Source organism: Arachis hypogaea, chromosome 19 (genome assembly GCF_003086295.3).
Source record: "Arachis hypogaea cultivar Tifrunner chromosome 19, arahy.Tifrunner.gnm2.J5K5, whole genome shotgun sequence".
Classification (NCBI taxonomy): domain Eukaryota; kingdom Viridiplantae; phylum Streptophyta; class Magnoliopsida; order Fabales; family Fabaceae; genus Arachis; species Arachis hypogaea.
The window spans coordinates 121,735,504-121,807,434 of record NC_092054.1 but is presented as its reverse complement, the minus strand read 5'-3'; the positions used below and the strand labels follow the sequence as shown (position 1 = coordinate 121,807,434).

The window sequence follows — 71,931 nt, the reverse complement described above, 5'->3', positions numbered from 1 at the left end:
GTGAAATTAGAAAATAGCACCTAATGAATTCGTGCAGCTAGCTAGCTTGGCTGGATTATGTGTTTATTATTGGTGGAGAAATTGTTATACAAAAGGGAGGAAAGTTAATGATTTTATAACTATAAGGCATGTTTGATTTTTATTTCTCATTTTTTTCGGTTAAACTGAGCCAAATTATACTATTTTTTTCCTAATTTGATAAAAATACCAAAAATAAATGCATAATACCAATAATAGTTTAATTTTTAAATGCTAGTATCTTATATATATATATATATATATATATATATATATATATATATGAGAGTGAGAATGAAGTCGTATGAATCACGCATACATGTTAATTATTAGAGTTGTCATTTAACTCAAAATAATTATTTTTCTCATATGCATTGAGAATGTCTCTGCATCAGCCCCCACCTTATTTACTTAGTTACACTTTTAACTTTCCATTCCTTAATTAATTGATTAAATATATACATAGAGTGTGTTCTATGGAGAGTGAAGCTGTGTTGTTTGTTTTTTTTCACTGCCATTATTAGAACAAGTCTCTGACGTTGGTCTCTCTCCCTTGTGCTATGTTTGATTGCTATTAGTACAGTTTTCTTACTCTATATGAATACACTTACAAATCAGAACACTTGTACTCTGAGAGACGTACTTTTTGGTCCTGTATATGGGGGTAGCATTTTCATATACCTTTTTCTTTTAAAGCTTAGTGCAAAGCATCTCAGTTTATCAACAGATAAAATAATATGTTGCAGAGCACTAATTATCCAATATCCGAAACAATATTAAAGCTTTGTAATTGAATGTTCGTTTTATTTATTTAATTTATCTACTTGTGGTTTATTTGCCAGCATTGTGTTGACTGAAAAGAAATATAGCCTTGGCTTATGATATCTGGATTGTTGTCTTCAACGTATATATAGCCCTTTGTCACTGCATGAGAGAGTTATATACGAATTATATAAGTATTAATATATGTAGTTGTCATTTTGTGTTAGTTTGCTTTATCAAGAACCTTTTGTCATCCTTGCAAAGATCTTCATCATCAACATAAACATGCCGGCATACTTTGCTAAAGAATCTTGGGAGTAAATGTTTAGCTTTATCTCCAAAACATTTTTTGTTAAATAAATTTTTTATTAATTTTTTCCTAAAATGAACTTTTTTTTTTCAAGTGATCTTTTTAATCAAATCTATCTTTCAAAGAATTTAAATTGAACATAACAGAGAAAATTATATCCGGCTATTCTCTTATTATTATATAGCTTTAACCCGCAATTCTTTATGATTTAGTTTCTTATTAATTATTACATAAATCTAACTTTTACCCCTATTGTTTTTTTTTCCCTCATTTTTTAAGGTTTTTCCTTCTTTGTCTTTTCATTTTTTGGACTTCGGATCAGCAATTCTTTCTACCAGTAATTTTTTAGAAAGCACAGATTTTGACAATGAGTAAGCAACCTCCCCAATACCTTTCTACATAGTTCTGCTTGCAATATACTGTCTAGTTTACTGTGTATGGTACTCTCCCATATCATAATTGTGACAAACTATTACTGGTTTTCTTGACACACACCCCATTTTTTCCTCTTTTTTTTAGTTTAATGTAATTTTTTACTATTCATTTAGTTGTTTGTGCTATTTCATTTATTTAGACATTGACAAGAGCTGGATTACAAAGCCACGAGGTAGTGTAGAGTATAAGGATGGTTTGAATAGATTTCTTGACTTCGCATTTGCCAATTCATCATCCGATGGGATGATACATTGTCCATGCCCTTTATGTGGGTTTCGATTTTTCCAAATTAGAGAGGACGCCTACGATCATCTTCTGATGCCCCCTAACTATACTTTCTGGTTACATCACGGTGAGAGGATAGTAGACGAGAGACCCGGCGGTAGGGAAGAACTAGAACCCACTGTAAATTCAAGAGATCAAATTCGTGACTTGGTCCACGACGCATTCAACCTGACGGGACTGCACAGTGACGATGAAGACTCGATGAATAAGCATGTCGGAGACGTTGCGGAGGGGCTGCCGTTCATATCTGACAAACCTAGCTGCGAGGCTCGTGCCCTTCACGACTTGCTGGAGGATGGTGAGCAGGAATTGTATCCGGGATGCTCAAAATTCTCGAAGTTGTCTTTCTTGGTGAGGCTCTACCATATCAAGTGCATGTGCAGAGTGAGTGACAAGGCTTTCAGTTTGATTCTAGAGCTACTGGGAGATGCCTTTGAGCATGCAGTGATTCCGAAGACGTTGCACGATGCCAAGAGGATCATAAGGAAGCTCGGTATTGAGTATAAGAAGATAGATGCATGTCCAAATGACTGCATGCTGTATCAGGGCTCCGATCAAGACATGTCTAGGTGCAAACAGTGTGGAGCATCCAGGTGGAAGTAAAAGACCCAGAAGAATTCCTTAGTAAGGATCAACGCCGTTATCAAAAAGAATGGAAAGCCTCTGTCGGCGAAGATTCTCCGCTACTTTCCTCTGATTCCACGGTTGCAGCGATTATTCATGTCTAGCAAGACATCAGTGGACATGTTGTGGCACAAGAGAGGAACCAATTCTGACGGTTCCTTGAGGCATCCCAGGGACGGCGAGGCCTGGAAAGCATTTGACAGGAGATATACTGATTTTTCTGGCGACCCGCGCAATGTTCGCTTAGCCCTGGGTAGTGATGGCTTCCATCCTTATGGAAACCTCAGTTCAAAGTACTCAATATGGCCAGTTATTCTTATTCCGTACAACCTACCCCCATGGATTTGTATGAAACAAACCAACTTTATTCTCTCCATGATTATTCCCGGTCCAAAAATGTCTGGCAATGACATAGATGTCTACTTACAGCCACTGATCGATGAGTTGAAGCAGTTGTGGGCCGGTGTTGATACGTACGATGCCAGTGAGAAGAAAATATTCAAGATGCATGCTGCGTTGATGTGGACCATCAGCGATTTTCCTGGATTGGGCAATTTATCTGGCTGGAATACGTACGGCGGGAGAGTTTGCCCCACGTGCAATCTGGACATCGAGACTAGGCGACTCATCTTCAGTCAGAAATGGTGTTTCATGGGTCATCTTCGCTTCTTGAATCACGATCACAGATATAGGCAGGACCGGATTAGATTTTATGGAAAGGTAGATGATAGATCCCCACCTGTCAAATTCACTGGCAGGGATATCTTGAGACAGTTGGAGGGTGTGCCAGTCTCACACGGTAAGGTGCAAGCGGTGGGCAGTAAAAGAAGGCGCGTACAGCAGACCGGGGTACAAGACGAGTCTTCCTGAAAAAAGAGGAGTATATTCTTTGATCTCCCATACTGGGAGAACAACGAATTACGCCACAATCTTGATGTGATGCACATAGAGAAGAATGTGTGTGACAACATTGTGTTCACCATGTTGAACGAGAGTGGTAAATCCAAAGACCACCTAAAAGCTCGAAAAGATCTCCAGTTGATGGGAATCAGGCATGATATGTGGCCACTTGAAGGTGGAAAGTATCCCTCTGCAGTCTTTACCATGTCAAATCCACAGAAGGAGGTATTTCTTAGGACTATCAAGAATGTGGTCTTTCCAGACGGGTACTCTAGCAACATCTCTCGATGTGTTGATTTAAAACAGCGCAAGTTATCGGGATTGAAGAGTCATGACTGTCATATTCTAATGGAACATCTCTTGCCAATTGCGTCAAGGCACGTATTGCCCACCCAAGTGTCCGCTGTCTTGGCTCAGTTATCAGCCTTTTTTCGACTACTACGCAGCAAATGCATAGATCCTCGTCAACTACCTCTCCTTCAGGATCATGTGGTCCATACTCTATGCCACATGGAGATGATATTTCCACCTTCCTTTTTCACAGTCATGGTTCATCTAACGGTGCATTTGGTCGAGGAGGCACGCCTTGGTGGCCCAGTGCATTACCGGTGGATGTACCCAATTGAGAGGTAGAAATCTATCTAAGCTTTCTCGATCTATTTTTTTAGGATAGCTGTCACCTATAATTTTATGTGTTATGTTCTCGAAGGTACCTATGTCGTCTCAAGCAGTACGTGCGTAAGAGGGCACAACCGGAGGGATCTATTGCAGAGGGCTACTTGTCAGAAGAGATTCTGACGTTCTGTTCAAGATATCTAGATAACGTCGAGACTAGGATCAACCGACCGATGCGGGTTGACGATCGGCCGAGCGATGCCCTGCCCAGTGAGGCTGCCAGCATGTTCCCAGAAGTTGGAAAGGCGGTCGGGGTTGCTTCATTTTTTACTTTGACCCCCACTGAAATCCTTCAAGCACATCGTCATGTACTGGTCAATTGCATTGCCGTAGAGAAATTCTTAGAGTAAGTATCGAGATCGAGTTCTAAAATTATGCAGCAAGCCAATATAGCTTTAACAATTGACCATAAAATTGAACATCTTTTTGGAACTATGCATAGTGAGTACAGAGCCATCACAAAGAGAAAAATGCGAAGCAAAACAAGGTCCCAGTCTCTTATAGATAGTGTGGTGCACAAAGAATTCCCCAACTAGTTTAGGCATCAGGTAATCCTTAATATCATAGGATTCCACTTTCCATATTGATGCTTTCTTGCCTCTAATGGTTCAGTTCTAGGTCCCATTTGGAAGCACCAGTCATTCGAACGAGTTGTAATGGCTTGCCTGTGGACCCCTTGCTCAGGCCAGACGCTATCAAGCTTACAACGTCAATGGATTTAAATTTAGAACCATCTCGAGGGAGGAAGGGATGAAAACACAAAATAGTGGGATTTATGTCACTTCGGATACTAGGAGTTATGCAAGCAAACAGGATGTCAATGTTGCCGTCGGCGGTGTATCGTACTACGGGAGATTAGTAGACATCATCGAGCTAAATTACAGTGGTCAGTTCAACGTAGTCTTGTTCAAGTGTCTCTGGGAAGACACCACGTCGGGCAGAGGCATGCGACAAGACGAGTTGGGTCATACCTGTGTCAATTTTATCAATCCGATTCACACCGGTGATCGAGAAGACGATGAGCCGTACATCCTAGCATCTGAGGCGCGTCTTGTGTTCTATGTGGAGGATGAGGTGGACAACGGATGGAGTGTAGTAGTCCATGTGATGCCTAGAGATTTGTTTGACATAGGCGAAAATTATGAACATTGTGAGGTCGACTTTCACCCCCAAATCTGTATGACGAGCTTGACTGAATTTGATGTCGAAGGCTTGCGGTTGACAAGAGATGAGGTTTTAGAGGAATCCTACGATGACGTGGGTGATGATTGTGATGAGGCCTCCGATTCCTAATATACATTTCTCCATGATGGATGTAGCTCATATTCACGGGATTTTATGCATATATACTACTGTCATGATTCACCTAGGAGAGATAGTTGAATGTATTCTAGTCATCTCATTATCAGAAAATATATCTCGATTGAGTTATTTTTTGTTATTTAAAACTTATCCCCTCATATAAATCTCTATTATTTGACTGGGTTATGATATAATTGGTCTTTTTTTTCTAACTGTTGCCTCTCATATAAGATTTCCTCCAATCATATTTTTTAATTGTCCCTATACGTTCTATCTATCTCCGTTGCCTATCAGGGAAATTGGAGAGCCGATACTTCTATCCCATTACCAGAAGCCGTTGGTTCGCAGAGAAGATGATAGAGGTGTCTCCATTCTCTTCGTTGGACCACGCAACATCCTTTGCAAGGCAGTTGTGGTTCAATCAGTCGCGTATACAGTCATGGCTGGATGCCTTTTCTGGACAAAGTCACCTCTATCGAGCCATTCGTGATGCGCCAGCTTCTCTGATGAGGGTTTGTTTGCTGATCCCCAATTAATTAGTATGTGTTTCCTTGTCATATTCTTTGTTGAAACCCATTTCAGGCGATTATGTTAAATTTATAGGAATTGCTATTTTGGGACCGAAAGTACCGGGCTAAATTTGGGTTTGAGTTTATAACAAGTACGGAATTGTGGTTCACACAGAAAATACTTGACGAGGTGAAGGTAATACTTCCTATTTTACCTTTCGATTTATCTAATTTATACCACATCTCTCTATCTATGTAGCTAATTTCCTAAATTGCGCTGTTTTGGTAAAATTAAAGAAGCCGAGTCACCATTGAGGATGGATATATAATTGTATTTTTTAGATCAGAGTAAACTCTATTTTCCCTTGCTATAAGAAATTTAGTTGCTTTAAGTTGTATGCTAGTATCTACCACATACAAATATGTGCGGGTTTAAAATTTACTCAAATTTAATTGCTTGTATTGGCATGATGTGAGCTGGCTCAAGAAAGCACCCAATTATTCTGTATGGCCAGTGATTTCCTAATTCACTCAGAAATGTAAAAGATTTCTAACATATCCCTACAAATTTGGCTACACCCATTTGCCACCTGCAATATTTGTAATTCTTTATGGAGTTTAGGTGCACAATTCACTACAAAGAGCCACTTGCAAGTTGGAACTTGTAAAAATGAGATTTGGGTAAGCCGAGACCAAGTTGGAACCTATAAGACTTGTGAGAGAGTTTACGGTGAATTTTGAATAAGATCAGAATTATCGGTTGATGCCAGTGATAAGAATTATGGGCAAGATCTTGTTGTCCTTATTATCTTTTTGATTGATAATTGGTCTCTGTGTGCTTTACTTTATTTTTGCTTCTTATTTATAGTATTGATAATTAATATTTTGTACAGACACACTATGAAAATGCTCTGCTCGTTGAGCTGGATATTGCATCACGTGAGGAATTCAAGCTCATGGAACATGGCCTTGAACGACTATGGGACAGTAAGAAATACATGATATATGCAATGGTAATATAATAGGATTATATGTCACACTCTAATGTATCAATTGTTCCTCTATGTTTGGATATGATGCTGGACTCTCAGGGTTATCTCGTGCAAAGATCCAAGAAGCATCCGAAGAACCAGGAGAGGTGGTTCCAGATTCGATGGAGAAAGAGGACGTTGTCTCCTCCGATGGGTCTGATGAGGCTATTTCTGCCAGTCGAAATGGTTCCATGCTATCCTATGACCTTAATAAAACACCAAAAGATAATGAATATCCTTACAGTGGAATGTCTCCTGGTAAGAAGAATGCATGGCACTTGGCTATGTGGGCAACAAATTACTTGGATCCTTGAGAACATTGCTTTAGTTTATTTATTTGAATTTCAGTTGAAGTTATTCGGGAAAGCCGAATCTTGTTGATTGATTTTGTCGTAACTTTATAACTTCTCAGATTGTTATTAGAGATTGTTCTTGTTGGGCAGTTTATCATGGTTGAGAACTTAGGGAATGTGATATTTAGGCAAGAACGGTTCATTTATTTTGTTACTTTTTGAAAGTGAATATGTAATGAGTTGGATTTATCACTGTTCCGTGCCACAGTGAAGGCCCTCTTGCCTCTATTAAATATAAATTTCATTCGCTGGTGTTTATAATCCTATGCAAGTTTGTGCTATTTCATTCACCCAACTAGTGAGAAGATTAAAATGACTTGTAATACCACAAATCACATGTTTTCCCGATGCCTACTACTATTTTTATCCTTACATTATACATGAATCAACTACCTAATGAATATGTTATGTTATATTACACTTACATATATTAGGTCTCTAGGAATTTATTTCTCAAGAGATTTTTCTCCTACCTACTCCTGCTTTTATCATTCATCCACCTCATAATGCTTTTAATTTTTTATGTGGAGTAATAATTAAACCTCACTCTTTACTATCTTAAACTGTAGAGCATCCCAAAATTGTTGTTTATTCCCAAGATATTACTCTATTAATCACATTCTATCTTTTAAGATGAAGGAAAAACTTAAGAGTAGAGAAGTTAAAACATATTTGAGAAAAAACCAAGAAAAGTGTCTTGTTAATATATTTTATTTATCCATCTTCCAAAGAAATGCTAAGAGAAAATTAGCTAGTCTTTCCTTTAAAAATAAGACAAAAAGCATTAGCCACTTAGGAATTTTCAAAAAAAAAAAAAAGACTTGCATAGGATTTCTTATCGAGTCACATACTCGTTTAGCAAACATGTTTTAGAAATTTTTATTATGACTAATCCCTATACTGTTCTATTTAATTATTAATATTATTATTATTATTATTATTTTAAAATTTAGGATATCAACCCACCTATTATTGATTTTGCTTTAAAATGCTATATTAGGAATTTGGGTTTTCACAAATAAAGGGAGCCGCGAAATTAAAATTGAAACCCTTTTATGAAATATCCCAGCTCCACTATAAGTTACTCTGCTTCTCATTCCTTATTCCCCAGCCCTAACTTCGAAAACTTTGAATGAAGGAACCCCTCCCCAATAGAAGCTCGCACAACTCGCGCTCCCAACGAGGGATCCTCAGCTTGCGCCGGACCTGGGTCTCCAGCCACTCCCGGTCGCTCAGGTCTCTCCACCAGTCTTCACAGCTTCCGATTGAGATCAAGGTTGGGCCATCTTAAAGTTTGAACTTATATTCCTTTGGGATTTGGTTATTTTTGCATTGCTTTCATTCTGAGTTAGTTATGAAATGCTATTTGGCTTGCCTTACCCCATGAGATTTTTATGGAGAGTAGGAACTCATTCAGTTGTCACTATCTTTATATTCAAAATCTTTGAATTTGTTAGCATCTACCTTAACGTTGATCACAATGCTATTGTCGTTCAAGGCACATTCCCTAAAATTTTCGTGAGAGACCCAAACTATTCTGACTTGAAGTTTCATACTGAATTTGTGGAAACTTATATTGTAATGGGAAGCTTTAACTGCCTATAATTTTAAATAACTAATTAAAGGAACTTGAACTATGGTATTTTATTGCTTGAAACAATTGAAACTGATGATGAGTTCTCTTGGGCAGTAATGACTAACATAAACCCTGACAAAAGGCTTGAAATCATGCTAATTATTAGCTTGATTTGATCACTGTTTCTTCTTATATGGCATTGTATCTTTTCTCTTTTTTTTTTGAACAAGGATAACATGGTTTTATAGAGAGTTAAAAGCAAAGTAGTTCAAACATAGGTCAAAGCTTGATTGTTTAGTTTATTTATTATACATTTAATTATTTTCTTATGGGAGATTTGATTATTTTAGTAATTAATTATTTAATTAAAAAATTATAAGATATGATTATTGATTTAGTTATTTATTCATTTTTTGGGAATTATATTTTTTGAGTGTATAATTATTCGATGGTGATTATAAAATAAGACACCTTTTTGGCCCCATATACTCGTTGCAATGATTATAGCTAACACTCTAGGACATGCATGAAAATAATCAATGGAAGGATCTAATTAAATTGGGATAGGTCATGAGTAATTTATATGTTTTTCATTGTTCAAATCTGTACCTAAAATATGACATTAATATATATAGCCATTTGGTTTGTATTTTGATATATGCGTGGTGTATTTTTAATGTTGTTGTCTACCTAAGATTTAATGGTTCAGTCATATCTACCTATAGGCTCTTCATCGTATATATTTTAAATACTCCTCTTGTGTATTTGGTACTTATTCGTGGAAATCATTTAGTCACTAGTTTTCTTAATTAAATATATTAAATTATTTAGTCACTTAGCCAGAAACAGTGTTCATGTGATATTTGAAACTAAAAGCTATATATGAAACATAGCAATTAATTTGGAATTGCCCTTTGCAATTGCTATAATCTTGAATGTACGTGGTACTTTTTCTGTTGAAATGGTTGGCAGTATCATAGAGTTCTGGGCAGAACTTATAGTCTCACATGTATGTAATCTCATATATGTATCTAAACTTGTGTTTTCTATATAGATTAGTCAATGAATTATATTTTAATTTTGGTTGTAACAAATTTATCAAAACAGAATGATATGTGCTTTGACTCTTCTTGATTTTAATTTGTTATTTGGTTGAAACAGGCGCCCTTTATCTTCTAAGATGGCCAGAAAAGGTCGTTTCACGAAAAAATCGAAAATAGGACCAGGATGTCAGCAACCACAAACGGCTCCGCCTCCGGCCTCTGCTACCCACCGCGATGACTCTGAAATACTCCCAGACAGTGGTGATAGTGTCCCTCCAATTTATGTCCCCTTTGAAATAAATCTGCTTTATTTTTACAACTCTTGACATACTGTTGTTTGTTATCTGTATAGCATATTTTCCACATTGATGAAGATAGCGAAGGAACCATCAAAAAAATATTTTGAAAGCTATGGGAAAGTCCTGGAAGGAGACAAGGCTGAGGTTGTATAATGCTTATTTCGAGCCAACGTTCACGACTGAACAAAATATTGAGAACCGTCCACCGGAAATAGATCGAGAGCATTGGAGATGGTACCTTGACTATCGCGCCAAACCCGAGACGAAGGTAAACTACTATATTACAAATTATTGTTGCGTTGAGTATTTTTAAATCATCTTATAATCTCCCGTTTTCTCTGCTGGACCAATAGAAGAAGTGCAAGAAAAATGCGAAGAATCGATCAAAACAACAGTATACCCACACTGGCGGTTCGAAGAGCTTTGCACGGCGTTTGGAAGAAGAGGTACTTTACTTTTTTTGTTCACTCTTCGGACTATTTCTGTGACTTAAGGTTGCCTTGATTGTGTGGAAAATGGTAATAGCACAAAATTTGTTGATACAGTCGGAAGAACAAGGGAGAATAGTCGGTAGAGGAGAGTTATGGATAAAGGTGCACAAAAAAAAAGGACGGCTCCTATATGAATGATGAAGCAAGAGCAATCGGTGTAAGTACTACTACTTATAATTGATCGATAAACTTATGACCTCAAATAGGGCAATAGTCTACTTTTCTATGCTATATTGTTTTTGCTCCTGTTTGATGAATGGTTTGATACTGTATGTTAAGATAGACCAAGAGACTTTTAAAAGTCCTATTTCAGCTTACTTTAATTATCATTGCTAATTTAACAGTTATGTTTCTGGACTATTTGAGCTAAGATATAATTTGGAAACAGTTGCCGTAGAATTTGAATGACTGAGTTTCATTTATCCCTTACAGCTAGTTATAGTGGCAGGCATCCTATGTTATCGTTTGCTATGTGTTATTGACATGAGATGGACCCATCAACAAAATTGTTGTTTATGCTAATTTGTGTCTGTAGGAAAGAATTGAGGAGATTGAGCAGCAGGATGAGTCATCAAGGGTGTTGTCTCAAAATGATTCCATTGCTCAGGTTTTCGGAAAAGAGAAACCGGGTAGAGTACGTGGTGTGGGTTTTGGACCGACTCCTAGTCAAATCTTCGGTCCAAATTCACATGGGTCTGGCAATGGAGTCCAACTAGAGGAGACTCAGAGGAAGCTGCTTGAACTGCAGGCAGAGCTTGAAGACGAGAAGTTGAAGAGGAAGGCGATGGAGGATGAGGCAGCAGCACAGAAGTTGAAGAGGAAGGCGATGGAGGATGAGGCAGCAGCAAAGAAGAAAAAGATGAAGGTGATGGAGAGTGCTCTGGTTTATCTGTTTCAACGCCAGGGTGAGGAGCTGCCACCAGACATCGCTGCAGGAATGGGTTTCGTGGAATGATAGAGTAAATAGTAGAATATTAGGAGTGGAGAAATTTTGCTATGAATCAAGCATTTTATTGAATTAGACTGAGCAACTCTTTGAAAGAGATTTCTTTTTGTTCGTATTTTTATGGATATATATATTTCCTATTTTGCTTATATATCAATTTTCTTTTTGCTACAAGTTTAGATTCTAAGGTTGAAAATATTCAATTTTAAAATAATAAAAAATATAAGAAGAATTATAAAAAATAATTGAATAATATTTTAAACCAATTTTGCGTTTTTTTTAAAGACCCGAATTTTCTTTTTTTTTTTTAATTTCTATTAAAACAGCGGCGGTTTTAAACCGCCTCTATTTTGGTTCCATAATTAAGGATAGTGTTATATCTAGCGGCGGTTTATAACCGCCGGCATCTCTAACAGAAAATATATTAGCATTTGGTGGCCGTTTTAAAAACGCCGCTAAACGTGCGGCCACGTAAACAAAGCGATAAAAATTGTGGCGGTTAAAAAACCGCCGGTAAATATGTTGCAAAATGTGTCAGTGGAATACGGCGGCGGTTTTCTGTATGTGTGCCGCGAAATTTTGATTTAGCGGCGGTTATGCCAGCGGTTGCTGGAAACCGCTGCCAAATCCAATCCAGGCGCCCATATCCATGGCGTTTCGATTAACCACCGGCATTTGATTTTGCGGCGGTTTAAAACCGCTGCCAATTCATAAAAAAACCGCCACCAAATTCCGCCTCTGCTGTAGTGATGTAATAAAAATGTGAAATAATTTTTTTAGATATTATTTTAATTTTATGCTTAGTTATATTTAAATTAATTATATTTTTTATTATTCATAATTATTAATATAAATATAATTAAATATGTATAAGTAAAAAAATATCAAATATTTTTTTCAATTATAATATAATTTTTTTATGATTACATGATATTTATTAATATTATTTTTGAATAAATGCACATAGAATATAATAGAAATTTATGTGTTTTCAAGCTCTAGATGTAAATTATAATTTTAATTAACTGATTTAATTATCACTGTTCGCATAAAAACTCATACTTTTTTGAAATATATTTTCCTTAAGATAACATAAGTTTAGTATTTGTTAAATGTATGATAAAAATGTGTTATGCATATTTAACTAGGAAAATTATACTTAATGAGATCATTATGATACAATAATTGAAATAATTATTTTAGACATTTAGTGAGAGCTCGGTTGGGGGTGCGGTGAACCCGTCAGCTTGCATGGCAAAGTTGCATGGTTAATTAGTAGTTTGCGACGTCATCACCGGGCAGTTTGCAATGAAGAAAGAACCTTAATTCCATTCTTACACCGAAGGAAAAATCGACTACAATCTATTAAAATAAACTACATGCATCGTACGGCATTATTGCACGTAACACTTGACAAATATTGAAGCCTAACTGAACATGTAATATTATTGTCCCCAAAACATGTGCACGGATGTTGATTCGTATGATACACCATATATTAATTCCTGCGCAATAAATATAGGCCACATCTAGAAATTTGGTTCATAGGGATATGCTATTTTTCATGGGAAGCCACTTCAAAGCGAGAATGAGCAAAACAGTAAATAACGCTAATAATTATGTTTGAAATTAGAATATATAACCGTCTAGGTGTGGATACAATATCTGGGGTTGGTGACACATATTTTGAACACAAGGTAGTTATATTATTGTCACTAATGTATACGAAAATAAGGTTTAGGACGCCAAATACGGGGTTTAGACTAAGATTTAAATTTGCAGTAGATGTTATTAGTTATATTTAGATTCGGAGGGTAAAAAATTAAACAGCAAATATATTTTACCACAGCATAGTTAACACTTTTGTTATGATATTCGTAGAAACGTGTTTTAGATACGACTATGGAGACCAGAACCGTATGAGACTGGGAAAAGATATACTCCTGTGTAAGTCACTGCAACTAGGTTTTTTAACATAGTTGGTAATATCAGCCGGACATAATCACTTAAGATCATTATTATAATTTGTAACAGGCAATGTCGAGGTTACACAACGAAAACATGTGACATTCTAAACATACACTAGACATTAAAATAAAAGAGATACATAGATTGGAGTAATCGGGAAAAACCGTTTGCTTGCCTTGCATAGGTTGACGTTAGACACATTGGTAGAGCGGAAACCTTGCAAGTCGCCGTGACCTTCCTGAATGTGAAATTTGCCGCGTCATGCAACAGTGACAAGGATCCTAGTAGTCAGAGTCTTATGTGGTTGATGAATTTTTTTTCCAATTTCAGCCAATCCCATGCATGGATTCGGTTATGAAGATATAGGAGGGGGAGCTTGTTTTTTGCAATGCGAGGGGGGTGTAGCTCTTGGCATGTTGGGTATTCCATGCGCACTTGGCATCACGGAAGCATGTATAGGTTGTGACTTGTTAGGGAGGCAACCCTGATTTCCTTTGCAATGAAGTTGATGTGTGTAATCACAGTCTGGGTCGTACCTGACTAGGCTGGTTGATTTTTTCCAATAACCCCGTGAACCAAATTCTGAACCGCTTCGTTATAGTTATTAAACTAAAAAAAGATATAATAAATTCAACAAGTAGTCCGGTTACTCTTTAAATAATTACACAACTAATTTATTTTTAGTCGAGGCAGTTATATTTTTTAATAACAGAAATATATTAAGTTTAGTCGTTTAAGCAACCGGTCTTGGCTGGTTTGCATAACCCTGAGTATATAGAACCATGCTTGGTGAGGCAAAAAGCAGATTGACTTGGGCGATCCCCTAAGATGCAACGTTGTTTAAGCTACCCACGCTTGAAATGTTATGTTCGCACCAACTCATAACCTGTGCCACTCAACTCAATAAGATGCGACATCCGGATTGACATAACAAGCTTCAGTCTCAGTCATTTCTCAGAAAAAGCGCAATGGTAAAAGACCATAATGTACACACATTAGTGCACCAGTGCTTAACTTCACAGTCCGACACGGACCACAAGGCATGATCTGTGTTAGATTTTATTGAAAAACCCATTGCTACGCATCTTTCCTCCCATCCATTGTAAGTCACTCACCTGTAATTTAAGTGTTTATTTTCGCAAATATATTTTGTTGGTAATTGAAACGTAAAGCCACTGTATTGTGAATCCAATAACGTAATGCCATGCAACAGAAGAAAGATAGTCGTGACGGACATCGTTTACCTATCACATTTTAATTCTTTCTCTGGTTTCTTAAAAGCCTTACCTTGGTCGGCCTCTGCACCAGGATGAGAAACGATTCCAACTAAACTGGGGTATTTTATTTGCAGCAAGCTACATTTGGCGGCCAGTCGTTGACATCGGCGAACATGACGTCGAGATGCAACAACTACATGTGCAGCAAGGTGGACCAAACTGCCAAGGTATGTACACCGCTACCGGTATTATGTATTCATATGCTTGTTTTTTAATGTGTTGCTGCTTTTTCATACTTACCATTGTTCTGGATTTATTTTCAGGTTTATCAGTCCATGTGGTGTGACCAACACTGGTACCTGATGATAATCGACGTCCTGTGGAAGAAGTTGGTGTATCTAGACTCACTTCGAGACCCACGTGAAGCGAATGCCAGGAAAACGATGATGCTTCGGGTGGTAAACCTCGGTATCATTGGCACTACCACATGGCCACCCATCGAACGGCCAACACATGTCACTGGTACCTAGGAATTCTGCTTGTGTTTTGTAGGCACTTCACCTAGAGGGTCTGATGCTGGGAAAGTCCTGGCTATCGGGACCTAAGGCGCTGCATCCTAGGATCTCAATGTTCGAGTTTGAGGAGCCAGAGGTGCCTCAACAACAGGGGAACTCGTAAGACCTTTCATTTCCATATTTCGTATACTTTTGTGATTTTCTAGTATACTTTTACTAGTTATCTGATGTCTTCATTGTTATAACAACAAAACCCTAAATATCTGAGTGATTTGTGCCCAAATAGCATGGACTGTGGCGTGTGGGTCTCCCAGTGGATGATTCGGGAGCACCTGTGGCAAGATTACGGGGTATAGGTAGAGTTATTCTTATGTTCACATTCATCCCGTTGAGATTATAATGAATTAAGTTTAAACGAGGCATCTATTAAATAGATACGTTGGTATTCACTTGACTTTTGTTTCAGCATGTCAACAAGGCGACTTGGATGCGCTTGGCAGTGGATTTGGTGAAGTCTCACAACGACCTGGCAAAAGACACTATCTCCAAAGCATTTCGACACTAGCAAGGGAAAACTATCTAGATTTCAGGCATGTTTGGTTGGAAAGGTTCCGAGTGGTATATCTTTTGTGTCGGTACCTTCTGGGAATTTACTTTTTTGCATGCCAGGGTGCTAAATCGGAACATGATAAACATGCACACCCCCGTAACTGTTTCATTGAAATAGCGTGAAATTTACCTATCTGCTTGTTTTGATGATGGAATTTTTGAAGTCTATACTCTAAGTCTCTTCTGAAAGCAGTATTGATGCCAGGGCATTTTGACCAATTTCACTGACCTTTTCTTTACTGTTTTAGGGTAGTTTCATGCATTTTCTTAGTAAATAAGCAAGTTTTGGGTAGAAATACACTTACATCTTGATTCAAGCAAACATTGTGAACTTTACATGATTTAATGAGAATTATGCATGAATTGAATGACAAATTGGATAATGCATGATCTCATGACTTGGAATAGAGCTTTGATGCACTTTATTTGCTTGATTTCAGAACAAAGGAAGCAAGGAAGAGCCACGTTAGTAGCCACGTTAGCCTAATTAACGTGACCACTAATGTGGAATGGGCATAAGCTTGTAGCATTAATGAGAAAAGTGATCGCCAATAACGCCTTCGAAGCCATCATAACCCACGTTAGTTGCCACGTTAGTTACATTAACGTGGGAGCTAACGTGGAAAGAAAGGAGGAGCTCCAACGTTAGTGGTAAAAGTGAACACCACTAACGTTCTAAAAGGCCATACATAAGCCACGTTAAGAGCCACGTTAATCTAATTAACGTGAACTCTAACGTGGAGATTAGAGGAGAACGCCAATGTTAGTGACACTCACCTTTGTCACTAACGTTGGAACAGGCCAAGATTGCCCACGTTAGTGGTCACGTTAAGGCCACTAACGTGAAGGGTAACGTGGAGCAAGGAGTGATAGGCCAACGTTAGTGACACTCACCTTTGTCACTAACGTTGGAGATGGCAATTACCACCACGTTAGTGGCCACGTTAATCTAATTAACGTGAACTCTAACGTGGGGAGGAGGGGCGTTTGGAGCGTTAGTGACAAAGGTAAGTGTCACTAACGCTCTCGAAGCTTAGGCATGCCCACGTTAAGGGTCACGTTAGTTATACTAACGTGAACTCTAACGTGGGGAAAAGAGGCAATAAGCAACGTTATTGGAAAAGGTGAATGCCAATAACGTTTGTGAAGGACCAAGAGGCAACGTTAGTGGTCACGTTAGTGCCACTAACGTTGAAGTTAACGTGGATCATTTTTGGCTTGGAACGTTAGTGAAAAAGGTGATCGTCACTAACGTTCTCGAACCCACATTTTTACTTAACGTTAACACCACTAACGTCCTAACTAACGTCCACGCCTAACTCACACTTTTTCTGCAAGCAAAGCTGAGCCCACTGAAGACTATAACTGCCTCAACTCAAGATCAAAGGCCCATATCCAAGACTTGAAGAGCCAACTAGAAGATCAGAAGAGTAGTATATATAGGAGTATTTTTGAACTAGTAAGGGAGCTTTTAGCATTTTGGAGAACTACTCTCTGTATACTTTACTTTCTCTGTAATTTTTAGTTAATTTGATAATGCATTATTCTTTATCTTCTTCCATTCCCAGAGCTATGAACAACTAAACCCCTTCATTGGGTTAGGGAGCTCTGTTGTAATTTGATGGATCAATAATAGTTTTCATTATTCTTCTTCTTTATTTTCTCTTGATTTTACTAGAAAGCTTTCAATCTTCATCCAATTGGGTAGTTGTCTTAGAAAAGAAGCTATTCATACTTGGATATCTTTGGAACCTTGGAAGAGGAATGAAGAGATCATGCTAGAAATGCTTTCTCATGATTTCTCATGTTGGACCAAATTGGGGTTTGGATAGATATAGTGACATATAATCCTACCAACACTTTGATTTGGGAATACATGTGGTATAATCAGTGACCATACTTCATCTCTTCTCATGAGCAATTAGACCAAGGAATTGGCTATTGATCAAGATTTGAGAGATTGAATTACCAAGGAATTGGAATTTAATCACTTAAGATTGCCAAGGAGATCAATGAATGCATTGATTGAGGAAGAGATGAGAATGAACTTGATCCGGAGAATACAACATCTCCTGAGCCCAATGAATCCCCCATTTCTGATCTTGCCCATTCTCTTTACTTTCTGCCATTTACTTTTATGTTCATTTCCCCAAATCCCCATTTAAGATTCTGCAATTTACTTTCCGCCATTTATATTCTGCTCTTTATTTCCAGCATTTACACTTTCTGTTATTTACTTTCCTGCCATTTACGTTTCTGCAATTATCAACTCAATTTCTGCTTAGCTCAACTAGAACATTCCTCTGATTAAAGTTGCTTGACCAATCAATCCCTGTGGGATTCGACCTCACTCTATTGTGAGTTTTTACTTGATGACAATTCGGTATACTTGCCGAGGGAAATTTGTTGAGAGACAAGTTTTCCGTGTATCAAGTTTATGGCGCCGTTGCCGGGGATTAATTGTGATTAACAAACTACCGGTTGGTTGATTACCTAGATTAGACATTTTCTTTGTTTTGCTTTGTTCATGTAATTGCTTTGGTTCTTTGTTTTCTATGCTCTCTAACTGTTTGTGTTAATGCCTCACCAAGAAGCCCCTATTCGTGACAGCTCTGGCTCTGGTGATTTTGTTATTAATACAACAGTTTCTTTTACTTAGCTTCTTTTCAAATAAACTTGGCATATGATCACATTCTAAGTTTGGTGTTGTCCTGCAACAATCTATTTTCAATCTTTCTGGATACTTGCATTGATTCCAAGAGAAAGTGTCACACTAAGTTTAGTGTGCCACTTATTTTTTTTATGCAATGTATCCAGCAATACCACTTGTCTGTACAATCATAATGCCTTTTCTTCTTAGGCTTGTAGTGTCATTTTTTAACCAAGCTTTCTTAATTTTATGCATTACTCATAACTTGTTTCTTTTTTCTGACATTCATGGTTGAATCACAATCTCAACACCACTGCTCCTACTTGTTGCTTGCTGGCAAAGCACTTACTCTAAGATGGTGATTGGAGGGAGGAAGTCTGCAAGAAAGGACAACAAGGGCGAAGATGAGCTACAAAGGTTGTAAAGTTCCTTTCCTTCTCATTTACTCCCAGTAGACTTAATTGCAATCATGAATGTCTCTTGTTTTGAATTCTAGGGTCTACCTCTGTTCTGTTAAGTTACTTTTAGTTTAGTAATAAGCATGGTTCATTACTTATCATTGCACCCTCATCTTGAATCTGCTTGCACCCATTATACTTAAAAGTGCATCAAAAAAATCATTCTTTTGAAAGGAAAGTGTTGAGGAATTTTATCAATTTTGAGGCAAGCTAAAGATTAAGAGAAATAGACTGATTGTATGATTGTGTATTGAGGTTACATGTTTGTGAAAACTTGCATGGGAGCTCATAGACAGGAATTGAAATTTGGAAAAGTGTTATGGAAATTCTCAAGAATCTATTGATCCAAGAAGCAGTAAACAAAAGAAAACAAAAGAAAAATAAAAACAAGGAAAAAGCCCAAGGTTCTAAGCATCAATTACTAGGATGAAAAAGAAAGATACAAAAACTCAAAGAGTTATTGTCCTAGTTACATGCTTGTGGTGAATTTGTGTCAAAGAAAGAGGCCTAAGCAAGTAAATCCTAAGGGGTGCTTCATCACCTAATACCTTAACCCAACTGGGTTAGGAGTATTGATTGAAAACTTATCCTAAAGGGCCGCTTTGAGACATGACGCCTAGAGTCGAGGCCAAGACAAATAAATACTGCTTCAAGGTGATAATCTGTAAAGAGGACTCCATAATACCATTCGAATGACACTCCTAAGATCTAAGACTTCCAAGATGTAAGGACTAATGAACACTGGAACCCTTGCATAAGCATATAATTGGAGTTGGCCTTCATTATCACTTAATCACTTCACTCACCAAGGCATCATAAGAAATTCTTCAGCGCACTCTAATAAAAAGAATCCTTTGTGCATAATTCTTTCCTTGCTTGGGGACAAGCAAGATTTAAGTTTGGTGTTGTGATGCAGGTGCATTATTGCCTATTTTTAGTAGTTATTTCAGTAGGTTTTAGTTAGTTTTCATACAAATTTTGCCAATAAATGAGTAATAGCATGAAAAATCTCTTCATGAAACAAAATCTCAAGCATAGGTGAATTTTAGTTAATATACAGGGTAAATATGATAAAATAGATCACACTAAGTGAAGTTTTGATTTTGAGTATTATAAGCACACTTAGTATATAAAGATCATCTTGTATGTTACCTTCATAGTTGTAAGAACCGGACCGGACCGGTCGGTTCGACCGAAAAACCGATGAACCGGACCCATAACCGGTCTGGTTGAGTGATGTAACCGGATAAGGAAGAGAGCCATTTTGAACCGGGTTGAACCGGCTGGTTTTGATGAAAACCAGAAAACCGGCGGTTTCTGGTTAACCGACCGGTTCGGAAATGTTTTTTTTTATTCCTTTTTCCAAAACGACGTCGTTTTGGTTTATTTTAAAAAAAAAAAAAAGAAAAGTCCTACGGGCTACCAAACCCCACCCCCACCCCAGTTTCCACTTTCCCCTTTTCCCCCTAAGGCCCCAACCCTAACGGCGCCTAAGCCCCCCTCACCTCACTCACCCAGCCCCCAGCCCCCAGCCCCCAGCCGCCCGCCGTCATACTCTTCGTCTCACCGCCGGTCTGAACTCTGAAGGAACCAACTCAACCAAGGGAGTAGGAACAGGACAGATACAGACCCGCCACCCGCAAACTCGCCGTTGCCGCCCAGTCGCCGTTGCTTTTCCGGTCGAACTCGTCGTTGCCTCGCCCTTCTGCTCTGTGACTCTGTCAAACAGGTAAGCTCCAGTTCTGTAATCTGCTTCTGCTCGGTTCTACACTAGAAGTTTAATGATTGTTCTGTGAAAAATGCATTACACCCGCTCTATTCTGCATTGCACTTGTAAGTTGTAAACTTACTTTTTTTCTGCACTTCTTGCTGACTTGCTGTTATGAATATGAATATGCTTGTTGAAATTGTTAAGCTGAATATCCTTGTTGAAAGCTTGAAATATGAAACTGTTGAATATGCTTATTGAAATTGTTAAGCTGAATATCCTTGCTGACTTGTAAGTTGTAAATTTGTTGTTTTGTTGATTTGTACTGGAGATATGAAACTGTTGAATTATATGCTTGATTTGAATCTATGAAATATGAATATGTTTGTCTTGCTGAATAGGGAATTTAACTATTTAAGCATTTAAGGTTGCTGTCTTACTTAATAGGGAATAGGAACTAGGGAATTTACTAATTTAGGATTGTTATTGTTTTATAATTTTGCGGTTTTGCTACTCCATATTCTTTTAGAATGTCTGTTGTGAATACACCATCAGAAACACCATCTTCGCAAGAACAAGGATCAACTGCTGATGCATCAATCGGAACCCAAAAAAACAATAATAGAGCAAAAAATGATCCTGCATGGGGTCATTGTAAACAAGTTGTGGAGTCTGGAAAAACAATTCTGCTATGCATATATTGTGAGAAGCTTATTAGGGGTGGAGGAATTCATCGGTTTAAGCTTCATTTGGCTGGAAAAGGAGGAGATGTTGAGTCTTGTCGAAAGGTGCCAGCTGCAGTGAGACACCAATTCCATGAAAGTATTGAAGAGCTTCGAAGCAAGAAAAGAAAAACTCAAGAACAATATGCCGAAAGTTATAATGCTTGTGATGATGTTGAAAGAGAATTTGACGAGATCGAACGTAATGAGATGCAACAACAACAAAAATCCAGGGTTCCAACACCTATCTCTAGAAAAGGAAAACAAGTCAAAGGTTTACAATCCTATTTTCCATCGGCAACAACACCCGGAGCTCAACCAACTATCAAAAGCGTTCTTCAAAGCAAAGAAATTGTGGAGAAGTGTGATATTGCTATTGTGAAATAGATGGTGGATGCCTCTGTTCCATTTAATGCGGTTAATTCAGCTTACTATCAGCCAATGATTGATGCTATTGCAAGCATGGGTGCAGGGTATAAAGGGCCAAGTTATCCAAGAGTCCGTGGGTATTTGTTGAGTAAATTAGTTGAGGATGTGAGAAAAATGATTGATGGTTATCGTGAGATTTGGAAGCAAACTGGATGCACTATTATGGCCGATGGATGGACTGATCGTTGTAGGCGTACTTTGATTAATTTTTTAGTTTATTGTCCTAAAGGAACTGTTTTTCTAAAGTCAGTTGATGCTTCTAATATCTCAAAAACTGCTGAAAATTTGTTTAAGTTGTTTAGGGATGTTGTATTGTTTGTTGGTCCTGAGAATGTTGTGCATATTGTAACGGACAATGCTGCAAACTATGTTGCTGCGGGAAGATTGTTAGAGGCTGAGTTTCCTAAATTGTATTGGTCCCCTTATGCAGCTCATTGTGTTAATCTGATGTTTCAAGATATTGGGAAGTTGCAAGAAGTGAGTCAAACTGTGTCACAAGCTTCACTGATCACTAAGTATATCTATAATCATTGCTATCCACTATTCTTGATGAGAAAGTTTACAAGTGGGCGGGAAATACTTCGTCCAGCTCCAACTCGGTTTGCTACTAATTTCATTGCTTTGCAAAGTATTTTAGCTCAAAAGGATCCTTTGAGAGCTATGGTGACTTCTAAAGAATTTACAAGCTCAGCTTACTCCAAAGAAGCCAAAGCTAAGAAATTTGTGGATCAAGTCTTGGATTCTAAATTTTGGAGTCAATGCACTGATATTGTTAAGCTTACCTCGCCACTTGTTCATGTTTTACGTATTGTGGATAGTGAAGACAGACCTGCCATGGGTTATCTTTATCAAGCTATTTATAAGGCTAGAGAAGAAATGGTGATGAGGTTTCAGAAAAGAAAGAAGGTTGTTGATCCTTATTTGAAGATTTTGGATACCCGTTGGGATGCACAACTTAAGAAAAATCTTCATGCCGCTGGTTATTGGTTAAATCCAGCTTTTCGATTTAATGCTGGAGAATTTGAAAAGCACAAAGAAACGATTTCTGGCTTGTTGGATGTCATTGAGAAATATACTTATGATGATCCTGTATTGAACTCTAAGCTGACAAGTGAGAAGAGGATCTTTAAGATTGCTGAGAAAGATTTTGGAAGACCCTCTGCAATACGTGAATGAACCACTGTTATGCCAGGTGAAATTTCTTCATAAATTTGGTCTTTTACTATTGTGATGTATTTATTATGTGATATTTATGATTGTGATAAATTATTTATCTATTTTTTATGTTAAGATCAATGGTGGGAATCTTATGGTTGTGGAGCACCAAATTTGCAAAAGTTGGCTATTCGTGTTTTAAGCCAGACTTGTAGCTCTTCAGGTTGTGAGCGTAACTGGAGTATTTTTGAACACATTCACTCAAAGAAGATGAATCGGTTAGAGCATCAAAAACTTAATGATCTTGTTTATGTTCATTACAACTTAAGGTTACAACAAAGGTACTTTCTTGATTGTTTTAAGTTGAAAGCATTATTTTAAAATCTTAATCATCACATGAGTAACGAAATATATTGATAACATAGGAACCAAATGAGAAACCAAGTTTATGATCCAATTTGTCTTGATGCATTTGAGGATCATTCGGAATGGATACTGGAAGATTCACCACCATTTTTAACTCCTGAAGAAATTGATGCTTTACGAAATGATCTTGCAAATATGTCTCTTCAATCACCTTTAGATGATTTAGGTATGCTTTTATTTATTTATGAATTTTGATCAACTATGATTTTTGTATGCCTTATAACATGTTTTATATTATTTTTTATCTTGATTTGTGAAGCATTATCTATAATGCTAGATCAATTGGATTTGGAAGATGATCGGGAGGATGATGGAGCTAATAATTCTGTGAAAAATGCAAATCAAAATGAAACCAATCAGGATGTAGCTCCACATTGGTCAGATGAAGAGCAACTTGCCGACTTCGAAATCACTCCTTGGATTTAGTTTATGAATTGTTATCCATATTATGTTTAATTAAGATACTAATGTACTGGTACTAACCACTTTCATGTTTATCTTTGTATTAGTTATATTTAGACTTTGAAACTTGGTTGTTTTTAAAATGTTGGTGAAGAACTAATGATATGTATTTTGAATTTATTAAGTTTATGACTATTTTTAATATTTTATATTTTTTATTCATGTGAAACCGGTTTTACCGGTTCAACCAGCGGTTTATCGGTTGAACCAATAAACCAGTGAACCAGTAACCTGACCGGTTCGATCACTGGTCCGGTTCTTACAACTATCATGTACTTTGTTTGTTTGATTTCAGGCCAAAAGAAGCAGAGAAGAGCCACGTTAGTGCTACTAACGTGGGCACTAACGTGGAAGGAAGGAAAGTTTGGAACATTAGTGGGAACATTAATGGCATTAACTTTGAAGAAGGAGCAGTGTTATTGGCAAAAGTGAGTGCCAATAACGCTAGCGCAGCAAAGGAAGACCCACGTTAATGGCCACGTTAGTTACACTAACGTGGGCATTAACGTGGAAGAAAGGAGGCAGCTGTGAAAGTTAGTGAAAAAGGTGAACGCCACTAACGTTTGTGAAGCAAAGAAGGCCTACGTTAGTGGCCACGGCACTAACGTGGCCACTAACGTCGGCAAAATCTCACCCGGCAGCCTGACCATGCCTTCTTCAAACAAGAATAACTTGAGCCGCAAAGCTCCAAATGAGGTGATTCTAGTGGCAATGAAAAGTAGGATTCCAGAGCTTTTCAAGCATATATGGCACTACATGGTGGACACTAAATTTGAGGGAGAAAACCTGCCCCGAAAGTGCAAAGATGAACATGGTATCAACCTGTAGTAAGGCCAGCTGACCTCTTCACCTTCCAAGAAGTGTAACTCGAGCTGTAGAGCTCCAAATGATGCGCTTCCAAAGGCGTTGGAAAGTAGACATCTAGGGCTTTCCAAAAATATATAATAGTATGGGGTGGACATCAAGTTTGAGCTCCAGAACCTGGCAATATTAATCCACTGAACGCTAACGTTATTGGCACTCACTTTTGCCAATAATGCCAGCGACTATGCCAGCGACCCTGTCCCCTTCAAAGGAACATAACTTGAGTTATAGAGGTCCAATTGAGGTGATTTCAGTTGCGTTAGAAAGATGACATTCAAAACTTTCCAAAGATATATAATGATCTATAGTGGGCATGAAATTTGAGCACAAACAATAGGCATCTTTTAAGCCCCAAAAACACCAACTGGATAGCAAGTGTAACGTTAGCCACAATAACTTCAGCACTAACGCCACACTTGTAGCGTTGGTATGGCTAACGGTAACACTAACGATTACCACCTGGACCTCAACTTTATTCACTTCTCTCTCAAGTCCACTTCAAAGCTCAAGCAAGCAAGCCTACAATTGTCAACCAATCAAGGCCACAAGAAGCATCTAGAATAGTTAATTTCATTTCATTGTAATTTACTTTTAATTTCATTTCATTTTATAATTTAGGAGAGCCTATAAAAAGGCCTTAGTTTCTATATTGAATTCATCCTGGAAATCTGGAAATTGAAGGAAGAGGGAGAGAGTGAAGACCAATTCGAACTTCTGTGAATTGGCACACTCCAAGGGGAGTGGGTCTTCGGACCCCTCCCCTCCTACACTCTTCTTCCTTTTCTCTTCTTTTTCTTTTCTTAGTAGGAGTTTAATTCTAGTTTGTACTTTCCATTTATGAACTTTGAAGTTTCAACTTAGTTTTAATCTTCATCTTTATTTTTCTGCACTTTCTTTCTTATCTATTTTGGTAGAGCAATGATCAACTAACTCTTTTCATTGGATTAGAGATCTCTATTGTGATTCAATGGATCAATTGTAGTTCTTATTCTTCTTCTTCTTTCTTTTCTCTTGATTTTACTAGATAACTTTGATGAGAGAACTTTTGCGTGGTCTAGAAATTTGCAGATAAATTCTCGTTGCAAGTATAGTTTCTAAACCTTCAAAAGTCCTTTCATACAAACGTTTGGTTGTCACAAGTAACAAACCCCTTTGAAATTGATAACCGAGTATTCAAACCTCAGGTCGTCTTCTCAAGGAATTGTAGGGAGGTATGTTCTTATTATTGGTTATGAGTTTGTAAATTAGGGGTTTTAGAAATTAGGGAGCAGTATGCTGAATGGCAAGTAAAATAAAATAATAATAATAATAAAATCTCTTGGCAAGGTATAAGAAATAAGAGATCATATCCTAGCTATCCTTATCAAAGATGATGACAATTGAATCTTAATTCCTCTTCGTTAACCTTTACTAAAATAAAGGAATATCAAGGGATTAATTAAGTTGATCTTCGAATCCTATTTATTTCCTAAGAAAAGATTGGGATTATTGAAGCTCAAATTAACAAAGATAACAATTGTCAAGCATGTTTGAGTTTGACGACTCCTGAGTTACTGATTTCTTAACCAAAACCAAAAGAAGGAAAATAAATCTACTGGAATAAAAATGTCTTCAGATTGGGGATAATTGTAACATAAATAAAGGAAAGCAATATTAAACTGAAATACCTCAAATAACATTAATCCAAAAGAGTAATCTGTAACATAGAAGAATTCATAAATTAATTTGGGAAAATAAATAAAAATAATGAACCTGGGATTGAGAGCCACTCCTAAAACTAAGAGAAATCCTAAATCCTAATCCTAAGAGAGAGGAGAGAACCTCTCTCTCTAAAAACTACATCTACTCCTAAAATTGTAAATATGAGAGCTTTTTTTATGAATAGATGCATTCTCCCACTTTATAGCCTCTAATCTGTGTTTTCTGGGCCGCAAACTGGGTCAGAAACAGCCCAGAATTCGCTGGTTGCGAATTCAAGCACGCTGATTTTTGTCACTGCGACATGGCCGCATGGAGCACGCGGTTTCGTCACTTAGCGTCAGGGAAACTATAGTATATTATATATCAAATCGAAGCCCCGGACGTTAGCTTTCCAACACAACTGGAACCGGGTCGTTTGGACCTCTATAGCTAAAGTTATAGCCGTTTGAGTGCAAAGAGGTCAGGCTGGACAGCTTAGCAATTTCTCCAGCTTCTTGTATTCCTTCCACTTTTGCATGCTTTCTTTCCATCCTCTGAGCCATTCTTGCCCTGTAATCTCTGAAATTACTTAACACACTTATCAAGGCATCTAATAGTAATAAGAGAGGATTAATATTAGACATTATAAGTCCAAAGAAGCATGTTTCCAATCATAGCACAAATTCTGGGAAGGAATTGTAAAACATACAAATAGTATGAATAAGTGGGTAAAGAGTTGATAAAAATCACTCAATTGAGCATAAGATAAACCATAAAATAGTGGTTTATCAACCTCCCCACACTTAAACAATAGCATGTCCTCATGCTAAGCTCAAGAGAAACTATAAAGGTGAAGAGGAATGATAGAATGTATGAAATGCAACCTACCTATATGAATGCAACTACATGCAAAAATGTTTCTACCTACTTGGTTAAAAACAAATAAGTTCTCCAAGACAAACATAAATCAGATTTCACTAATTCAAATTATACAATAAAAGACAAGTAAACTTGTAAGAAGATAGCTCATGAAAGCAGGGAACATAGAATTAAGCACTGAACCCTTACTGGTAGTGTATATCACTCTAGTCTCTCAAGTGTCTAGGGTCAATCACTCTACTATTCTCTAATCATGCTTTCTAAACCTTGTTCTTCATCTAACCAATCAACAAATATTTAATGTACCAATGCAAACATCATGAGGTCTTTTCAAGCTTGTAATGGGGTTGAGGTAAAGGTAAGGATATATGTATGGCCAAGTGAGCTATAATATGAATTTTTAATTAACCTAAGCTCTCACCTAACATACATACACTCTATATAACTTTAAAATCATACCTAGCTACCCATAATTCCCACTTTTACATCACATACTCATGTATCAATTTTTCTTTTTAATTTATCACATGTGCATTGATTTTTTCATTAACTTAACATTGGGGTAATTTTGTCCCCTTATTTATTTATTTATATTATATATTTTTTTTTCTTTTTCTCGTTTTCTTTTCTTTTCTTTTCTTTTCTTTTTTTTTTTGAATCATAAAAGCAAACATAACTTATCAATGCACATGAATTTTTCATTATTTTTCTATTTTGGTTTTTCATGAGTAGGTTCCCAAATTTCCTATATTCAAATAAATTAAAAGCATGATACGTTCCCTTATCAACCCATGTTCCCACAATTTTTCCACACTTATTTGATACACAATCTCTATCTTAAGCTAACCAAAGATTCAATTGGGATAATTAATTTGTTTTCCGCTTAAGGCTAGTGATGTGGTAAAATATAGAACAAATGGGGATTAAAAGGCTCAAAGTGGCTGACAAGGGTGATTTAAAGGGTAGGCTTATTTGGAATAAGTGAGCTAAAATCAAACAATGGCCTCAATCATGTGCAAGCATGTAAATATACTAAATAATGGACATATAGATTGGAACAAAATATAGATTACAATCATAGAGAAGGAAACACATAGGAATAAAATATTTATGGTTAAATAATGTAACCATATAAATAAGCTCAAAATCTCACAGGTTGTGTGTTCTTTGGCTCAAAAACCATGTTCCACATACAACTTCAAACAAGTTTTAATATAAATTTTTTTTTCAATTTAAATTAGTGAAATTTTTCAAAGATAGGGTCTTAAAAAAATTTTATTACTTTAACCAAGTAGTAACTAAATGCATAAAATCAAACAAATATGCAAATGCAATAACTAATTTAACAAAGAAAATTTAAACATTGGTGTTGAAACAGAAAGTTACTAACCCATGGAGATCGGTATCGACCTCCCCACACTTAAAGATTGCACCGTCCTCGGTGCATGCTAAGATGTGCAAGTGGACGGGTGGCTTCAACCGATGCTTTTCTCTATAGATTGTGCAGATTGACTTGCCTGTCTCCCCATGTAAACGTCTTCCGGTTCTCTTCCGGGTGGCCATCCTGAAAGAAAAAGGGAAGAAAAGTAACCCAGAAATAGAGATAAGAAAATAAAAGAAGTATGGGTGGGTTAATGCCAATTGATAAGGGTCTCAATTACATGGTAGCTACAATATGCAAGTGAGAAAACAATAGAAGCCATGGCATGCCAGTGGTAAAAAATGTACAACAATGGAAGAGAGTGGGGAAGGAGAGATAATATAAATTCATGTCAATGCAAAAGTAATACAGATATAAAAGATTGGCATTGATTTAAATAATATTACTCAATCAGAATTAAACAAGTCATTAAGCACCAAGAAAATACCAGAAAAGATGTAACAGTTGAATAAGAACATTTGAACACCAATAGTAAAATAATAAATTTAGAAAAATAAAAATATGCAATGAATGAAAGTATACAAATAAATAAAATAAAATAAAAGATAAGAAGAATGAGAAGGGAAAGAAATAAAGTAAGAAAGAAAGAAGAAAGAAGAAAAGATAGAAGAAATTAGGCTTAGAGAAGAAAAGATAAGAAAATTGGCACTAATCTGGATAGGTTGTGTGACGCTGGCGACGCGGTCGCGTGGTCAACGCGGTCGCGTGGTGCGCAATAAGGTCAGACGACGCGGACGCGTGGGGCACGCGATCGCGTGACTTGATTTGTGCTAGTGGCGCGAGTGCAGCCTTGCGGTTGCACAACTCTCTGTTCGAAACTTTGTATTGCCAAAATCCAGGGTGACGCAGTCGCGTGGTCGACGCGATCACGCGGGTGGCCTTATTTCCAATATGACGCGGACGCGTGGGTGATGCGTTCGCGTGGCAGGGCTTGTGCTGCAAGCACGGGTCCAGCCCAATTCCAGCTCAACTTTCGGCCATACACCCTTGTTACGTCGATTTACAGGACCACGCGGTCGCATGGGTGACGCGGACGCGTGGGGAAGCTATTTTGCAAATGACGCGGCTGCATCAGCGACGCGGTCGCGTGGATCAATTTGTGCCATTAGCGCGCCTCCAGCCACGCTTTCACGTGACTCTCTGTTCAACCTCATTTTCTTCCAAACGCACATACGACGCGGACGCGTCGGCGACGCTATCGCGTCGCGTGTGAAAATCTTTTTTTTTTTTTTTGTAAAATGCAGAATGCAATGCTTAATGTGAATGCTATGCATGATTCCAGGTTCAATAAAATAAAATAAAATTCAAAAACAAACAAAACTAAATAAAATTAAAATTGAAAAAGGAACGATCATACCATGGTGGGTTGTCTCCCACCTAGCACTTTTAGTTAAAGTCCTTAAGTTGGACATTTGGTGAGCTCCCTGTTATGGTGGCTTGTGCTTGAACTCATCCAGAAATCTCCACCAATGTTTGTAATTCCAATAGCCTCCGGGATCCCAAACTTGGCACGTAAAGCCTTTGAGCAGCTTCAAACAGATTCTTAGGCTCCCGGGGTGTTGGATGTCAGAACAGATTCCAGGATCTCAAATCTTGCTTTTACACCCGTCTTCAAGTTGATTATCATGATTCCATCCGGGTGGTTCAGCTTTAGAATTCTCACTGAAGCGTCCAAACAACTTCCTAGACCCATTCAATTGAGCTTTACACCAACCCTTGCGTTTAAACTTAAAGCTTCCAACCATAATGAACCTTGCAGGACAATTCTTACCACTGACCATCTTCCTCTTACTCTTAATGCCACAAAGAGCTCTAAGTTGACCATCCGTCTTCAGTAGCCCATATTCAAGTGGAATCAGAAAGCTAAGGGATATGAGTTTTACCCACTTGAATGTTGTGAAGGATGATGGCAACTTAGGGGGGGTATTTTTAATGAAATTGCAAGCTCCACTCCCTTGTGCTCTTCTCTGATAATTACCACCTCTTTGCAAGCTTCTTCAATTTCAACCTCTTCCTCTTGGTAGCTTTCTTCCAATTCAATCTCCTCTTCATTGCTTTCCAAGGGCATGGGAGGTTGTGCTTCTTCTTCTTGAATCTCCATCTCTTGATCAACCTCTTCCAAGTCTTCAACTGTGATATGCTTTGGAGGTTGTACACCCTCCTCAACGTCAATTTCAATCGCCTTGGAAGGAGGTTCTATAACTGGACTTTCCCATGGAGGTTCTGCATCTCCTAAGTCTTCAACCACTTCTTCCTCTGCAACTATTATGGCTTCCTCCACTTGTTCCAATACAAAGCCATGTTCCTCATTGTCCACCGAAGTTTCTAGTGTTTCCTTCATGCTTTGCTCTTCTTTTGATTCTCCACATGTAGCCATGGGAGTTCTTTGAGTGCTCAGATATTGGGAAGCTATTATATTTATTAACTCGCCGAAGGCGACCGCGAAATTTTGCACACTCTTATTCATCCTTTCTTGCCTTTGAAGAATAACACAAAGTCTGTCATCCATTGGAGGTTGGGGTGGATGTGAGGATTCATTGGTTGGGAGAGAGGGTTCATAATAGGAAGGTGGTTCATCTTGATAATGATATGGAGACGGTGAATATTGAGGTGGTGGTTCATGAGAGTAGTTGTGTTGGAAAGGTGGTGGTTCTGTGTATGGTTCATTTGGCTCATAAGGTGGTTGGTATGGTGGATGTGGATTAGGGTCATATAGAGGTGAATGGTGGAAAGGGGCTTGTTAGTATGGTGGTCCAAAGTCATGTTGAGGAAAGGGTTCATAGGTATATGGTGGTGGTTGTTGATAGTCCATTGGAGGTGGTTGTTGCCATGAGGGTTGATCAAATCCTTGTGGCTCCTCCCATCTTTGATTGTTCCAACCTTGATGCCTGTTCTCATTGTAATTTCTTCTTCCTGCAACATAATTGTAACCAGACTCATAGCTAAAGGGGTGAGAGTTCATAGTATCAAATAAAAATTAAAAAAAAATAAAAATAAAAACAAATTTAAATTAAAAGGTTATTTAAATTTTGAATTTGAAAATTAAATTTTGAAATTTTGAATTTTAAATTTTTGAATTTTGAATTTTTGAAATTTGAAATTTGAAAATTTTTAAATTTGAATTTTGAAAATTTTTAAATTTAAATTTTGAAATTTGATTTTTGAAATAAGACAAGATAAAATAAAAATTTTAAAATAAAAACCAATAACCTCTTAACTTAAGAAAAAGCAAAAATAAAAACAAAAATAAAAAATAAAAACAAATAAACAAGCAAAAATAAAATATTTACAATAACCAATAATAAGGCACACGTTTGCGATTCCCGGCAACGGCGCCATTTTGATGAGAGGAACTTTTGCGTGGTCTAGAAATTTGCGGATAAATCCTCGTTGCAAGTATAGTTTCTAAACCTTCAAAAGTCCTTTCATACAAACGTTTGGTTGTCACAAGTAACAAACTCCTTTGAAATTGATAACCGAGTATTCAAACCTCGGGTCGTCTTCTCAAGGAATTACAGGGAGGTATGTTCTTATTATTGGTTATGAGTTTGTAAATTAGGGGTTTTAGAAATTAGGGAGCAGTATGTTGAATGGCAAGTAAAAAATAATAATAATAATAATAAAATCTCTTGGCAAGGTATAAGAAATAAGAGATCCTATCCTAGCTATCCTTATCAAAGATGATGACAATTGAATCTTAATTCCTCTTCGTTAACCTTTACTAAAATAAAGGAATATCAAGGGATTAATTAAGTTGATCTTCGAATCCTATTTATTTCCTAAGAAAAGATTGGGATTATTGAAGCCCCAAATTAACAAAGATAACAATTGTCAAGCATGTTTGAGTTTGACGACTCCTGAGTTACTGATTTCTTAACCAAAACCAAAAGAAGGAAAATAAATCTACTGGAATAAAAATGTCTTCAGATTGGGGATAATGGTAACATAAATAAAGGAAAGTAATATTAAACTGAAATACCTCAAATAACATTAATCCAAAAGAGTAATCTGTAACATAGAAGAATTCATAAATTAATTTGGAAAAATAAATAAAAATAATAAACCTGGGATTGAGAGTCACTCCTAAAACTAAGAGAAATCCTAAATCCTAATCCTAAGAGAGAGGAGAGAACCTCTCTCTCTAAAAACTACATCTACTCCTAAAATTGTAAATATGAGAGCTCTTTTTATGAATGGATGCATTCTCCCACTTTATAGCCTCTAATCTGTGTTTTCTGAGCCGCAAACTGGGTCAGAAACAGCCTAGAATTTGCTGGTTGCGAATTCAAACACGCTGATTTTCGTCACTGCAACGTGGCCGCATGGAGCACGCGGTCGCGTCGCCTAGCGTCAGGGCAACTGTAACATATTATATATCAAATCGAAGCCCCGGACGTTAGCTTTCCAACGCAACTGGAACCGCATCATTTGGACCTCTGTAGCTAAAGTTATAGCTGTTTGAGTGCGAAGAGATCAGGCTGGACAGCTTAGCAATTTCTCCAGCTTCTTGTATTCCTTCCACTTTTGCATGCTTCCTTTCCATCCTCTGAGCCATTCGTGCCCTGTAATCTCTGAAATCACTTAACACACATATCAAGGCATCTGATGGTAATAAGAGAGGATTAGTATTAGAAATTATAAGTCCAAAGAAGCATGTTTCCAATCATAGCACAAATTCTGGGAAGAAATTGTAAAACATGCAAATAGTATGAATAAGTGGGTAAAGAGTTGATAAAAATCACTCAATTGAGCACAAGATAAACCATAAAATAGTGGTTTATCAAGCTTTCGATCTTCATCCAATTGGGTAATTGTCTTGGAAGAGAAATTGCTCATATTTGGATTTCCTCTGAACCTTGGAAGAGGAATGAGGAAATCATGCTAGAAATACTCTCTCACATTGGATTAGGTTGGGGGTTGGATGGATATTGTGACATTTAATCTTACCAATACTTTAATCTATGAATGTGTGTGGTAAAATCAGTGACCAAACTTCATCTCTTTCCATGAGCAATTAAATCAAGGAATTGGAAAATTGTTCAAGCTTTGAGAGATTGGATTGCCAAGGAATTGGGATCCAATCACTTAAGATTGCCAAGGAGATCAATGAATGCATTGATTGAGAAAGAGATGAGAATGAACTCGATCTGGAGGATTGCAATATCTCTTGATCCCAGTGTTCATTTTATTTTTAGTTCTTACATTTACTTTTCTTGCCATTTTACTTTTCTGCACTTTATCGTTTTTCCTTTACATTCATGCAATTTACATTTCCTTGTTGCTTATCACTCTAATCTGATTCGTCTGACTAGGATAATTAATCAACTATTGATTGCTTAATCCGTTAATCTCTGTGGGATTCGACCTCACTCTTTTGTGAGTTATTACTTGACGACAATTCGGTATACTTGCCGAGAGAAATTTGTTGAGAGACAAGTTTCCGTGCATCAAGTATCCTTTTGGATGTACAAGGAAACCGCGGGAGTTCCTGAATGTCATATTATCGCATATTGCTAACTAACAAGGTTGTAAATTTCTTATTTTTACTCATATGATATGTGTAACTCACCCCAAGTTATTTTGGCTGTTACACTCTTGGGGTCTCAGACAAATTAACTAGGGAATAAACTTGCTCCTCTTGGTTTGTGATTTTTTTTTTTTTGGGTTCGTATGTTGGCCCACTAAGAACTAACACGACCAAAGATAAATATTATTCTATGGTTATTAAGCCCATGTGGTTTTTTCAACAGGTTTTCAACCATGCATGAGTACTTTACTTTAGGGAAATTTAAATAACAATAAAATAGACATCAAATTTGGAAGTAAATATTTTTCGGCATCTTGTAACTAGTTATTGGAACGTTGACAACACAAATTAGATTACATGGCTATGTTGTTTGTAAAGGACAACATTATTTGCTTGTCACCTATAAGGAAAACAATGTTTAATAGTTTTGTCTAATTTCTATCGCAATTTTCAATTCATGCATGGGTTATTTTGTATGGATTGTGATACTCTAGGTTACCACAATTGTCATCACCTTGATAACGAACAAATCATGAGAGATATAAAAAGTTACACGGTTCATCAAGGATATTCAGTAACCATATGTACAGGTTGCTGCAAATTATCAATTCATTTATCATGTACAAATAAAAGTTAACAACTCAAACATAACATGTGTGTTTCTCTCTAAGGGTTAGAGTCACAAATCCGTTTGAATTTTGTGTCACCATTTCTATCTATATAATTGAAGCTGATGAGTAAGCTTCAATGATAGTAGGAAAAAATTAACTACATAGTGCTACCAAATCAATAATGTTACTATATAGCACTCCAAAAAAAATTCCAGCCACACTGGGGGAACGTGACCGTAACCCTTTGTACCTACATTCATCCCTGCAGATCATGGTTCTTGGTATCTGCTTCAGGATGTGTTTCTATTTGTTTCACGCAATAAACACCTTACAACTAAGGCACCAATTATAGGTCATTAAGCATAACACAAATAGATGGACATGTCTATTATACATAAAGGTGTTATAGTCCTGGCAGACATCAAAGGTTCACAATCGCAACTTATCACCTTAGAACTAGCCACTGAACAAGTGGTGGTTACAGTTACACCGAAACATTATAACCCCAACTCACTAATAGCTATTCCAATTAGAGTCCGTTGAACCTAATCAGAAAAATCCGACCTCAACAAAATACTTACCATAGTCTTGTCATGGTGCTGAATTCAAGTCAAATTGGCAAAATGGGAATCACATGAAACCTACTCTAATTTCAGAACACCTTCTAGTTGTGAATATGCCCTTGTTAAAACATTTTTCCCACACCTAGACCCAGACAGGAATTCAAAACAACGAACAACCTCATGCCTATTTCTTCTCACCGGCATTGTTACTACTTCTATGTCCACCCATGCCTTCTGTTGGATGATGGCCTTCCCACGGCATTCTGTTCACGGCCACAAAAACAACACAGTCCACCAACAATCCATGCAGCTCAATACAAAAAATAAAAAAGGGGGAAATAACTCAACTTAACACAAATCACGAGTTTTTCCAACGCTACTTGTGAAAGCCATTACTCGAATAGTTCTTCGTTTGTGTGCCTTGTTGGATTAGACATTGGGCTGGCAACGTTTCCATGAGACTCTTCTTTGTGGCCCGAGCAACCCTATGAAGCAAAGAACTGTTCGTTGTGTTGCCCTCCGAGAAAGATGTTGCCCCCCTCCCCCACCCCTGACACCCATTAGGGGGTTCCAAGTCATTTGACTACACCCATGAATGGACGCAGGTGCTGCACCGTCAGCACGGGTTGAAGTGGTGCGGCCTACCTCGTCGGTGTCGACATCAATGCCATCCCACTACTACATACAACAGTCACATCACGTATCATTAAGCATCCATAATCCATTTGTTATGCATGCAATGCAGCATTGGAAGTGAACTATCAGGAAACATCTATTACAAACCAAACACATCGTGCTAATGCATCACCAAGGGACCTGTCTCAAACCCAGCGAGACATAGGATAGAAGAAAATAACCCCTAAACAACAGACATTACACGCATTCGAACAAAAATATGGAAGCTACCTAAACCCAAATATCCAACTCTATTTTCTGTCACCTGCGATATTTCAAAAGTGAAAAATACTGCCTATGTATTCATATCAGACGTCGATACAGCGTCTGTTCACCTCTTCCCTTTCAACCAACTTAACCAATTTTTTCACTACGCAAATAATCCTGTTATGTTTTGGTATTCGTCTGGTGTCATCAGTAACAGTCTCACAACATAGGTAGTTTAGAATAAGTTAAAACTCACACACTAACCTAAAATTTTCCAGCAAATTTATCCCTCACAGTTGCAGACGGTGCACTTCCGACATCAGAGGAACACTCCACGCAACCTGGGACTGCTCCATCTTTAGTGCCAGAACCACGATGATCCCGATGCCACGTGCATGTCCTCTTCGTATGACCAGGAACCCCACAACTTGTACAATGTTGTCACTTTGTTGGAACCTCACATTGCTTGCCCGGTTCCGGTTCTAGTTCATTGCCCTTCCTCGGAGCCCCCTTTGTTTTTTAAACTAGTGGGTCCTTCAGCGCCGACAGCGATGATAAACCAAGTTGGCTTCCGACCCGGTCATATGCTCTTCATTGAAGCACCTCCGCAAGATTGGCGATCCCATCCCTAGCCACAACAAACTCCGCCGGCATCTTCGGCACCAAGTTTGGCAACCAAACTCATTAACCCACTAAGGGGACCATATCGAAGCAAGTGTCCTTGATGGTCATCTGTGACTTGGGGGGGATTCGACCTCCAATCCTTTGGATCCTTGCACCACCTGCTCAGAATAAGACCCTCCAGGATTTGTTCCAATCCCTCGTACTTCATCACACAAAAGATATGACTACAGAAAATTCCATCACTGTTCCACATTGAACACTCACACTCAATCTTTTTCTCGTTTGGATCATACAACACCTTGTGTGTTTTGTTAGGTTTTCCCATTTTTGAGAATTGGTATACACTAGTAGTGCTAATGCTGTCCCTGCCCCGAAACAATAACATCGCCACACCCTTAATCTGTTTCTTTACTTCTCTAAAAACTGCTTGTGTATACACCTTTGATGCAAATAGCTCGGTCGAATCAAGGCCGGTCGTTAGCACCGGAGTATAATATGTGAAATAGAATTGGGCTGTTACTTCATTATTCTGGTAGTCTTTTACAACCTGGTCTAAATTGTGTACAAGTTCTAAAATGCTATCAGTTAATTTAAGAAAACCCTTAATAAAATCATTTATCCCTTCACATCTTGAAGCTGTCATGTAACCCGCACAGAAGGTCCCCCTCAGGTAGGCCATTGCCCAGCTTTCTCCAGTTTCGTATGTGCTATGAACCCAACCATTATCAAGTAGGCCAAGCGAATCAACCGATGTCTTCCAATACTCCTCAAAGTCGCTGATTTCAAAATTTGCATATAGAGCTTTCTTAAAAACCTTGCGAAATTCCGTATCCTTCACCCTTTGGATGCAATTCTTCTCTAGGTGCCAACCGCACAGTCTATATGTTGCGGCTGGCATCACCTCCGCAATTGCAGCATGCATTGCCTTGTCCCCATTCGTCACCACTACATAGGGCTTCTTCTGTCCCATAACATCCAGCAGGTTCAACAACACCCACCGGTAAGTTTGAACCTCTTCATCCTCCAGTAGCGCAAACCCGAATATGGATGTCTGTTTGTGGTTATTTGAATCAGAGAAAACCACCGACGGCTTCTTGTACTTGTTAGAATGATACGTGGAATCGAATGCCTAGAGATCACCAAAGACCTGATAATCTGACATCATCTCACCATCCGCCTAAAATAGGCTACCCAAACAATTATCCGTAGTCCGTGTGTAGCGTGCGACCGTCATCATGTCCGCATTCGCCTTGCCCTCCAAGAAACTGATAGTTGCTGCTGCATCCATAGTTGTCAGAACCGAACCGGTGATCAAACCGGTCAGGTTACTGGGTCACTGGGTCACTGGTTCAACCGATGAGTCACTGGTTGATCCGGTTGACTCGGTCCTATATAAATAAAAAATAAAAAATAGTTAAAAATTTAAAATTAAAATTTAAAATACATATTTTTACTAACATTTTAAAAATATCAAGCTATTTTAAAATAATATAGAACAGGAACAATAAATATTTTATTATTTTTACTCTATCATAAATATTTTTATTTTATTTTTATATTAAAATAACTTTTATTTTTAAATTTCAATAATTTATTAATTAGTTTATATTTATTATATTATTATATACTACAAGTATTTATTGAAAAATAATATTAATAGATATTATATAATTATGAAAAGAAAAAAAGAGAGTTTATAATTATTGTTAAATAAAAATATAATTAATTTAAGAATGAGTGAGTTTATAACTAAAATTAAAATAAATTAAATAGAAATAACTTGATGAAAGATATTTATATATATTATAATTTGCATATATAATAATGAAGAGTACAATAGCCTATTGGCTATAAATGGCACCTCTATTTATGAAGGGGTTCGAACCCTGCCTTTAGAATTTTGAACAAATTTTCAATTTGTACCGGTTTGGTTGGACCGGTCTTCATCAGGTTTGACCGTTTTTCAACGGTTCAATCTGAGTTTGACCGATTTGTACCGGTTCGTTGCCTTACACAGTCCAAATATCGGACAGACCAGTATAGGGTCCGGTTTACCAGTTGGTCGATCCAGTCCGGTTTTAATAACAATGGCTGCATCACTATCACATATTCGCACAACCCTTTGCCCATGTACATAATTATACAAATCCCATTTCGTAAATCGAAGCATGCCATACCCACCAGACTGCCCAACCATGTAAGCTATTATTTTCGAAGTTGCGATCCCAAACTGCTTGAAACCATCTTTAGCATTTTGAACAAATTTCCAATTTGTATTGGTTTGGTCGAACCGGTCTTCATCGAGTTTGACCGGTTTTCAACGGTTCAATCTGAATTTGACCGGTTCGTACCGATTCGTTGTCTTATATGGTCCAACTATTGGACCGGACCGGTATAGGGTCTGGTTCACCGGTTTTTCGGTCGAACCGACTGGTCCGGTCCAATTTTAATAACAATGGCTGCATCACAATCGCATATTCGCGCAACCCTTTGCCCCTGCACATAATTATACAAATCCCGTTTTGTAAATCGAAGCATGCCATACACCAGACTGCCCAGCCATGTAAGCCATTATTTTCGAAGTTGCGATCCCAAAATGCTTGAAACTATCCACCTATGCCTTGTTGCCGTCACTCATCTTTCGGTGACTTGGAAGGAGATATGTGAACATTGCCGGGGCAAGCTCGTGGTTGTGATCGTCCATGATGGTTCTCACCTTCCACACGTTGTGTTGCATATCATAGTAAATCTTCAACTTTTCCTTACAATCCATCTGGCTCTCAAGCCTCTCCTCCCTTACTCGCTCAGGACGGTCATAATGCTTAGGATGTCTTGTCCCTTGTCGATGGCAAAAAAAGTCTCTTCTGACCAAAACCCCGTTAACCCGAGCTACATCTCCCTTTCGGACTCCAAAACCCCTAAATTTGGCAAACTCCTTGTACGCAGCATAAGCATCCTCCTCCGTTGCAAACTCTTTACCCAAGAAGTCATCCACCAAGACTTGCCAGCTTGGGGCACCGCCTGCCACGTCATTTGCACCGCTAGACCCCCTGCAATTGTTAGCATCCCCGACACTTTTTTCCCCTGCTTCGGGACCACCTCGGGGCTCAAAGCCCTCCACGTCATCGTATTCGTTGTCAGTACCAAGATAATGTCCGGAACAATCATCTGAACTGCCTGCATCAGAGTTTTGACCTTCAATGTCGAACATACGGTTGAACTCCATCGACCAACGCTGTGCGACGTTCTACCCTGAATCCATACAATCCAAAGAAATGCAACTCATAATCACAGAAGATATACAATAAAAGCATGTACCACAAATATCACGACGGAGGGAATATTCACTTCCACAAATAAGGCATAGAACCACTGCATTGAATCTACTTTAAGAGAGAATTCAGCAACCACTATTTCGCTTTGATGAACAGCAACTCATCGCAATTAAGTACAACATTAATAACTGATGAATTTATCAACACATTCACAAGAACAAACAAAAAATTATGGGCATAACTAAACCATCAACAAATTAGCTACCATCAACTATCTTACTTAACTGAGTAAACTTAATTCAACTATTTCTGCGTTCAATGCAAAACAAGGTTCAACAAGGTGTTACCCCCCTAACCAAAGCTCAACAATTGTAACTTTTCTTAGCTAACTTCCATAGAAAGACTAACAAGCTAAACCCCATCTTAGGCACAAAAGGGTTCTCAGCACAACTATACACGAAAGGTTGAAACACCCTCTCCACCTAATAATCACAGGAATTAAAAAACTTTAACCAATAACATGTATTACAATATCACTGACATTTCAACGTCTTACTATACCTCCTATACAAGCTTCATCGTAATTCCCATACATGGCATGTCCTATATGAAACAAAAAATCTAAGCTTCATTATCCTGCCTACCATCTAGTTAGTTCCCATAATAATAACCATTTTCAAAACCAAGAATCATCATGCAGAAGACCAAACTTAACTCTCTATACTTGTTCCTCTCCTAATTACAGTACTTGTTCCTTCTTTTCTTTGCCTCCTCAAACATATTTTTTGAATCTTACAATTCGATTCCAAATTTAATTACCGCAACATCAACATATTACTTATCATAAATAATCTTATATCCACTATATTTTCACACATATACAATCATAGAATAAAGAAAAAGACACCATTTACATTCCAGATAATGCTATACAAGTGCCCATTATTAAATTACAACTACGGAGGATGAATGAGGAAAGGGACCAGGCAGCTCCTTACCTACCACGATGACGAATCGGTGGTCCCCCACTCCACACCTACCACGACGAAACTGGGGCTTGGCGCAGTGGGCCAGCACCTTCACCGCCTCAGACGACTTTGACCACGGGCTTATCTCGCGCGCCACTGGTAGGAGCGGTAGGAATAACACCAGCGACGACGGTCCTCCTCACTGAACCTAGAGATTTCGTTCGATGTTATGACACTATCGAAGCGAAGACGCAAGTGATAGGTTCCATCCTTTTTTTTTCCTCCCCAAACAAGGTCCATGTCGCGAGCCTCTAACCAACGAAACGTGGGACGTTCAGAACCCCGTTCAACTTCACCCCACCAAGCCGGCTCCATCGTACCTCCCATGAGCTCCCGCCACCTCCTCTGAGCCAGCTGCATACTACAACATAGGACCAACACATGTCAACATGTGAAACAAAGTGAAAAAAAATCTGTATATCTGTATGAATTTTGATTTGTACATTAGTGCGACCCCTCAATTTTATCCTCTTTATCTACTGACATTTGCCTCAGCATCATGGCTACATAATTATCATTGTTTCTATCATTAAGGTCTTTTGCCAAATCTTTCTGATATCTATCCGTACAATTACTTGCAATCCATTATATAAAAAGAAAAAAAAGAAGCCTTTAGTTACATCTCCAAAAGACTACTAGAAAAAATTTATTCTATAGCCATCCCTTTTTTAGTCATGTATTAAAAGTGTGGTAAAAAATCACTAACTAACACAAACTTTTATGACAGTGATATTTGTTCATATCTTTGGCCATATTTTATAAGTTAAATTATTCTATTAATCTTTATAATTTTTTCAAATTTATAATTAGGTTCTTATATTTTGAAAATTTTTAATGGGGTGTTTATATCAATTTTAAATTTATAAAGTTTTAAATCTATAATTAAATTATTTTTAACAGTAAACATTAAAATAATATTTTTATCCATCTCGCATTATTAGCGAATATTCCTCAGCGAATTCTGTTAAATTAAACAATTTAAAACGGTAAGGATGTGATTACAAATTTAAAGTTGACGACTAATAAAGTAATTTAACATATTTTTTACTTTACTCTTGTATCACGTGACAATAGAGTTTTAATGGACACGTTTAAAATGTGTGATCCACATTTATATTTAAGACATACTTTAAAAGCGTAGCATATTCTTTTTATCATTTAGTATGATAATTAAAGAGTAAGTTATATAAATAAATCAAATTGATTTTGAATTTACGCAATTACAACTTTTTGAAACAGGATATATGTTTGTACTTTTTTTAATCTATGTAAACTCTTACAGGATATAACGGTTTATAATTTGCACGTAATCCGCTATAGGGTACCGTGGATTATGTTAAAATTTGTGCCATGTAAAAACCGCTAAAGAGTATAGCGGTTTTTGAAGAAATTTCACAATGCATAAACTACTATATCGTAGTTTATGAAAAAACAGATGCTGCCCTAATCCGGTGCTATGGTTATGTATTGGATCGCTATAAAATATTTTGTATAAAACTGTGTACAAATATATGTTGGGATTCGAAAATTTTTTAAAGATCCATCATGCTAAGCCAATATATTGACCATTAAAGAGCGATACAACACGTAAACCGTGACACCCTCTAAAGGGTACCACTATTTCTTCATAAATTGTACCCTATAGTGGTTTATGCATTGTGGAATTCCTTCAAAAACTGCGACACTTTCTGCATGGCACGAATTTTAACGTTATTCTGTAGCAGATTACATACAAATTATAAACCGCAATTTACATAGATTAAAAAAAAACACAAACATATAATCCCATTTCAAAAAGTTGCAATTGCGTAAACTCAACCAATTTGATTTATGTAACTTACCCATAAATAAACACAGCTAAAGAAATAAAATTTACTAAACTTCAGAGTTACACTAAATTATCCTACAATTAATTTACTCAATTATCGGCTAATACACTAAAAACTAAAAATTTCACAAACACAAATACGCCTCTTGTTTTTCTGTAATTGCAGTGTATAACGGTCAAAATTAGTTGTTTACATAAAGTTCAACCTAACTTCCCCTACAATGAGGCCTAGCATACCATCAATAGCATGTCCTTCCTTAAATACTAGTGGAATTCGATCAAAAACCGGTGAAACGATCTACCATTTTGGCATCCCAAAATTTCCTTTTGGCAACGAAAACTATTAGTACCTCAGCACTAGATCAGAAATCATTCATCGAAAAAGTAAGGCAAGAATTTATTATAGCGTTGATAGTTCTAAGCAGGCCATTCTAGAATAATGTAATGTATAGAACATTTGAAGTTTGTTAGGTTTGTATACAAGATTGTCAGAATATGTATGTATATGGACATCACCATCACTACGACATTACTAATATACAAAAGTTGGCTATTTCAATACAAGTGGCTCTTCTCTTTGATTTCATAACCTTTTTGCACCACTGCTTGAGAATATAGCCACATAAAACATATGCATGTAGAGCTTAGTCTTAGTAAACTGCACCGGTTATATTTAGAATAGGAGTAATTTTTTGTCTTGGAAGTAATGCATCTGCCACTGGACTTATATAAGAACAAGCATTAACCTCACACAGCTCCTGCATAGCAATTCTTATTGGTTAATTCTTAATTGTTAGAAGCACATAAAATCCAGCCAAACAAAAAAATGCTAATATAACTATTGGAATCAACTGTTTTTTTCCAATGAAGAGAATCTGAACTCCTTCCAATGTGTTTGAGACTTAGAATGCACTATGAATCTGCAAAGTTCCAAAGGTTGCATCAACATTAAAAATGGGAGCCCGGTGCACAAGTATCCCGTGTTAATGCAGGGTCCAGAAAAGAGCTGCACCCAAGGGGTATAATGTATGCATTCTAACCTGATAATTACATCAGGATGACTAGTATTGTTGTTGACTCTCCCAACGTGTGGTCCTTTTTTTTTGGTCATCCCAAGGTTCAAACTGGAGACCACTATGAAGAAACAAGTTTTCTACTACTTGACCAATTTGTTGCTGGTCCATTTTTTATAATATATTCCCAATAATATAAAGATAATTTCTTTAGATATGTGCTTTCATTTCCTTTCATCCTTGGAAATATCAGTATACTCACCATCTTTGCTTGAACTCTGATCCATGTCAATCTGATCTTGCCATGGCCACTTTAAGTTAGAAGATGAAGAACACTGTTGTGGAACGGAAAACGAATACGTGCTGCTTGTACACTGCTTCTTGCATGAGGATTCAGCTGTTGAGCACATCTCTTGGTCAACGCCCGACACCCCAGTCTCTTTGTTATGGTTTTGTGAATGATCTTCATTCTGTCTTGCCTCCTCCATGTACTTTGGTCTTTTCCCACCAGGTGGTTCGATCTTGGGATCCTGAAATGCCGGAACCATCTGATCATTAGCTGAAACCGTGGCACATGGACTCTTACCCTTCAAGACAACTTTTGGAATGTCCAAATTTTTGACATTGCTCGAGTTATCAACAACAACTTCATTCCTTGCTTCCGAGCCAACGGATTTTGCGGATGCCTCAGCTTCCCACATCTTGAATATCGCTTCAGTGAGTTTTTCTCTGGCCAAATCTACATCAATTATTGGCTTCGGATAGTTCTGACCCAGTTCAACTCCCGATGCTCTAAGCACAGTTAGTGGCGCATCCCAAGGGTGATGGATCCACTCAGCTGGCATTCTTGCCAACTCTGGTAGCCATTGCCGTACATATTCACCTTCCGGATCAAATTTAGCCCCTTGAATCTGTAACAAAGTTAGATCAGATCAGAAAAAACTTAAGTGCTTACTGTTATGTGTTTGGATTTTTCTACTAATGAGTATAATTTACTTGATCATGTAATTTATCTGGATGGGGATTCAAATATAAACTAAATTTCTATATAAGGATTCAAATATGCATTATAGCAAGTTAGCAACAGTGTTTACAAGTACTATAGCTCCGGGTAGGGTAGGACTGCTCAGTGAATTAGAACTTCAAACTATATACTTAGATGGAAACAAGATGTACATTGAGGGGTTGAAGAGAACACAATAGTGATCTCTGTTTCTTTCTGGTGGCAGAGTGGTTATTTATATTTACAAAGTTTATGCTTTGGCACACAGACTCAATTTCTTCACATTTATGCAAAGTTAATTGAATCTCAAAAAATGGAACATTAAGACAGTAGGAAAACAAGAAATTTTGCCAGAGTAAAATTGAAGAGATTAATTTTGATGGACAGTGTAAAAGAAATTTACACTGACATCCAATCATGTGTTACCATGTAGACAACGATTAAATTCCACACTAACTACCTCAAAAGAAACCACTTCTGCATGTGGTTGTGCCAAATTGGATGTCAATATAAAAGCTTTTTACACTAACAGTGCAAATTAACACAAAATTGAATGTTATATATATATCATGTTGATTATCTATGTCTAAAAATGAGTCTAGAGATTTACACTGCCATCCAATCATGTGTTACCACGTAGACAAAAGTGATTAATTTCCACATTAACTACCCCAAAATAAACCATTTTTGCATGTGGTAGTGCCAAATTTGATGTCAATATGAAAACCTTTTACACTAGCATAGCAAATTAAACATAAAATAGAATGTATATATATCATGCTGATTATCTAACCTTAAAATTGAGTCTGATCACATGTGATAGACAATAAGCAAATTTGCAAACAATTAAAACCTGTCGGTAAAGGAAAACATGACAAACCTCAGGATCATCCAACCGCTCAAGCTCGTGACCATCCGGTAAGCTTCCTGATATATACTGCCAGCCCAAGATATCACATTCAAGGTCCGCATCCAGAAGTGTGTCCCAGAAGTATTTCATTCCCCATTTCCACGGTAGAAGCAACATTTTCACAGCAAAACTAGAAACTATTACTCTTATTCTATTGTGTATCCATCCTGTCGCCCAGAGTTCCCTCATTCCGGCATCAACTAATGGAAATCCAGTCCTCCCTTGTCTCCAAGTCTTGAAGTTAGCCGGATCAGCATTCCAAGGGAAAAACTTCAAGTGTCCTAGAAGTGCTCTCTCATGGGTGAATGGGAAATTGAAACAAAGATAGCGTGAGTATTCTCTAAGTCCAATTGCCCTGAGGAAAAGAGTTACACTCTCTTCGCCGGCGATGTTTCCTTCATTGGACCATAATATCTGTTTCCTGCGTGCTAACTGAAATACTTTTCTTACACTCAATTCTCCAAAGTGGAGATATGGGGACAAGAGCGAGGTGGAGTCTCCACCAAGCTTCAGCCTACTCTCGGAATAGTGAATTAGGTGCTGCTCCACAAACTCTGTCAAGGCCTTGTCGGCATTGCACCAACCCGGAGACCATGCTCGACCGAGTAGTGCATTGCTAGGCTTTTCTAATTCATCTTCAAGACCTAGTTCTTCAATTGAACATTTCCCAAGCTTTCCTGTTATTCAAAAAGCAACAAGAAATTATAACTTATCTTTCTCACACTCCCTCAACAAAAATAACAATCAAACAACCAAAGGAACATACAACAACAACAACAACAACAACAACAACAAAGTCTCACACTAGCTGGAGTCGGCTACATGGATCAAACGGCGCAATACGGAAAGAAAATTTCCGGACAGCACATGATCAATTTTCTGTCCATTTCCATAGTGGCACTACAAAAAAGCTATAGATCTCTTCCTATCTCTAAGAGTGGGGTGCAACCTAATATTAATATTCTTAGCTTCTCACTTAGTCCCCATGGGTCATAAACTTAAAATCTATCTTTAACTCAAAGCTGATATTGATACTCATATTATCAAGAAACAATCAAACACAAGTATTGTGCACACAAAGTCATACCTTCAGCAGGAGTTAATTGCCAAGGAGAAATAAGGGAAACAGATTTCATTTGCATGTGCAAGCATTTCTTCCAAAAAGGATCAAAGGTTGTAAAAGCATGTCCACGATCATCATATACTTCCCATGGTTCGTACAACAGATCCCCATTGTAGCTTTGCACCGATATGCCAGACTCCACTAGTTTTTCTTTGATGTTGTGATCGCGAACAAGTGAAACTGGATCTGAGAAGAGAATTGGGAAAATAAAGAGGTCAGATACTCATATACGGATATTTTATAGTTCATTATCAGCCACTCCTTTTAATAACAACAACGTTTCAAGTCTCAACTAAATAAACGTGTTCTCTAAAAGCTATTTTGGGCAGGGATCAAATTCTGCTCCATTTAACACATCAGAGATAGAAACAGCTTCATATTTGAATCACAAGTACCAAAAGGCAGTACAAAGCATGTTCATTTCAGGAAACAACATTAGAGCTTCACACAAAAATTCTATGTTCTTTGGTTAACTAGTTGATGATTGTTGGGACAAACAATAATATTACATGTTACTTGATCTGTTGTGAGAAAAAATTCTGGCAGCAAACAAAATGAATTTCCTCTATCTATAGATTCAGAAAGCATTAAGCAATGCTTCTTATTGTCCTTAAGTTAATGCCTTGAGCTCTACAGCATATTCTGATATGCACCATGCTTCTATTGATGTGATTGTCAAATCATGCTTGCCTTATGGTGTAGTAAGATAATTCTCCACTTAATGCAAAGACCTGTAAATTGATTTTGACAATTAACTATTTGAAGACAAACATTATTTTACTTGCTTAAACTTTATTGCTGCTCTGCAATCTCCCTGTCAACAAAAATTAACTACATACATTTATAAGGCAAGGTTTTCCACATTACTGAATGTCCCTCAAGAATCAAGAATCATGTGGGATCCAGACTAAATTTGATTAATACCACTCTGTCAATCAAGGACCGTTCCAATTAATCTCTATCCTCAATGTCTCTAATTTTCTTAAATTAAAAAAATACTTTATAGCTTCTTTAATTTTCTAAGATCCAAAACATCATACACGAAACAGTACACAACAACTAAAAATTAGCTTATACTTTTATAAAGTATGAGGCTACTTCTATATTAAGCTACCTTATGTGCTGCAATTACTTACCATACAAATGGTTAAACACTACTTTTGTTGCTTGGACAGCATTCACACACTCCAAAAGTGCATCAAGAGTACTATGAGTCTTGATCAGCACAAGTTCAGCTCCAAGAGATTTCAGTGACTGATACAAGTGAGCGAGTGACTGCTTCAACCACCACCTCGAAACTCGGCCTGGATAGAATTGCCCTTCCTCTTTAGGACACCATATGTATACAGGAAGTACAGAACCATCCCTTGCAGCAGCAGCTAATGCAGGGTTGTCCTCTATTCTAAGGTCCCTTCTAAACCAAACAATGGTTTTGTTGTTGCTACCCATGTTGTGTTAGGCTTCAAATTTTTCATAGCACAAGCGGAAGCTTTAAGCTTTACTTCTCCTCATATAATACTAGCTCTTAATTCCCATGAGCAAGCACAATAATCTACCTCATAAAGTTGACTATTTTCCTGTTCAAGATCCCCCACCAAAAACAGAAAGTATCTGAAGGAAGAAGATTGATGATAACCCCTGATATTGGCAACAAAGGTTGGATTGGATCTGAGATTTCTTTCAGAAGTAAAAGATAACACTAAGAGCCTCAAAATCAACCTAACATGGTGTATGCTACTCAAGATGTGTGAACAACTTGCATGCCACTTTACTTTCTGGAGGGTATCCAACCAAATCCAACTCAGAAACGCCTTCCCCACATGTCTCTCTCACTCACTAGCCCCAATTTAAAGGAAGACTCCCCAAATTTTAATATAAAAAATTGGGGGAAATCTCCAATTGACTAAAGAGTAATAAAGGTTGGAAGAGCATAAATAACAATAAAGAACATTATCCACAATCAACTTGACCTGGAATTTGTCAGATTACACAACCAAACAAACAAATTCCTTGAAGACCAGAGAGGTAAATAACTAACTGGAAAGTTCTTCAACACCATCAGCCACACAGAACAATCTTCAAACACTTGAGCTGCACAATAAGAAAGATATCAAAATTGACAATTTCACATACCCTTTAGGCAGATATTAAGATATTCACAATAGCCCAATAAGAGATAAGACGTAGAAGCAGCAAGGATCGAATCAAATCTAGCATATGCAGTGTACACAGGCAAAAGTTAATGAATCATCAAAGTGTTGAGAGAGAGAAAGAGTGAGATGTGTGAGGATATAATTGGTGCATATGATCACGTGGGGCAAGATCACATGTGAAGGTAGAGAAACAAAGAGGGTAAGAGACGTGCACTGATAATAGTGGGAGACAAACACATCACAAATTGGTGTATCTTTTCTTGAACAAAGACAAAAGGATAAGAACAATATTGGAAGGAACATGTCACTAGCAACTTCCACAATTTGTGTGAATATGGACGAATTTTTACCCCACTAAGTCAATTAAATTAGCAAAATATCTTGCAACATGATAAAATTAACAACAGTAAGTTGTGGATTCGTGTGTCAATAATGCATTGGTACTGTTTACTTTGAGAACTACATTGTTTAGTACTGTAGACTGTGTTTGGTGGAATGAAATAAAATTATTTCAGTTCGGATTCCTTACTTGTGGGGGACATGTATAGTAACTTGCATAAATTGATGATGTTTATTGGGAATAAATTTTACTTGGTTTCTACAAAGATTGTTACTTCTTTGCTTTTTCTTTTCTTTCTTTTTTTTTAATGAAAGATAGGGAGACTCGAATCTATCGGCAACGTCTAGATGAGTATAGAGAGACTATGCCGTTTGAGTTATAGCTCGTTGGCCTTCGCTTTATCTTTTTATACATCTTTCTTTATGTTATACAAATGGAACTCTTGTTTTTAAGGAAAACTTTTATATATCAAGAAATAGATGATGTGATTCAACTGCTTTAAGTGATAGCTTAGTGGTAATTGGTAAGCATGAAATGAGGAGAGTTTTCCTTTTTGGGGTTGAAATGATTGCTTGAAGTAGCTGTTCCTGTGTTCATAAAACACTCAAAAGTATAGTTAGTTCGTCTTAGACCGTATTGAACTTGATTTTTTTTTTTTTTTTGTGAGATGAAGTATACTTCGAAATACTAAAAATACAGAATATAGATATCTGTAAAACATTTTCAAACGTTCAAATCAATACAAGTAAATTTTCTCATTACTCTTTTCAAATCTTAAAATTTGCCTCCTCTTGTCTATGCAGTTCTCTTTATAAATGAAATTCTATCTATGATCAGTTACTAGTGAACAATTAATTATGATAACAAAGATAAACATTATATTCGTAACCGAATTATAACATTACAATTTACCGAGTTATAAGCGACAGATCAATAATCAAATATATAATCTTTAATATGATTGTTGAAATGATTACTATAGAAGCCAAACAAAATTTAATTTACAAGCCATGTTCTGCCCCTAAATTTTTAATTCACTAGACGTAAACTCTCGTCCGTCGACCAAGAGCCAACGATAGTCTGTGTGGGAGTTCCCCTAAAGTTTTGATATGGAAAAACATGCCAAAAAAATAAATAAAAGAGATTTTTATTTGAATATGTGGTTAAACTTTCAATATTCTTGGGGGAGGTGGGGATTCTGCAAAAGGCAGTGTTAAAAATACTAGAAGGAAAACTTAATTTTATTTATTTATTTTAGGCATTAAAAACTTTGCATTTTCTAATTTTTCTAAGTTAGATACACAACTTTTTCTTTTGAAAGTTCTCTTTGAACGTCAACTTAAAAGTCTTCCCAACGTGAATTCACTTTGTAAGAAAATAGTACTAATAAAATTTGCATTAAAAAAAATCTGACTAGTAGTTTCTGGAAAACAATTTTGTCGGTTGGTGGTCTTTTCTTTAACAAGTTTGTCATGCAGACAAGAAAATGAGAGCTAGGAATTATCACTAGACACTAAATACACACAAGGTAATCGAGCCCTAAGAGAAACAAAGCTACAACAAAATAATGCCGACACAAATCAACTAAAAAATAGATGGGGCAGGCAATGCCAGGACAAAACTGAAATGATCAATTTCAAATGAAAACTATTTTCTTCGTGAATTTAAGTGTTTGCTTGAATTGGCTTATTTTAAACGAGAAAAGTATTTTTGATAAAAAAATAAAATATTTTTATTAAATTTTAAATATATTTAGATACATCTTTTAAGAAAAAACTTTTGTTAAAAAAATAAATTATTTTTTCTAAAAATTAACAATACCTTAATTTTTTTAAAAAAAATAAAAGACATTTTTAATATTTTAAAATTCTTTTCAAATGTGAAATAGCTTTTGTCTATTAAAAAATCTTTTTTAAATTAACACAATTTTGTCCTGGCGTTAGGGATCTATTAACGAAATTGACGGCAGGACAAAATTGAGATGATTTTGAAACGTTAGGGACTTAAATAGGACGAAAACGTTGAGAACAAAAACGATACAAAGAAATAAATTTTAATTTTATCCTTCATTAATATCAATCTTTTAAGATACATAGTTATTCAATTATTTTTTAATCACATCTAAGTAAATTACACTTAATCACATTACTTTGATTCTAAATAAATTTATTTTTTTTATAATTTTACTCTTAAAGATTTTTACTCATCATGAAATATTTGTAAAATGACTAGAATCACATTATTTTATTGTATATGTATCATTTTTTTCTCCACAAATTTATGTATTAATCATTCTACAAACATTGTATGATGAGTAAAAATTTTTAAGACTAAAATTATGAAAAAATAAATTTATTTAGAATAAAAATAATGTGATTAAGTATAATTTACTTATATGTAATTAAAAAAATAATTGAATAACTATGTACGGTAAAAAAGTTGATATTATTGAAGGATAAAAATCAAAATTTATTTCTATGTATCGTTTTTGTCTCCAATATTTTTTTGTCCTATTTAAGTCGCTAACGTTTCAAAATCGTCTCAATTTTATCCCACCGTCAATTCCATTAACAGATCCTTAACAACAAGATAGCATTGAGTCAATTTTGAAAGTTAGGGACAACTTTAAGATTTACCCCAAACGTTGGAGACAAAAACGATACTTTACTCAAAAGATAAATACTTACATTTAATTACGTATTATCACGTCAACAAAAATAATAATCTTTTACATTAATTGCATAAATAATCATCTAAAAAAACAAATATAGTTAACTAACTTTATAAAATATTTTACACTATCAGTACATCAAATATTAAATTCTTCTTTACTCACATCATAGAACAATGACTTTAGTTATTACTACCTTGGACCGATGCTTCCAATGGATGATAAATTGATAATATTATCTCAGTGATGCATGCCATGAAACTTCAGAGAGGAAGAGACAAATAAATTTAAGGTTCATATGGGTTCAAGGTGCAATAATGGATGCTGGTGGAGCCATAGGCAATTGGAAAATAATAATAGTTGACCATGCATCCATATTTAAAACCATGACGTATTTGATCTGGAAGATAAGGGGACTTGAAATAAAATACAGCTCAAAGAATATCATATTTAGGATTCGAAAATGATAATTTTATCCTTCATAGTTTAAAATATAAATAAATACAATTTCTAGTCCCAGGCCATTTGTCCAAAAGATAAAGCGGCACTCTACAATTCAAAAATCTCTAATCAGTCCCACACCATTTAAGTAATTGATCTAAGCAACCCTTGTAAACGGTGACCTGCTGATGTGTCTAGAACTGCTTAGACCAATAACAGAAATTGCTTAGATGAGTTACTTGAATAGCTAAAAACCGGTTAGGGATTTTCAAATTGGAAGGGCCACTTTGTCATTCGGAAAAATAGTGAAGGACCAAAACAGACATTTACTCTTTACAAAAAGATGAAATGTTCCAGGATGGAACTAAAAGCAAAGCAAAACCATCATGATGAATAGAGTACAAGTCTTTGATAGAGTACAAGTCAAATTTTCAATATCCATAATGGTATGTATAACTCTGCACCTGAGAAGCATCATGGAAGTAGAAAGGAAGAGCTCTAGTTCCCCCCTGCAATGGGGGTTTCTAAGAAAGGAAACCCTAATCAGCCTTCACAGGTGTAGGTTATTATTTACTTGATAAGTAATTGTGTCAAAACAAACAGAGACCAAAGTGACTTGAGGGAATTAGTCAATATCATTCCCTTCAGACACCCTAAACTACATCACCTAGACACAAGACAAGCTCTAGGCTTGGGTAGATGCTCAGTTCGCGCGCTCTCTAAGGATTTCAAGATCCATCTCTGTTGGGTCCGTTGCTTGTATCTCGTAATGGACGCCCTTCAGCTCCCTCCTGAACCTGTCCTTCGATGTTGCATAAAGCATTTTAGGGCGAATACGAGCTACCGAAGGGGACCTGTAAAATAAACAGCCGACAAAACTCAAAAGCAAAGCAAAGGCCAAACAATTGTGCCAAATTATACAACAGTCACACTTCTTCCACTTTAATGCAAGTGCAGTAAATAGAAGGCAAATATTTTGTAGCAATAACAATGATAAGCAAGTACAAAATGGGAGAGAACCGGATTTCAACATTGAACTGGTGTTTCTTTAATACTGGGAATCTTGCGAACACAGCCAATTTACAAAATAATGAAAAAAATACCCAATAAAATGTCACAAGAAAATTGACAAAATTGTTGAGATGATGGTTTAAATAGTTGACATGTAAACAGCCTACACAATACTCAACGTGAAGCGAAACTGCGAAAGATAAAAGAAAACTATCACACATGATTTTCATCAGAGACCAGAGTTCAGACATCTTGAGAAGAGTAAATAACTAAATATAGAATAAACAACCTACTAGTCAGAATAAGGGTCTCATGGCTGACAGGAACAAATCGGTGACTAAACCTACTCTTCAATTTTTTTAACATGTGCATATTCAAGACTGACATGCCAATCAGAGCAAGGTGGCCAATAAGTGAATATTAAGTCAACTTTATTGCAAGGATACATATGTTGAAGGCCAGAATGTGCATGGATAGTTCTAGCACTTGCAAATAAATCTAGACAGAAACCTAACTCTTGCTAATTATATCCATACTATAAAGTGATTTTTCGGAAAATACTTCTATCATTAATATTGCGTCCCAGTTCAATAAGGTGTAGTCATTGCCGTTCAATAAAATAAAATATAGACCTCTAAAAACATACCTTGATATAGACCCTGGCAAAATTATTCTTCTATCCTATAAAATAAAATAAAACTTGCACATTTACAACAACAACAACAACAAAGCCTTGTCCCACTAGGTGGAGTCGGCTACATTTAAACAAAAAAAAAAAAATATCATCTACCAAATACAGCTCACATCCCATACCAGAATACAAAGTCCTCCAACATTAAAAGATAAACCAACAAATTCCTCTAACCAATGCTTCAATGCACATTTTACCATTTGTTTTCCACTTTACCCATTGAGAGTTTGAGACATGTCCATGTTATCAAAGTGACTATGATGTCCTCTCTGAGTTGTTTCAAACTTTATAAGGAGACTTCCATAATTTTTAGACATGAGTGCAGCTACATCTATAGAACTAATATGCAGCTTCTGCAATTATGCCATGAGATAAGTAACTAACCATGCAATGAAAAAGATTTTGCTCTTTTGACAGTTCTCAGCTGTCACAAAATCGAAGTCGTATACAGCATATCGACAATCGTTCTCAGGCAAGGATGCGGTGAAATCGTCATAGCTCTCAGCAGGGCCTCCAGTCTTTTCAACCACAACCTCTTTCTTATTCTCGTCAATTTTAAAAATCACATAACGGTGCACTTTCTTCCTCTGCAGTTCCAGAAATGTGCTTACACTATGTTCAGCAACGCCCATGCCAGATGAGGCATTCCCCTACGTTGAAGCCACATTACAGTTACTTCTAATCCATTTTAAATTTAAAAGTATATAAAATCACAAAATAAAAGATAGTAAAAAAGAAATTTCATTCATCAAAATGAGCCCTCACAATTAGACTTCACCTATAGAACTTACTGCTTTACCTAATAGAATAAAGGCTGTATATTCTTACAAACTAATGTACAAAAGATGCTCTTAGATAAAATGCTACTTGGAAAGAGAGAAAACTGATTATTATCTGATTTTTCAATCTGCAGAAGTTTATCCAAACAAGATACAAAAACTTCCTAAATGCCCTTTTTCTTATCAATATATAAAACATTTTTCTTAGTAAGATAGCACAAGCACAAGATGCACACGCACTACATTTGAAAAACATCATATAAGAAATGGCAATCATGTGCCATTGATTAACTGATTCAGATAAACATCCCATACAACGGACTTAGCAGGAAGAAAGACATTCCTAAAGTGATCTTTAAGACTCTACGCAGCTTGATAAAAGGGGCAGCGTCTGTTATTTTTATAACCAAAATACAAGTAAAATTCTTTTCATATTCCAGGTCCAATGCAAAACACAAACTACTTACATTATTAAAAAAATTAAAAAAATATATATATAGATGAGAACCATCATCTGTAAAATCTTAATGAGTTTATGCTCAGATCAAAATCGATTGAATTAGATTCTATGTCAGTGAGAGTGACAAAGTAAAAACACATTGTTAAACAAGAAAAAAACCGTCACCACAGAAAATTAGGAACAATCACTAAAGCAGAAAGAGTAGCCAAAAAAATTGAAGTAGCAAGAATCTCAAAATTCTCAATTAGCCATGAAACAACCAACATCTGACATAGATAATCTATAGGTTAATTTTTTTTTCTTTTTCTTTTTTTTTTTTATTTTTAAAGAAGGAAACGGGACAACATTGGATGAAATCGAGCTGATAGCAGCACAGTCAAACGAAGTGAAAAATAAATAAATAAATACATAAAAGGGTAAATAGAAATAAAGAAAAAATAAGAGACGCATGAAGGAGGAAGCTTACCCCTCCCATCCTGAAAGCCATGGTTGCGCAGTCAAGAACGAGAAAGGAAGAACAAAGTAAGATGGGTTGAGAGAGAGAGAGAGAGAGAGAGAGCGAGCGAGCGAGCAACACAGGAAAAGCCGCAGCCACCGAACGGGGAAATTTTTATTTTTATTATTAAAAGGAAAAGAAAAATCTAAAAAGTAAAGTAAAGTAATTGTAAAACCAAAGGAAAGTAAGAAAACAAACAAGAAGAATGCGATCAATGAAAGAAACAGCGTGCCGTGTCGTTTTATCGGATTTTTTATTTTAATAAATAAAATAAATATAATATTCATCAATATAATATTTATCAAAATAAATAATTTTATGAGTATTTACTTATTTAAATTCTCTTGCTAGATATGGTACGTTAGCGTGATACGTGTATATCTTGTTTACAATGTAAATAAGATATACACATCATTGTAAACGAGATAATAAAAGACAAATATTCAACATCTATAAAAGGATGTGTAATTCTTGGTATTTTTTACACACATTTTATATTCTTTTTCTGTCTCGTTTTTCTCACAAAAATAAAGTTGAATGGCCAATTACAATCCATTCATAGTTGTGATTGTTTATCCCAATTGTCGAATGAGCAATGGCGACAACGAGGTGACATTTGAGTATCAAGATCCGATATTGTTTCGCACTCAGCGTGTGGAGACGTTGTCGGATTTGAAGAGTTTCATATTGAGCAAGTTTGGTGGTACACAAGCGAGGGAGATAGGTAGGGTGGGGTATAGGTTGCTAGCACCCATGGGAAATGGAGTCTTCCGGTTTCGACTATTTCAACTTCAAGAGGATGAGCATGTGCGACTAATGTTCGACATTCATGGGAGGATGATAGTAGAACAGGTAATGGAGTTGTCCGCCGAGGTGGATCACAGTGGTAGTGGTGGTTCCATACACGAAAGGATTAAAAGAAGAGAGAAAGAGGTTGACAAAATTAATCTGAGATCCGGAATTAAGCTGTAAACAACTTCTATATATAGGCACGGACAGGCCATATCTCGTTTACATTATAAATGAGATATAGCAAAAGAATTTAAATCGATAAATACTCATAAAATTATTTATTTTAGTAAATATTACTTTTATTTTATTTATTAAAATAAAAAATTCTCATTTTATCGGTTAGTCTTTTGGCCACTCATGACTTATGACTTATGTTTTAATTAAAATAAAAATTTAGCTAAAATATGTTTTAAAAGAATATTTTGAGAATGAAAAAGTTTAGGATGTAAACCTGATTTTTGCTTATTAATTTTAAAATTAGCCAACAACTAGAAATAAAAGAATACTAGTTAGTAAGAAATATTTGAAACTAAAAATATCTAAAATTTAAGTAAAAGAAAATCTGAAAAGAAATAAAATAAAATTAATTTTAATTAATTTATAGAGTAAACTATTATTTCTACCACGAAAACTCTAAATCTTAATAAATCTACTTATGAAATAATAAAATTAAAATTGTACACATGAAAAATAAATTTCATACAACAAAACTATCTAAAATTCTAAATAACTACCCAAAAATTTCAAATTATCTTTCTTAATATAATAATCTAACCCACCCTAATTCCTAACCTTTTACCACCACTAAAATTTTTTATTTCCAACTCTCATCCACATCTAGCACAACCATCAGTGCCACCATCACCACAACCACCACCACCATCGCCTCCTTCTCTTTACCACTACCACCATCATCCCCTTTTTTTCGTCGATGAAACCTTAGGTTGCATTTGGTTTGCATTTTCATTTTCTTTTTTCATTTTCAGTACTTTCTGTTTTCTAGATTTTGTAAAGGAAAAAGTAAAAATAGTAAAAATAATAAAATCCTATTTTCTGTTTTTACCTCATATTTTTACTTTTTTCACAAAATTCAGAAAACAGAAAATACTAAAACTGAAAATAGAAAATGAAAATGCAAATCAAATGCATCCTTAAAGTTCTCAGAAAAAATCATCCTCAAGGACAAAAAAACTGAAGACAATGCTCGTTGACAAAACTGAATCAACTGTGGTTGGATGCCATTGTAAAAAATTCTCACTCTTGAAACTGATTTTGTTCGAAATAGCCTCAACGAAGGAGAAGAGGTGCCTTTAAAAACTCCTAAAAGCTTTGAAGTGTTTAAGATACTTAAGTCCTAATTACAAGAAGAAGTAGTAGTTTGAGATTAAAAGGGAGATTTCAGAGCCTATTGAGATGCAGTAGTAGTTTGAGATTAAAAGGGAGATTTCAGAGCCTATTGAGATGCATTGGGTGGGGCCATCGTGGGATGAGAGGTGGATAAGGAGGAGCTGGCATTGATGAAGGCTCCTACCCTAACCCCTCTTTCATTGTCATTGGCTATTCCTCCGCCATTATAATTCCTTCCTCTCCAACTCTGACTCTATCCACCTCCTCCCTCCTATTGTCCGCTACTACAAATTCTTTGTCGTTGGAGTTAGTCATAGCCTTGTTTGCATCACCCTCAGCCACTATTGTCACTCCCTCGTCAACTATAACCATTCTCTTTGCCGCTATATCAGTCTCTGCAACCCTGTCACTACCATCTCTCTTTACTGCCAATATTATTGTCTCTTTTGATCCTCTCAATCAATATTAGAAGGTTGTCATACTCTTTACATGCTCGATGATAAAAATTATCAAATCAAAATAAATTTTTTAACATTGAGGTCTTTGATTAAATTAGTCTTTGATAGTTTTATGGAATTAATTGTGCTGCTTATAGTATTTGCAGTGAGGACAAAGAAGGAGATAACAGGTGAGGGTAATTAGGGCTCGAAAAAGAGTATTTTGGCATTTTAAGTAGCTTTTAGTGTTTAAATAGTTTTCTCATACGGAGCTTATCTTCATGGGTATAACTTCAATTCGTTTTTTTGTGGATAGATTTGTCAACGTTCAAAACTTTCATAGGTAAAAATGATGGTTTACTCTAATTTATAATTTAAAGTTTATAATTTAGAATTTAAGATTTAAAATATAAGATTTAGGATTTAAGATTTAGGGTGATCGATGATAAACAAAATTTATCATGCCGATATAGAATTCAATAATGGATATAATCGTGAGTATAGTCTAATCGACATTCAAACTTCGCATCAAACAATCCTACAATCTATAACCGAGAGTACTAGTCCCCCGAGTCGTCCTCCCTTGAATTGCTAGAGCATGCATCTTATCGATTAGGAAGCCTTGTTGTGGTTCTTTTGAAGGTTTAGCAAAATAAATGGCAAACAAGCAATCAATTTATAAAAGACTTGGCCTAGGGTTGGCATTAGAAATTCTATCCTTATAGTCCCGTCAATGATGACAACAATTAGGCCTTGCTTCATTTAGTTAACCCCTAGGTATAGAGGAAAGTCAAATGAGAGTAACTAACTTGAGTCACAAATCCTAGTTTTTACCTTAGGAAAATCTAGCTTTAGTGCACTCCAAGTCAATTAGCAATTTCTAATTCCAAATCAACAATTGACATAAACTATTCAACTCTTTCTAATGACTCAAACCCTATGCCAAGTAAGAAACTTTTACTCCATAACTAATGTTGGCATTTTATCAAACAATTGACGAGCAAGGATAAAAGGCATAGTAAAAAATGAGAAGGAAGTAGAATTGAAAGTGCTTCAGCACAAGGAACTAACAACAATTAACAAAGAACAACAATGGAAATGAACTTCTCAAGAAATTGAAATAAATCCAAAACTACAAGTTGAATCTAGGATCTATGAGGATTGAGCAATTACAAGCACTAATTGAGATTGGAGAAGAAGATCTATAACATGAACAAGTGAATTGAGAATTGCAATGGATCTCACCAAAGTATGATTGGAAATTCAGAAAAGGGATGAAGATGAACCCTAATGAGAGCTTGGAATCTCCCTCTCTCTCTACCCAAGAGTGTAACTAACAATAGCCAAAAAAATCTAGACCAATCTAAAATGAGCCAAAAGTCCTTAACCCTTCAACCCTTGGTCTTCTTAAGCTCTTTCCGCCAAGGCACTTCCCCCAAGATGAGATCTCCAACTGTCTCCACGCCCAGGTCACGTGACTTCTAAAAAAATCATGTTCGAGCATCGGCGCGTACGCGCAAAGCACGCGTGCGCGCCACTGGGGCATCTTGCAATGTGAGCGGAGGTGCAGCGTACGCGTGTGCGCCCACGGGGGTTATGGCCTAGCCGCTACACAAGCCGGCTCGTGGCTTGGCTTCTGGCTTTGACTTCTAGCTGCGCAATCCACGCAGGCGCGCCAAGTACGCGCACGCGCCCTTGCTGAAGTTTCCAAAGCTCAATTTCTCATGCTCCTTTCCTTCGCGCCCATTCTCCTTCTCTCTTCCGGTTCATCCCTGCCCTATATTCTGAAACCACTTAACACACAGGTCACGGCATCGAATGGCACCAAGAGAAGATTAGAAATATATCTAATTTTAGTGCAAAATAAGCATGTTTTCATCCATGAGGCAAAAGTTAGGAAAGGAACACAAAGTCTTGTATTTTCATATGAAAAGCGTGTGGAATCATTGATAAAACCCCTGAAATCGATACAAGATAAGCCCTCAAAATGGGGTTTATCAATCGACCAGCGGGAATGAGTGAATGATCGGCAGTGGTGAGTGATTGGTGGTAATGGATGAAATTATATTGTTGAGACAAAGGAAAAAGAAGTAAAAAGGGATAAAAATGTAATTTCGAAAGAATAGTGGATGAATAAATAATCATTTCTTATCATGAAAATATTTAGATGCAGACAAATTTATTCATAAAAAACTAAACTCAAGTTGTACTCATGAAAGATGGGTTTCGGTTGATAAAAATATCAAAACTCTAGAAAACTATTCAAAAGTTTCAAACTACCCCTCCCAATGTAACCTTACCCAATTTCCCAACTATAATCTACTTCTACCATACGCCACACTTTAATTTTTCTCCACCACACACAAAAGCTCATATCGAAATTCTTTCTCTTATTTTCCCTCACCTTTCTCTCCTTGCTCACCCTCCCAATGATATGTCGCTTTAATAATCATGTCTCTATTGTATGCTCTCCCTGCCTCGTGTTGTCGTGCCTTTTCTACCCTGCCCTTGAGCCATCGTGCCATAACTACCCTGCCTTACATAGCTGAGTATAGCTCACTGCTCGCCTCTGCTCCGTTGACTTGGTTTTGCTTTTCTATAATGTATTTTTTTGCATAATGTATTTTTTTCTGGGACATTATTGCCTATGATTACTTGTTCTAAAAGGTATCAATGCCTTGTTCTACGATGGCAACAAATGAGTTTCAACATATTGATGTGAGATAAAGTTGTTAATGATTTATCATGTTTTCACCTTCCATTATTACTTTACTTTAGTTGTTGATACTCGGTAGTTGGTATCCTAGTGCTGATCAATGCAGATTTAATTAGGTTCATTTGGTTGGGACCCAATAATTATTTCTTAATTAGGTGAAGTTGGCTATTTTTTATTGACTCCTTAGTGGGTTTGTTCCAAAAATAATATAATAAAACTTTTTCAAATATACCAACAAAGATTGGTCAAAATGGTAAGTGGCTCAGATTCGTTTAAGCAAGTCTCAAAGTTCGAAATCTAGTACATGCATTGAAAGACTCACCCACAATAACCAAGTGCCCGACTCGAGGTTAGATCTGGATTAATCAGGGCGAAATTTTAAATACTAGGTGAAAAATAAAAAAAATTAAAAAGTTCAAATTTTGATATATTCAATTTATAAGTATTACTATCATGCTATCTTTTTTATATAAAAAAATTGTTAAAATCATTTATAATTTTTTATAAAAATCAATAATTATGTATATTTATTGATTGAATTATATATTATTTATTATAGTTCAATTATTCCAATTGAATGTTGAACCATTTTTAAAATCCTGATATTCAATATATTAAATATGTAGCAAAAAACTTTTTTAAATAGAACATTTGATTCTGTGATACTTTTAACTAATAGTTTTACAATGTTTTTAATATAAAAGTAAAAACTAAAAGTAATTATTAAAATTAATATAATGAAAAATAGAAATTCATGTGGTCTCTTACTTGGAGTTGGGTCTTAGATTGTAGAATGCTTTGTCCTAAATAAGTAGGTTTTGTTATGGCTATGAATGTGATGTCTATGATGGTCACATGGTCAAAAACTAGTATGCGCTTGATACTTGGCTTGAATTCGTTTGTAGTTAGTGAATATTATTGAGCTTGGGTTTAAAAAGGTAAGTGATCTATGAACAGTGTAGGACTATATTGGTAATTTCTATTATAATTCACAACTAGAAGAGATGAATCTTAAAATTGGAGTATTGGGGACCTAGGCAGCGTCATGACTGATTCTTTTGATGCGTTTGACCATGGTAATGGCAGAGGTAAATGTGATTTGATATGTAGTTTTTCACACTAGCTTTTGATGAGAGGTATATTTTGGCCCTATTTTCTCAGTTTTGAAACCTAAGATATATGTGTGGCGCTATCTCGGAGTGGTGTCGTCTTGTTGATTCTGATCTCAACGGACACAATGTGAAGGTAGGATGGATTATGATTTGTTGAATTTTGTATAGAATATTTAGGTGCAGAATAATAGAGCATTAATCAAATGCAGTTTCGGTGGCACAACTTCTTCACTCCGAAATAGAATCCCACTTCCTCGACAGGCTTTTTTTAATAGGAACTTTTGCACAAAAAAAAAATTCCAAAATGTCCTACCTTTTGTTGAATATAATTTCTATCATATACAAGATTAGCTAATAGATTTCCTATTCTTATTATTGGGCTTGACATACAAGATATTTACAGAAAGTTTACCAAATCACCTAATAATTTCAAGAAATTTGTTTTCTAATATGTAGCCATAAGAGATACAATTTGATCTGTAATAGATTTAATTTATAATTCAGATCTCATTAATGGACAAGCATACATAGTTTTATTCTTTTCAGAAATAATTTTGATGTACAATTACAATAATAACCTTGAATTAATTACAAGAACTTAAGCTATTAAACTCTTTGTGTCTTAAAATTTGGGGTAAAAAACCATTATAAGCCAATGCCATCTCAAATTGACGTATATAAGCCAAACTGAAAATCGTTTCAGTAATGCGCAGGATCTTGTATATATATAATTCGAACCGATATGGTTCGAACTGCAAATGAGAGTAATTCGAACCGGGACAGTTCGAACTACCACCTGAATTTTCTTCATAAATCGAACCAGGTAGGTTCGAACCTTGAATGCACATAGTTCGAACTAGGGAGGTTCGAATTATAGAGAGAGTCCGTCCTTAGTAATTCGAACCGGACAGGTTCGAATTACACAAACCTTGAGTGCACATAGTTCGAACCAGGGAGGTTCGAATTATAGAGAGAGTCCGGCCTTAGTAATTCGAACCGGGCTGGTTCGAATTACACAAAAAATAATTCGAACCAGGCCGATTCGAATTAGTGGGAGAGAGACCTCTATATAAACCGTTCTAAGCGTGAGTTGGTCTCATTAGATGGAGTAAGATGGCTAGTGAGGAGATTTTTGTTGTTCTGGTTCACCACAGAGGATCCATTAAGAGGAAAACTCGTTCCGGAGTGAAGTTCACAGATAAGGATCCTCTCTGTATTGTCGTGAATCCAACGACAAGCTATGATGACCTTGTTAGATCTGTACTGATGAAACTTGGCCTGGAAGGTGCGAAGCGGATTAAGAAGTTTTTCTATCGCATTTCAGTCACGATCCTGCACGATACGGTGAAGTATGATTGTTTCACGATTGGTAGTGATGAGGACCTACAAGTCATGTTTCTTTGTCGGAGGCAGTTTCCGGAGGTGAGGACACCAGAATTGCTGGCAAAGCTGATTGATGTGGTATCCAGCTCAGGGGGTTCGAACCGGAATACCACCAATGTAGCCACGGCAGCTGGTTCCAGCTCCAGGGCTGCCGTGGCTTCTTCCTCCGTCCCAGTGTACGAGCCAGCGGTCCAACTTTTTGCCTCCCCGTCTTTTGCTGTTGATCTGAAAGACGGCGTAGGCGACGAGGTAGGATCCTTTGATATTCTACCGAACGCTTTACAGGGCGTTCCATCGGTTGGCGTCGGAGACGGAGTCTTGGGTGATGCAGATGAGGACGACGTCGAGCCGGATACGATTGAGGATGACAGCGGCGACGAGGTTGGAGCGACTGGTCCTGCATTGGCGGGCGGTGGTTCTAGCTCTGGCACACAGCAGTATCTACCACATTTTTCCTCGTTGGACCTGGACGCCATGAGGCATGAGGGGGTTTTAGGGCACGCTGTTGGATTCGGAGCTAGAGATGCGGAAGGGACTGCTGGTCTGACAGAGTTCCAGGTTGGTCAGCAATTCCAGGATAAAGACGAGGCCCTGTTAAGTGTGAAGACTTACAGCATCCGGCGAGGGGTACAGTACAAGGTGGTGGAGTCCGATCACCGCCGGTATGTGGGCAAGTGTTCCGAGTTTGGGAATGGGTGCACATGGTTGATTCGACTGAGTCTCCGGAAGCGCAAGGGCATTTGGGAGGTCAAACGGTACAATGGACCTCACACTTGCCTGGCCACATCCATCTCGAGTGACCACAGGAGTTTGGATTATCATGTGATTTCGGAGTTCATTATGCCAATGGTTAGGGCTGACGCATCCGTGAGCATAAAGGTGCTCCTAAACACCACGGCAGCGCACTTTTGTTTTAGGCCGACTTACAGGAGGGTATGGATGGCAAAGCAGAAGGCTATTGCCCTCATCTACGGTGACTGGGATGAGTCATACAACGACATACCTAGGTGGGTGTTGGGTGTCCAACTGACGATGCCTGGAAGTGTTGCGGTCCTCAGGACGAGCCCGGTTCGAGTTGGAGGACAGGTGGACGAGTCTCAAGCGTATTTCTACAGACTTTTTTGGACTTTCCCTCCGTGCATCGAGGCATTCCGTCGTTGCAAGCCGCTAGTCAGCATTGACGGCACACATCTGTATGGGAAGTATGGGAGAACGTTGCTCATCGCGATTGCACAGGACGGGAACTCCAACATTCTACCTGTCGCATTCGCACTAGTAGAGGGTGAGAATGCAGAGTCCTGGACATTCTTTCTCTCGCACCTTCGACAGCACGTGACCCCGCAGCCCGGTCTGCTGGTTATATCGGACAGGCACAACGGCATCAAGGCTGCGCTTGAGGCCCCTAACGGAGGTTGGTTACCGCCATCTGCGTACCGTGCATTCTGCATACGACACGTAGCGGCTAATTTTGCCCTTACCTTCAAGGGCAAAGACGCTAGGAGGCTTCTAGTGAATGCGGCGTATGCGAAGACCGAGGTTGAATTTGATTACTGGTTTGATATTCTGCGGTCTAAAGACCCGGCGATGTGTGAGTGGGCGAACCGGATTGATTACTCCTTGTGGACTCAGCATCGTGATGAGGGGCGGAGATTCGATCACATGACGACGAACATCTCCGAGTGTGTGAACTCAATCCTCAAGGGGGTCAGAAATCTCCCTGTAGCATCCCTGGTGAAGGCAACATATGGTAGGCTTGCGGAACTCTTTGTTCGCAAGGGGAGAGAGGCTGAGGCCCAGATGGGAATCGGACAACAATTCAGTCAGCATTTGGTGAAGTGTATTGAGGCCAACTTAAAGACGGCCAGGTGCTTGACGGTGACGTTGTATGACCGGGATAACTCCGAATTCACCATAGCAGAGACCACTCCGACTGGTTCTTTCTCCTTGGGTACTTACAGAGTATCACTTGCCTCTCGGACATGTGACTGCGGGTACTTCCAGTCGCTTTATTTCCCGTGTCAGCACGCACTTGCATGCTGTGCCTACTCACGGGTCACCTGGACCTCTTACGTTAACAGCGTCTATCAGATTAGCTCGGTGTTCAGTGTGTATCGGATGGGATTCACACCTCCGATCCCGGAGGGCTTCTAGCCACCTTACGACGGGCCCACGGTGATTCCGGACCCTGACAAGAGGCGTGCAAGAGAGGGTCGTCCTAGATCCACAAGGATACGGACGAACATGGATGAGGCAGATCTGAATCGACCAAAGAGGTGCGGCCTATGTCGCCAACCCGGACACACACGACGTTGTTGCCCTCAGGTTGGAGGATCGTCTCAGACAGGGCGCCATTAGTGGGCATGTTGTTAGTGTTAGTATTATTTACATTTAAGTTTTCCTGTTAGATGCAATGTTTGAGCACGTATGTAACTGGTTGATCTTTATACATTGTACTTTGATTGTTGCGAGTAGTAATGAATATATTGTCTTTCATTATGAGTACTGCTACAAGTTCCGTAGATGCAAAATTTAATAAGTCAAAGTAAACAATAAACTGTTTCATGATTCAATGATTATAAATAGTCAATGTCCCAGAACACAAATAACAAATAACATAGGTAAACAGACTATAACATAACAAGAAAAGTACAAATCGCTATCATACATGATTGAACCTTAGGGAACAAAATACATGAAATACATGAATCATCTAAACAGATGCGAGCCAGTACCACAGCGACGGGCTACCCGTGCCCTCTGACCTAGGCGGAAAAACGGCTCCTCATCCTCGATGTCATCCCCATCCTCCTGCGGGGCAGGCTGTGCAGGTGGCGCAACATGCAAGGGTGCCGCAGACGGCCCTGCGACAGACTCTGATGCAGCGGTGAAGGCGGATGGAGGGGTACCTCCGAGACAGAACTGGTGACCAGCGGATGAGGATGGAGGCTCGTTCAGATCAACATCTAACGGGGCCTGTGTGCTTGAGGTCTGACCACCACTGCGGGGAGTCATGTCCCCCTGCATGATGGCGGTGATTTCCTCTAGGAAGCGTGGACTCCCGAAGTCCCCAACAAGCGTGTCTGACCCAATAAAGTCTGACCACTGTGATCCCGGGATAACCCAAGGTGTACCCCCCTGCTCAGGCTGGTCATCGGCTGGCACACCAACGAAGTAATGTCCAAGAGGGCCCGATCCAAGTCCAGCGTCACCCGTGTCAGCCCCGTCACCCATCCCTGTACCATACCACTCACCCCCATGACCGCCATCGTGTGTACTAGTACCCGCAGCTGCAATAGCCCCTGAACCACCCCCGCCAACGTGCCCATGCTGATCCTCGTTGTCGTCCCCACGGTCAGCACGCCCCCTCGCCCTACCTCCCTGGACTCGTCGTCCGCCTCTAACGGGACCGGCGTCGTAATCATCGTCCATAGCATGATCAGGCCACCTCCACTCACGCTGGCTCCGCCGTGTCCCCACACCCATCCTCCTCTCAACCCTACGCCTGTCCGGCACGTACTCAGGACGATCCATATCAGGAACTCGCCCCGGACCCCGCTGTGAGGCCTCAACTGGAATCAAAACTGCTCTCGGATCCCCCAGCTGCGGGTCCAGAGACAAGAACCTCTTCTCATGCTGACTCCACCACTCAAGGAACTCATGCGACGGTCCGGGGTCGGCAACAACGTCGAACCTCAGCACACTCTCCTGATGAGAGTCCCAGTGGAGATGCCACTACTGCAAATAAGACGGGAACCATCGATCGCCGCCTCTCCCATCCTTGGACATCAGAAAGTCGATGTTTAGGGCAGGAAGCGGAGGGGGCTGTACCCCTCCAAACTGTGGAAGAACACGATCTATCTGATGCCACTCTATAACAGCAAAGTAGATCAGCGTGGTCACAGAACGCCACAACGCCATATGCCGAGGCTCCAAAACCTCTGGATGCACAACCTGAAGTACGTCGGGGCTACTGTACGGCATCCATATAAACTGCACAAGGAACTCACCCTTGTCAGGGCAACTGTTGGACCCAAATCGAAAAGGTTGATTATAGAAGGACACTTGTTAACTGGCATACTCACCTCCCTGTCCTGTAACCGGTCTATCCTGAGCCTCCACATCTGCACTCTAGGACCCTTCTCGCTCCCGGAAGGGTTGTAACCTGACCATCTGCACCGTACACATGTGTTACATCTACTGAAATATGTGTTTAGAGTATGCAATAGACTATTAATGAATATGCAGTTATGTATGTAAAATTGAAATAGAGAAGGCCGCTTCTAGTACCTCGAGGCCAATGGCCAGCTGAACGTCTCATAGCCTGCAGGCCTAAACCGAGGAAAGCGCTAAAAGATCCAAGACTGAAGTAGCTAAAGCGGGCCCGCTAACTTGACGACATGTCTGTTCACCACTCGGCACATGCACCGGTACAACCAAGCCAGTGCTGCAGAACCCCAGCTGTAGGTACCCAGCTCCTCCAGCCTCACTACGTACGGAAGCCATCTGATGTGAATCCGGTTCCCGGACTTGTCCGCAAACAGCTGCGTGCCCAACAACATCATGATGTACGCACGGGCATATCGGCACACAGTATCCTCATCTGCATCCTCAGGGCACTCACCAAAAGTCTCCTGAAACCAGGTGCAGTTCACTGCGTACTTCTGAACCTGACTAGGAGGAGGTATAACTTCGAGCAACTCCTGGAACCAGACCCAGGCTGGACGGCCACCCTCGATGTATATATGGAACTCTGACAGGCACCCGCTCACGTAACGGCGTTCCACTGGCAAACCCAGCTGGTATGCCACGTCCTGGAGTGTGATCGTTCACTCTCCGAACGGCATATGAAACGTGTGCGTCTCGGGACGCCATCGCTCCACGAATGCACTGACAAGGGCCTCGTCTAGCCGGAACCATCGGTCGTTCAACCGTGCAAGATGGTATAGACCTGCCATCTGTAAGTACGGAACGTATCTGTCATCAAGTCGCATGCCCTGCTGCCGCCGCATGCTCCTAATGCATCGCTGGGGCTGCGCATGAAATGAACCGCATAGTTAGAACCAGCTTAAAAACCAACCACAACCGTAAGCAACACGATAAATCATCAACTAACCATTCTGCTAAATAAAACCGCATAACATTACATGAAAGATAAGCAACTGGAAAACAAACCCATAGACCGCACAACTAAACCGCTAACATAAACCAGCTTAACGAGATCCACTAACAAGAAACAGCTTAACTAAACCGGTTTACATAAAACAGCTAGCGTAAAACAACTACCATCAAACAAGTCAAACAAATCACCAACATAAAACCACTAACGAAAACCACCTACCCTAAACCACTCACATAAACCGCTTGCATAAACCACGCACAAAAATTGGTAACATAAACCACCAACACAAAAACCCGTCTTTTGCTGTTGATCTGAATGACGGCGTAGGCGACGAGGTAGGATCCTTTGATATTCTGCCGAACGCTTTACAGGGCGTTCCACCGGTTGGCGTCGGAGACGGAGTCTTGGGTGATGCAGATGAGGACGACGTCGAGCCGGATACGATTGAGGATGACAGCGGCGACGAGGTTGGAGCGACTGGTCCTGCATTGGCGGGCGGTGGTTCTAGCTCTGGCACACAGCAGTATCCCCCACATTTTTCCTCGTTGGACCTGGACGCCATGAGGCATGAGGGGGTTTTAGGGCACGCTGTTGGATTCGGAGCTAGAGATGCGGAAGGGACTGCTGGTCTGACAGAGTTCCAGGTTGGTCAGCAATTCCAGGATAAAGACGAGGCCCTGTTAAGTGTGATGACTTACAGCATCCGGCGAGGGGTACAGTACAAGGTGGTGGAGTCCGATCACCGCCGGTATGTGGGCAAGTGTTCCGAGTTTGGGAATGGGTGCACATGGTTGATTCGACTGAGTCTCCGGAAGCGCAAGGGCATTTGGGAGGTCAAACGGTACAATGGACCTCACACTTGCCTGGCCACATCCATCTCGAGTGACCACAGGAGTTTGGATTATCATGTGATTTCGGCGTTCATTATGCCAATGGTTAGGGCTGACGCATCCGTGAGCATAAAGGTGCTCCTAAACGCCACGGCAGCGCACTTTTGTTTTAGGCCGACTTACAGGAGGGTATGGATGGCAAAGCAGAAGGCTATTGCCCTCATCTACGGTGACTGGGATGAGTCATACAACGACATACCTAGGTGGGTGTTGGGTGTCCAGCTGACGATGCCTGGAAGTGTTGCGGTCCTCAGGACGAGCCCGGTTCGAGTTGGAGGACAGGTGGACGAGTCTCAAGCGTATTTCCACAGACTTTTCTGGACTTTCCCTCCGTGCATCGAGGCATTCCGTCATTGCAAGCCGCTAGTCAGCATTGACGGCACACATCTGTATGGGAAGTATGGGAGAACGTTTCTCATCGCGATTGCACAGGACGGGAACTCCAACATTCTACCTGTCGCATTCGCACTAGTAGAGGGTGAGAATGCAGAGTCCTGGACATTCTTTCTCTCGCACCTTCGACAGCACGTGACCCCGCAGCCCGGTCTGCTGGTTATATCGGACAGGCACAACGGCATCAAGGCTGCGCTTGAGGCCCCTGACGGAGGTTGGTTACCGCCATCTGCGTACCGTGCATTCTGCATACGACACGTAGCGGCTAATTTTGCCCTTACCTTCAAGGGCAAAGACGCTAGGAGGCTTCTAGTGAATGCGGCGTATGCGAAGACCGAGGTTGAATTTGATTACTGGTTTGATATTCTGCGGTCTAAAGACCTGGCGATGTGTGAGTGGGCGAACCGGATTGATTACTCCTTGTGGACTCAGCATCGTGATGAGGGGCGGAGATTCGGTCACATGACGACGAACATCTCCGAGTGTGTGAACTCAATCCTCAAGGGGGTCAGAAATCTCCCTGTAGCATCCCTGGTGAAGGCAACATATGGTAGGCTTGCGGAACTCTTTGTTCGCAAGGGGAGAGAGGCTGAGGCCCAGATGGGAACCGGACAACAATTCAGTCAGCATTTGGTGAAGTGTATTGAGGCCAACTTGAAGACGGCCAGGTGCTTCACGGTGACGTTGTATGACCGGGATAACTCCGAGTTCACCATAGCAGAGACCACTCCGACTGGTTCTTTCTCCTTGGGTACTTACAGAGTATCACTTGCCTCTCGGACATGTGACTGCGGGTACTTCCAGGCGCTTCATTTCCCGTGTCAGCACGCACTTGCGTGCTGTGCCTACTCACGGGTCACCTGGACCTCTTACGTTAACAGCGTCTATCAGATTAGCTCGGTGTTCAGTGTGTATCGGATGGGATTCACACCTCTGATCCCGGAGGGCTTCTAGCCACCTTACGACGGGCCCACGGTGATTCCGGACCCTGACAAGAGGCGTGCAAGAGAGGGTCGTCCTAGATCCACAAGGATACGGACGAATATGGACGAGGCAGATCCGAATCGGCCAAAGAGGTGCGGCCTATGTCGCCAACCCGGACACACACGACGTTGTTGCCCTCAGGTTGGAGGATCGTCTCAGACAGGGCACCATTAGTGGGCATGTTGTTAGTGTTAGTATTATTTACATTTAAGTTTTCCTGTTAGATGCAATGTTTGAGCACATATGTAACTGGTTGATCTTTATACATTGTACTTTGATTGTTGCGAGTAGTAATGAATATATTGTCTTTCATTATGAGTACTGCTACAAGTTCCGTAGATGCAAAATTTAATAAGTCAAAGTAAACAATAAACTGTTTCATGATTTAATGATTATAAATAGTCAATGTCCCAGAACACAAATAACAAATAACATAGGTAAACAGACTATAACATAACAAGAAAAGTACAAATCGCTATCATACATGATTGAACCTTAGGGAACAAAATACATGAAATACATGAATCATCTAAACAGATGCGAGCCAGTACCACAGCGATGGGCTACCCGTGTCCTCTGACCTCGGC

The 71,931-nt window shown here is 38.2% G+C and overlaps 6 protein-coding genes across 8 annotated transcripts in view; 3 read left to right on the top strand and 3 right to left on the bottom strand.

The window, feature by feature from the left end:
- Positions 1-7,459, top strand: part of LOC112775134 (uncharacterized) — a 10,166-nt gene extending 2,707 nt beyond the window's left edge. The window contains exons 4-7 of one of the 2 annotated variants that reach the window (XM_072227933.1): positions 5,606-5,823; positions 5,915-6,016; positions 6,714-6,807; positions 6,912-7,459. In XM_072227933.1, coding sequence (XP_072084034.1) covers positions 5,606-5,823; positions 5,915-6,016; positions 6,714-6,807; positions 6,912-7,165 — 668 coding nt within the window. In that variant the 3' untranslated portion in view covers positions 7,166-7,459. The remainder of the gene's footprint in view (positions 1-5,605; positions 5,824-5,914; positions 6,017-6,713; positions 6,808-6,911) is intronic. The other variant, XM_072227934.1, reaches the window with a different exon arrangement.
- Positions 7,460-8,227: 768 nt separating this feature from the next.
- LOC112779728 (uncharacterized) lies at positions 8,228-11,708 on the top strand. Its single transcript, XM_025824063.3, has 6 exons — positions 8,228-8,480; positions 9,942-10,084; positions 10,176-10,390; positions 10,476-10,568; positions 10,668-10,770; positions 11,149-11,708. Exons 5-6 carry the CDS (start codon positions 10,744-10,746, stop codon positions 11,566-11,568), a joined length of 447 nt encoding a protein of 148 aa, XP_025679848.1. The 5' UTR covers positions 8,228-8,480; positions 9,942-10,084; positions 10,176-10,390; positions 10,476-10,568; positions 10,668-10,743; the 3' UTR covers positions 11,569-11,708.
- Positions 11,709-21,793: 10,085 nt separating this feature from the next.
- LOC112778670 (uncharacterized) lies at positions 21,794-23,842 on the top strand. Its single transcript, XM_072228492.1, has 4 exons — positions 21,794-23,003; positions 23,127-23,331; positions 23,416-23,582; positions 23,676-23,842. The coding sequence occupies exons 1-4, from the start codon at positions 21,794-21,796 to the stop codon at positions 23,840-23,842; spliced, it is 1,749 nt and encodes a 582-aa protein (XP_072084593.1).
- Positions 23,843-36,953: 13,111 nt separating this feature from the next.
- LOC112778669 (protein FAR1-RELATED SEQUENCE 5-like) lies at positions 36,954-40,175 on the bottom strand. Its single transcript, XM_025822966.1, has 4 exons — positions 39,666-40,175; positions 39,377-39,445; positions 38,985-39,179; positions 36,954-38,078 (listed from the first exon to the last, which is right to left on the bottom strand). Exons 1-4 carry the CDS (start codon positions 40,173-40,175, stop codon positions 36,954-36,956), a joined length of 1,899 nt encoding a protein of 632 aa, XP_025678751.1.
- A 3,334-nt stretch (positions 40,176-43,509) lies between these two features.
- LOC112775981 (cryptochrome-1) lies at positions 43,510-49,815 on the bottom strand. Of its 2 annotated transcripts, XM_025819921.3 has the most exons (5): positions 48,266-49,798; positions 47,094-47,315; positions 45,977-46,683; positions 44,356-45,004; positions 43,510-43,838 (listed from the first exon to the last, which is right to left on the bottom strand). In XM_025819921.3, the coding sequence occupies exons 1-5, from the start codon at positions 48,576-48,578 to the stop codon at positions 43,828-43,830; spliced, it is 1,902 nt and encodes a 633-aa protein (XP_025675706.1). In that variant the 5' UTR covers positions 48,579-49,798; the 3' UTR covers positions 43,510-43,827. The 2 variants fall into 2 exon arrangements, with proteins under 2 accessions (XP_025675706.1, XP_025675705.1); XM_025819920.3 differs by having other exon boundaries at positions 43,510-45,004; positions 48,266-49,815.
- A 3,306-nt stretch (positions 49,816-53,121) lies between these two features.
- On the bottom strand, positions 53,122-56,387 carry LOC112775821 (actin-depolymerizing factor). Its single transcript, XM_025819704.2, has 3 exons — positions 56,142-56,387; positions 54,821-55,086; positions 53,122-53,588 (listed from the first exon to the last, which is right to left on the bottom strand). Exons 1-3 carry the CDS (start codon positions 56,160-56,162, stop codon positions 53,438-53,440), a joined length of 438 nt encoding a protein of 145 aa, XP_025675489.1. The 5' UTR covers positions 56,163-56,387; the 3' UTR covers positions 53,122-53,437.
- Positions 56,388-71,931: the final 15,544 nt, after the last annotated feature.

Coding starts and splice junctions, on each gene's coding strand:
- LOC112778670 (XM_072228492.1), top strand. CDS start 21,794: ATGGTGGATGCCTCTGTTCCATTTAATGCGGTTAATTCAGCTTACTAT. Junction 23,004..23,126: donor TGGAAGACCCTCTGCAATAC/GTGAATGAACCA, acceptor TTTTATGTTAAG/ATCAATGGTGGGAATCTTAT. Junction 23,332..23,415: donor AACTTAAGGTTACAACAAAG/GTACTTTCTTGA, acceptor TTGATAACATAG/GAACCAAATGAGAAACCAAG.
- LOC112778669 (XM_025822966.1), bottom strand. CDS start 40,175: ATGGAGTTCAACCGTATGTTCGACATTGAAGGTCAAAACTCTGATGCA. Junction 39,180..39,376: donor AAATTGGACCGGACCAGTCG/GTTCGACCGAAA, acceptor GGTTTCAAGCAG/TTTGGGATCGCAACTTCGAA. Junction 38,079..38,984: donor GTAAACCGGACCCTATACTG/GTCTGTCCGATA, acceptor GGTGATCTCTAG/GCATTCGATTCCACGTATCA.
- LOC112775821 (XM_025819704.2), bottom strand. CDS start 56,162: ATGGCTTTCAGGATGGGAGGG. Junction 55,087..56,141: donor TGGCTTTCAGGATGGGAGGG/GTAAGCTTCCTC, acceptor GCTTCAACGTAG/GGGAATGCCTCATCTGGCAT. Junction 53,589..54,820: donor AAAATCTTTTTCATTGCATG/GTTAGTTACTTA, acceptor TTTATTTTACAG/GTCCCCTTCGGTAGCTCGTA.
- LOC112779728 (XM_025824063.3), top strand. CDS start 10,744: ATGAATGATGAAGCAAGAGCAATCGGT. Junction 10,771..11,148: donor ATGAAGCAAGAGCAATCGGT/GTAAGTACTACT, acceptor TTGTGTCTGTAG/GAAAGAATTGAGGAGATTGA.
- LOC112775981 (XM_025819920.3), bottom strand. CDS start 48,578: ATGGGTAGCAACAACAAAACCATTGTTTGGTTTAGAAGGGACCTTAGA. Junction 46,684..47,093: donor GCAATTAACTCCTGCTGAAG/GTATGACTTTGT, acceptor TTTGAATAACAG/GAAAGCTTGGGAAATGTTCA. Junction 45,005..45,976: donor AGCGGTTGGATGATCCTGAG/GTTTGTCATGTT, acceptor ACTTTGTTACAG/ATTCAAGGGGCTAAATTTGA.